The following is a 72,089-nucleotide window of genomic DNA, read 5'->3' on the forward strand; positions in this document are numbered from 1 at the left end:
TAGAACTCAGAACTACTTAAACCTAACTAACCTACGGACATCACACACATTCATGCCCGAGGCAGGATTCGAACCTGCGACCGTAGCGGTCATGCGGTTCCAGACTGAAGCGCCTAGAACCGCTCGGCCACACCGGCCGGCTAGTTTCCAATCCTTTTATATTTTAGTACATGCATAGAACTAAGCGTTTTCAGTAAAAATCTTTTCATATAACCTATCACCATTCTTAATTTGCTTTCTTAAGTAAATATTGATGTAAAGGCAATCGACCAAGTGTATTCCACTCTCAAACCCGTACAGAAACTTTTGTGAAGTATATTTTTCATACTTTATATTTACTCTTTTATCAGCAACATACCAATCACTCATTTACTTTATCTTGCAGTGTCACCGAAAGGAAATAGAATCTATCGCATCTATAGCTCTAGTGCAGTGCTATAGGCGGCAAAAATGATTCAGCAGAAACATATTAGCGCTTACAAGGCTGCAGAAAAGAATGAAGTGAGTTGGAGCTCTTTAAAAAGATTCCTGACAGAAAATCAAAGATGGTGATGGGGGCAGTGTGTTTGAAGAAATTAGGTGGCCATTCGCTTTGCAGTCTGGATTACAACAGAAATTATTTTAGTACATAATTACAATGCCAGAAATGAGATTTCGACTTAGTGCCTAACAAGCGAGGATAGTTGCATATGACGTGGCAGGTGCAACTCATCGCGAGAATTTTTTAGTATTGAAAAGAAAGTTACAAGCAATAAATGGTGGTTCTGTTATAAACGTCGATATGGTCTGACTTTGAGAGAGCCGGAAAATTTATCGACAAACCGGATTTCCATGGATAATCCGATTATGATCGACGAGAAAGTTTCAGATGCCATAAAAACTAGGCTTCTTTCTTCTAAGCAAGTTGGAAGACCATTTGTGGAATGTCTACGAAACCCAATTTATTTTTATCCTCGAGCCTAATAGTGTTGTCACGGAGATTGGAAAGAAGTTCGTATATAGGCGTACCTGCGCAGAACGGGGAGACACTATGACCTTGGTGAACTGTGTTTGTGCTAATCGTAGATACCTCCATTTCAAATTTTCTAAGGTAATCGGTGGAATGAAGATTACAAAAGGAACTGTCTACAGAACACCCAAGTTCATCTGTCTGAAAAGGGGCCAATTGCTAGGGAACTTATTTTTATAAAGATTATTTTTATTATAAATATGTAATTTTTGGTAACCTAGTTGGTTCAATATGTTCCAAATGACCAAATTTGCTACTCTTATCACCCCAGGTTAGGTACTATAGTTGTTTCTTTTTTATTTAAAAATCTCGATCTCCACCAAAATGGATACCAATTCTATTAAAATGCTTCTGTCGTATTGTACACACACAAACGTAAGTCGCTTAAACATTTTCCGAAGAAATGTATAGCTAATCAGAAAATTATTTATAGAATCACTGGTTTTATCACATAATTAGATAGCTTTACACCACGTGAAATGTTTTAGTAATTCAGAAACCAAATATAGATTCTGACTGGCAGAGAGGGGACGAGCATATCATGGACATTTAATGGGCTGATAAATATGATAGGCTATTTGCAGCCTGATAATTTTCCAGACAATTATTAAGCGGCCGATGGCTTCCCAATATAGAAAACTAATGGGGGAGAGGTCCACATAAGCGTCAGTCTTCTAGAAGGCGAATTTTTATCATAATCCTAAGATAGCGGACCTGTTGGAAAAATTGATCTTAGCCATGACGTCCTAATATGATTCAGCGTTTCGCCGGTGGGAGACGCTGGTTATAGCGGGAGAATCTATATGGCTCATCAGAATAGCCAACGTGAAAGCTATAGGGGTCGCCCAAGGTATTCGTCTGACCCACCACAGAAGGAAGGTGCTGCCTTCCAAGTCAGCTTTGGAATACAGCAAGATTTTTCCTCCTTTTTTGGGACGTTAGTGTGTCTTCCTTTTGTAATTCTTGCGCCAAATTTCCGAGGATGGGTTTCTGGGGTTATTTGTACTACGTAATGGTGGATTCTAGGTCATTCCCACTTTGTGGAGGCTGTCTCATTTTGTTCTTGAGAGTAATATACTAATCTTAATTCAATCTGCAGCACTCACTTACTTTTGTAGACCTTCCCCCTGTCATTAAATCATTTTAATAACGCTGCAGCGGAAATATCTGTTTTAGTTTGTGAGGTCTGGTACTAACGGTCAAGGTGACAGACAGTTTTATGGGTAAGGTCTCATTTATCTGTGAAATTACAGGAAGGAATAGCCGAGCTGCAAGTGCATTTCTCTTAATGAAACACGCCACGAAAAGTGTCGGCCCTACGATATAATTTTTCCCTCGAAAACACAAGATCTAAATTTTCAGCACTTTGAACCCCATCGGGATGGTGCAAATACGAAAGTTCCTAAAGCACAATTCGATCAATCAAAATTATTTCAAGTACAGGGAAGTGTATTTGCCAAACATAAAATGAAAAATTCACCCAATCAGCATTAATTAAGGTGTATTAGCTCTGACTGTAAAGCTCTACTTCCCACTCGGTATTACACAGTAAACGGATACAATGTATAAAATGCGAGAGGTGTATTGATGTAATTGAATGTCACAGTTCATTAACAGCTTCCGTTGTGAAATATGTGTCCATTGCGTCGGGATGAAAGCAGAAACAATCCTTCGTCATGGATACGCGGCGCAGAGTTAGAGTCCACTGTTGCACTCATCGCGATAATTACGTGTGACAATGGGACGTGAAATATACTGTTTCAGATATCGGCACCCGTGACTGACGTAGAGTCCTCATATTTACTGAACTAGCAGCTCTTGGTCAATCAAGTCACCACTGACATGCATATGGACTGACACAGTGGAATATTAAGCAAAAAAAGCAAAAAAAAATAAAAAAAACTGTGCCAACGACTCAAATTTCATATACTATGACACGTAACTCTCCCTGTACTGCCTGCTTTCTGATGTGTTTCTTTCCTTTTATAAGATATTACTCTCCACGGGAGATGGTTAAAGTATACCACTATGCTTTACTCATTCCAAAATAAAATAAAAACTGTACCACACTACAATTTTTCCTTCTAAAAGCATGCCACAAAATTTCGTTTTACGCAAATAGTTTATTACACTGCGTTGTGTATCGGCACAGCTTCCTCTATTACATAGTAGAAACAGGTACTGAAATTTAATTCTTCAAGCTTTCCCGGCGAGACGTTGTTATGCTGATTAATCGGGTTTTTGCCGGTTATACTGACGCAGCCACCAATCTCACTGCTCAATACCTTAAGAAGATGCTCTTGCCATATGTGGGGAATTGTGCCCATCACATTCGCAACTCAGAGGATTTCCTACAACGCCTGAGGCAGCTACAGATCTCGGACTCTGACATTATGGTCAGTTTCGACGTGGTCTCCCTGACAACCCGAGTACCACTGAATGATTCACTTGAACTCATTGGAGAAAAGTTCGACGTTGCGCTCCTGGACCTATTCAGACACATACTGACTTCGACGTACTTCCTGTTTGGGGGTCAATTCGACGAGCAAACAGGTAGCAATGGGCAGCCCGCTCTCACCGGTGGTGGGCAACCTCTTTGTGGAAAGATCTGAAGAAGACGCACTTACATCGGCTCTAGATCAACCGAAGTCCTTTTTTAGATACGTGGATGACACCTTTGTCATGTGGCCCCATGGGAGGGAAAAGCTCGATGTTTTCTTGGACCACCTAAACTCACATGTTACATTAAATTCACCATGGAACTGGAGAAGGAAGGACTACTCTCTTTCCTAGATGTACTAGTTAGGAGGAAGGGAGATGGTACCTTCAGTCACGGTGTGTACCGCAAACCCGCTCACACCGACTTGTACCTGCAGGCTAGCAGTTGCCACCACCCGGCACAGAAAAAACGGTGTACTCAGAACTCTGGTTCACCGGGCACGGACTGTGTCAGATCCGGATAATTTGGCGACGGAGATAAAACATCTATAACCTGTGTTCTACAAAAATGGGTACTCTTCTTGAGATCTTCAAAGGGCGCTGCACCCTGTTTCCCCACGAGAGGTTCCTAAAGAGATACGAGAAGAAAGGCAAAAGGTTGCACATTTGCCATACGTTGGGCCGATATCTGCCAAAGTTAGCAGAATTCTCCGCAAAAATAACATTAAAAGTGTGTTCCATCCACCCACCAAGATTAAGGCTCTGCTAGGGAGTGTGAAGAATGACCTGCGTCTACAGAAACCTGGCGTTTACGACGTACCATATGAATGTGGTATGGCATACATCGGCCGGACGACCAGGACCGTTGACATCAGGTGCAAAGAGCACCAAAGGCACACAAGGCAAAAGGTTGCACATTTGCCACATGTTGGGCCGATATCTGCCAAGTCAGATTGACGAACATTGTTTAGAACTCAATCATTCCCTAAAGTGTAATGATGCCAAGATTTTAACACAGACATCGAGATACTGGGACAGCGTCATCAAAGAATCTATTGAGATTAAGTTTGTGGAAAATCTCATTAACTGGGACTTCTGTTTCCAGCTGAGCTCGGCCAGGAACCCCGTACTCGATCTTCTGAAGACGCAACGTAGAAAACATCCAGCCCCGAGGGACGCATGTATAAGGATGGAATTAGAGATGACAGCCCAGTGCATGTAATTAAGGACGTACGTGAAATGGCACCTCAGACAACAGACAAAGTATCTGAGGACGCTCTTCCGAGTCTCGAGCTACGATTTGAACACGATCGGCCTGAAACTGACGCTACAGCCGCTCCTGGGGGGCAAGAACTTCGGACGGAACGCCTAACACGACACAGCACGATAACAGAACGTCCCAATTCACAGGACTCAAATGACGACAATCGAAAGATAAACGTCTAGCACAGCTTGGACGCCATTCAGAACTTAATTCAGCTATACTGACAACGGATAATAAACACAAAGTACGCGCACAGCGTTCGGAACAGCCGCGGCTAGAAAAAATGCTACAGCCGCTGCTATTGGTCGGCGCACACCGTGGACAGAGCGCCAGACGTGGCGCGGACCGCAGAGGGAACGCCTAGCACAACGTAGGCATAAATACTGAACTAGTTCCACACAGGAATCCCTCGTACTGACCCTCCCCCTAAGTATGTCCACGACTATTCCCGAGCCGACTGGAATGCCTACCGGGATACCCTTTCCACCCAGATCGATAGCCACCCTCTCACCTACCACCACCCTGACGATGTCACCCATGCCGCCTCCTTTCTTCAGCGGACCTTGTCTGAGGCCGTGGAGGCCCACGTTCCTACTGTCGCCATCCACCCCCACCGTCCTACCTTACCCCCACAGGCCGTTCTCCTCCTCCGTGAATCCCGTCGTCTCTACCGTGCCTTCCTCCGCACGCGTGACCCGGACACACTACGACGCCACCGGCAACTCCAGCGACACGTTCGTAATTTGCTCGCGGCTAAGAAACGCCGGGACTGGCGGCAGACATGCACCCGTTTAAATGCAACCCTACCAATCAACTCGTCCAAGTTCTGGTCGGCCTTCCTTCGCCTTACCGGAACTAAACCCTCCCCCTATTATCCTCTTCTCCATGATGATCACCCTTTCCCTGACTCCCTTAGTAAGGCCAATCACTTTGCCTCCTACCTCTCCGATGTATTTTCCGTCCCCGATGATCCCCAGTTCGATTACTCCCTCTTCCCGGATATCCGCGATCGAACTGACACCTCTTCCCCTCCCCTCGCTCCTGGCTTCCAGTACTTGGACAACATTACACACACGGAACTCAATGCCACTATCACTACACAGGATCTCATTGCTACCCTCCGCACAAAACGCAACACCGCTCCTGGTCACGATCGTGCCACCTACCGTCACCTTCGTGAAGCTCCTGTCTCTTTCCTCTCCACCCTGGCCAGGCTCTACAATGTAGTCCTGTCCACCGGTTACTACCCCGACCTGTGGAAAACCTCCCGTACCCTCATGTTCCTTAAACCTGGCAAACCGCCGTCCGCCGTCTCCTCCTACCGTCCCATCAGCCTTACCTCGGTCTTCAGCAAGGTCCTAGAATCTATCCTCACCCGCCGCATCCACCAGCATCTCCGCCAGCACCGCCTCCTTCCCGTCACCCAGTGTGGCTTTCGGCCATCCTTCTCTTCCGACGATCTTCTCCTTCACCTCACTCATCTCCTTTCCGAACAGCTTAATTCCCGTCGCTCCGCCATCTTCCTCTCACTTGACCTCGAACGCGCTTATGACCGCGTCTGGCATTCCGGTCTCCTCTTCAAGCTCCAAACCTTTGCCCTTCCCATTAACTACGTCCGTCTGATCGATTCCTTTCTCTCCCGCCGTCCTTCCTATGTCACCATCCATAACACCGATTCCTACACCTTTTTCCCCTCCGCCGGTGTGCCCCAAGGCTCCGTCCTCTCCCCCCTTCTGTACCTCTTGTACACGGCGGACATGCCGCCGCCGTCGCCCCCCGTCCACCTCCTCCAGTTTGCCGATGACACCGCCTTCCTCGCCCTTGCCCCCACCCTGCAACGCTCCCAACGCCTTCTCCAATCCCATCTTGACCGGTTCACCGCTTGGTGCAACCAGTGGTTGCTCAAGGTCAATCCCTCCAAAACCCAGGCGATCATTGTAGGCAAAACCACCCCTTCCTTCCGCCTCCTTGATTTCTATCTCACCGTCTATGGCCGTCCTATCGCCCTCACTCCCACCCTTAAGTACCTTGGCGTCACCCTCGACCGTCGCCTCTCCTGGACTCCCCATCTCCAGACAATCCAAGCCAAGGCACGTTCCCGACTCCGTCTCCTCAAGCTCCTTTCCGGCCGCACGTGGGGTCTGGACCCCTCCACAATCCTCCACACCTATAAATCCCTAATCCGCCCTATCCTTTGTTACGCCCATCCAGCCTGGCTCTCCGCCCCCCCTACCTTCTATAAATCCCTCCAAATCCTTGAACGCCATGCTCTCCGCCTTGCCTATCGCATCCGTCTCCCCTCCCCCACGCGGATCCTGTATGATCTCATCCCCTTCCCCCACCTCCTCCTTTTCCTTGAAAGGATACGTATCCTGTACACCTCACGTAAACTTGATCCTCCTCACCCGCTCATTTCCCCGATCCTCTCCCACCCCCGCCCGCTGCCGCGCCTGTATTCTCACGTCCCACCCGGTCTCCATCTCTCCACCCTCCATACCCTCTCCCAAGGTGGCTTCCGCCAGCTCCCTCTCCCTGATGATGCCCTCGTCCCCTCCATCTACCCCTCCTATCAACTTTGACCCTGCCCCGCCCCCCACTTCCCGTGTCCTTTCCTTTCGGCACCCTCCCTCCCTTCTCTTCTCTTCCCTTCTTTTTCCGTCTCCCTGTCCCCTCCCTTCCCCCTCTTCCCCCGGGCTTCCTCTCCCCCTTCCTCCCTCCCCCCTATCTCCCCTGCCCGTGGCATCTCTGCTCTCCCCTCTCGCTCTCCCACTCCCCTTCCTCCTCCTCCTCTCTTGGCAGGTCCCCGGACTCGCACACGTATAGTGAACATTCGCGCGCCGGAGATCGTCGCCTTTTGTGTCTCGTGTGTGTGACGTCGTATAGTGTTTTTGGTGTCCGCCGTCCCACTCCTACGTTCACTTGTGCCGTCGGCCTCATTAGTGTTTTGTGCGCCGTGCCGACGTGTTTTCCGTGTTGTTATCGTCACATGTGAACGACTCCGTGTTTTTTATGTCTCTGTGACCTCTCTCTTTTGCCCATCACTTTGTTCTTTGTCATTCACCATGTTTTATACTCTTGTAAAACGCTATGGCTGAAGAGCGGCGTAGTGTGCCGCTGCCAGCCTACCTGAGTTGTACAGGTTTTAAAATAACAATAAAGTAAAAAAAAAAAAAAAAAACACACAGGAATCAGTATCAGACGGCACCTGAAGAAGACTGCGAGTCACGCAGTTGAAATATCGTGCAGGAAAGACGCGAAGAACCAGCAGAAACCCTATTAATCAACATGAGGTACTGAAATATTTCTATTGCACGCTAAAGATGAAGGGCGATTAATCTGTCACACTTTTGGCCTTATTCGAGGAATAAACGTAAAATTTAGAATGATAAGTAACCAAGATAGCTGAAAGTAAACTTCAGACTACAGTTTTGACAGCAAAACGATATATTTGGGAAGTTTTTAGCATGAAATTATCGCTTACAGCAGCCTTAAATGTCCCGAAAAGCAACAGTATCTCGACATTCATGAAAGTACAGATCCATTACATTTATTTTAATTTCTTTATTTTAGCGGGAAGATGCAGGTCATTCACCGAAAATTTCTTATGCAAGTGACTTATCACGTCGCACCAAATACAGCTAGGACTCCTGCAGGCCCAGGCTAGCTCATAGCTAGGAGTAACAACTAATTCATCACACAAAAGACCCATCTCAGCTTCCTTTGCTGGTTTACAAAATCTTTCGTTGAAGACTCACAGATATCACCCTAGAAAGGAAAAGGAATTTATCAAGAATTTATGATACGCTTTTAATGAAATAAAATATGGCGCACAATGAGAGAACAAATAAGTCTTTTATACCGATTCATCTTTTTGTCTATTTTTGAAAAATGGAATATCAAAATGCTTAAGAAATTATTGGTAAGGTTCTGAAGCTCAAGAAGGCTGGGCCAATATATTTCCTGTAGCCACTGGAACTTGTATAACTCACTTGTCTCGTCAAGCTGATGTTATGAGCATGAAAGGTGCTCGATGACTCAGCAACACTGCTTTAATTATTTTAATTATCCTTGCCTTTAATAGCTTGCGCGTTGTGCTCTAATACATGTGCACCGTTCTAGATTAACACGAAATAAGTGCAATTTTTTACATGAGTGACGACGATCTGATAACCGTTTAATTGCTAATAACACGTATTGATTGTAGCGGAGAGCATGTGGCTATTCCATGAACGTGAGGAAATGTTAAAGGTCATCTAATGTACAGCTTACGCTGTCTAACCACATTTCATATGGTACAGTAACAAAACGTAGCAAATTACATGTTGTCTGATACGCAAGAATCGAAGGCACAAAGCACTAGTGATTCTGTGTAAGCAAAATTGACTGAACACGCAATGTGATATAAGAACTTTTTTATCTATTTTTTTAAGATTCTGTTTTTACCTTAAAGTGAACACGTATAACTATTAGATCTTTTATTACAATCATTCATTGTTGACAGACGACAAAACATATGTTTGCCTTGAGAACACGTGGAACACAACACATATAATTGTTCAGTATGAAATATTTGTTGTACAATATTTACCTCCTGTAAGCCTCAAAGAAGTAAAGAAAGGTGCTTGTCTAGAGATTAACAAATTTCACTCTACCACTCCTCGACCTAAGGGTAGAAAACTCGTTTATTATCATGAATTTTTATTTCCGATTTAACATCTATAACGGTCCCTCTAAATGTCACCCTGTGGATTCTGTATCTTCCAAATATTTTCTACCAGCTTGTTTCAGACGAATTTCATGTTATGTGTGAAATGCTGCCCATGGATCCGAGATTCATATTACTGTATCGTGAATGCACTGGTATAATTATCAAATATACGTTATCGTGCGAACGAGTGAAAAAAGAGGAAGATGCTCGAGTATATCATATCAGCAGCGAAGTCGTTAAAGCAGAACACTATCCCCTATTTGGAAAATGGTAGTGTTATTTAAGGAACGGTCTCAGTTTTCTCCATGATTAAATCAGCAGGTACTAAGTGTTCTATGTAGAATATAAACGCAGCTCCTCCTAAATAAGGCAACTGTTTTTATCGCTGATCCATCTCATTTGCTAATTTAATTGAACTGCAACATTAGAATTGCCTTGGGTAACGAAATCAGAAGACCATTTGTTTATAATTATCATTTTAAATGACGACAGTGCTAAAATTTTAAGAAATATAACTGTAGACTGAAGATAAAATTCAATAAATCTTTATTAGGGTGTAAAACCCTGACTCGTGGTTGTAGAAACCCCTACAGAACTATTAGCACAAAATAAAAATCACGTAAAACAAAATTTCATTTTCACAGTTTATGTAACTGAAACCTGCTTGAGTGGAAATGATTGCCTGAAGTAACTGATAAGCTCACCCATTGATTAAATAAGGCGGAAGCTGTCAAACTGTGTTCAAATAGCCCTGGCTGTCCGAATTTTTAACGAAGAGAAAGAGTGTACATTAAGCTAGACTGAAGCCGGCGGCTTTCGTGGCGGACACTAAACGGAGTCAAACTGAGCTTGGATGACAGATACGCGTACGTCAGTACATTCTGATTCTACTCCGTACCAGAGTTCATCAGTTCTAGTGAGTGGCAAGCAGTGACGCACCAGTCACTCGACAGCCCATGACAAGATGTTTGCAATGGATGTGAGACCATGAGAACGTGATGGCGAGGGCGAAAGTCGAACACGCTCTGTATCGAGAGAGGCCAGTACAGCACGGGCCGTAATCAGTCTTGCGTTATCTTCTTGAACTGTAACATAACGGGGGCCTCACACCAAGGGCACAGCCACTGGCCTTAAGACGACCGAAATATAACGGCTGGTGTCCAAATTAGCGGTTACGCGAACAGATCCTGTTGAGTATGCAAGGGCACCCCATATAATCACGCCTTATGCTGGGCCATTATGACCATGAGGAGTTCAGTTTCTTTCCGTACTGATACTGTACGCAGAACCGGAACTTGTCGCCGGCCAGAGTGGCCGAGCGGCTCTAGGCGCTTCAGTCTGGAACCGCGCGACCACTACGGCCGCAGGTTCGAACCTGCCTCGGGCATGGATGTGTGTGATTTCCTTAGGTTAGTTAGGTTTACGTAGTTCTAAGTTCTAGGGGACTGATGACCTCAGAAGTTAAGTCCCATAGTGCTCAGAGCCATTTGAACCGGAACTTGTCAAAATAAACGACGTGGTGTTTAGTGTTGTATGCGCTAAACTGTCAGGGCGCCTCTCTCTGCTGTCACTTCAAGGGAAACCGCAACAATGATTGTCGAGCTGAAAGCCCATGGAGTTGCAGACATCATCGCACTATTTGTATGATGGAAACAAATCGATTCCCTGACTCAAGCCGGCCGGTGTGGCCGTGCGGTTCTAGGCGCTTCAGTCTGGAACCGCGTGACCGCTACGGTCGCAGGTTCGAATCCTGCCTTGGGCATGGATGTGTGTGATGTCCTTAGGTTAGTTAGGTTTAAGTAGTTCTAAGTTCTAGGGGACTGATGACCATAGATGTTAAGTCCGATAGTGCTCAGAGCCAACCCTGACTCAAGCTACGTTACGTGGCTAACGTATCCTGTAATTCCAAGAATTCGTTCACACATGGAGCACCCTCTCCTTCAGCATGGCAATGCCAAATCACACACGAGCGCTGAGACACCTGCACGAATCCGATGACTTGGGTTCACTGTCATCGATCATTCTCAATATTGTTCGAATTTGACCTTATCCGATTTTCATCTGTTGCCAAAACTTAGGAAATACCCTAGCGAACTTCACTTTGATAGTGCTGAAGTGTTGCAAGATGAGGTGTGGTTTTGGCTCCGTCAACAAAGTAATAAATTCTGCAGTGACGGTATCAACAAACTAGTCTCTCGTTGGGAGAAATGTGTTCGTCGGCAGGATGACTTGAGAAATGAATATGTAGATATGAAGAATAAGTACGTTGAATCTTAATAAAGTTTGTTTCATTTAAAAGGTTTTAAGAGTTTTCACATAAAAAAGTCGGACGCATTACTTTCCAGCACACCCTCATATATTGAGTTTCTCATATCTTCTTATGGGTTTGCGCTGAAATCTAAGAATTTTCGTATCCAAGCAAGTAGTGCAGTTCATGCTAATTTGCTGTTTTTCGTCGTCCATTAGTGTGGGTGAAACTTTACTCCCGTTCCTACATTAATCTAGATTGCCCCTAACCTGATAAGGCCATGTATATGTGTTATACATTTAATTAAAATGACTTTTTACACATAAAACAAATTTAATTTAAAGTGATTAATTATAATTAATTTTTCACTTTGATTCTAACTGGATTCTTAAAGTAGGGTTAGGTGGTGTGTGAAACAAGTGGCAATAATGAGAATACCAATATTAACTTTCAGTCAATGGAAATGTTCAATTTATACATTTATTTTTTGAGTAAATTACGAGGGAAGAGCATAGTGTTTGGCGTCTCTTAATTATATGAAATGAGATGATTTCTTCCTCCCACGGTGCCTTTTAAACAATGATGATGACTACGCAACCTGTTCAATACTTTTTTCTGCAAGGGCAATTATTCTCTTGACATCAGCATGTAAAGTTCTGCAATATCTTAACATAGACTATTCATATCAGCAAATTCCTTGATGATGAAAGTGGCTGCAATAGTTGGTACCAAACTGAGACGCTTTGCACTGAATGTGATGACATTACATAATGTCCTGGTGCTAACATGACTGTAGACAGCAGTTGGTTGATATGCAGTATGTTTCCATTTGGGTTCGCGGATACCTATCCGTTTGGAAGCAGATTATATACTTGCAGGGTCACAACCCATTGGTGCAAAGTAGGACGCAGAAAGTGGTTCGCACATCATAACTCAGCTAGTAAGCGAAAGATTCCCGCGAGATGAATGTCACAGGTAACAGCCGCCTAACGGTGAGGCCACGAATATACAAAAAATATAATAGTTGTGGTTTATTTCACAGCCAATTAAAATTACCTGAACCAATAAACATACACATAAATGAGAAGGGTCACTAGACAGAATTGAACAAAGTTATTAATAACCTCTCCCGTATGTGTAATGGGGTCCGCAGCTCGCGGTCTAGTGGCTAGCGTTGCTGCCTCTCGATCACGGGGTTGCGGGCATGTGACCCAATCCAGGGCCCGACAGCGTTGAATCAAGGCCATATTTGTTTCCGTATCGTACTCAGTAGCGGCTGCTTTGGTTTTAAAGATAGGCGGAGTCACTGTGTTTACTTTAGTCAAATTTTGTAAAGACTTATTAAGGTACTGTTCCATATGCTTTGGAAACAATTCGGTGTTTCTTTTTAGTCTTTTTGATTTTTTATTCTCAATGTTCAGTTTTTTCGCTGTTTGGTTTCAAATTAATTTTTTCCGCCCTTTCCAGCCCCGAAAGTTTTGCCGCCCTAGGCGAGCGCCTAGTCTTGCCTAATGGTAGAAACGAGCGTGCTCCTTGCTCTTCTACAGATTCATGCAGATATTTGGCCAGGAAGCGGACTGGGACCTTGAAGAGTCGTCATGAATATTTATTGTCTGAAGTTACTTGATCTGTGATGTAGCCGCATTTCCACGTACAGCTGAAGTGTAAGTCATTACTGGACTTACAAATACTCTGTAGATGGTGAGGCAAGTTTCGGTGGACAGTGCCGGGATTTGATTAATGAGTGCGCAGAGAGCACCTAACCTCAGCAGAGTCTTGTTTTGTCGTCGACGATCTGCTGTTGCCATGTTAGTCTGCTGTGAAATAAGACTCCAAGATTACAATAGTGGTTAATAATTTTGTTTTATATATGTACTTTTGTAAGTGACAAGGCCGTACATATTACGCACTACAAGACATGTAAACTATTTTCATATAAGTAATTCACAATGTTCTTTCAAAGATATTGTGCAATGATCATTGAAAAATTTTCTTGCTCATCACAGTTGAAAAATGAAGCTGCATGTTCGAACTACCATGCAGTCTGCATTTCTCTATACAAATTATACATGGGCACATATAACACGACAACACAGTACATCACTTTTTTTTAGTAAATGAATACGTAATATTAAGTAAGTTCTTGTGTGTGTATTTTATTAACTGTGACAGCATTCACTATTTAAAAACTTTAATATTATTTTTACGATAATAGTGATAAATAATACTATAAGAACTTTGTACTAGACACAATGGAAAAGTGTGTACCACGTATCGTATAGAACCCAAAGAATCTGTTTCTATATTGACAACACTATATTTAGCGCGAGCGTGCACAGAATCAGTAGCAGAGAGATAGTGGAAGGAGAGTGTTGCTGTTATTGTGTGGGAGGTACGGATGTAAAGAGGGGTGATCAAACGCATGATAGAGATTGTCCTCGAAATGGCGTTATAAGTATGGCAAGGCACTGTGGAAATGTGAGCAAGCATTGCTATATCTGATCACAATACGAAGTGCATAAGAAGAACCGTTAACTGAAGAAAAGTAGTGAGTGGTTCAAAATTATTACAAGTAGCTCGTTGTTATAGAAACACTGCTGCCAATAATGATCATTACTAAATGCATTACTTCGCACCACCAGCAACTTGGTACAAAGTAGGATCATGGTTGTTATCTTTTTAGTTATGTACCCTACTCGGCAGCGTACTAGTTTCAATATTCAATCATTATGATGCTTCTTTAATTGAACCATAAACCTTGTGAGCGCTGCTGGTTATCGTGAGTCATTAACACTCTGGAGCCGGCCGGAGTGGCCGAGCGGTTCTAGGCGCTACAGTCTGAAAGCGCGCGACCGCTACGGTCGCAGGTTCGAAACCTGCCTCGGGCATTGATGTGTGTGATGTCCTTGGGTTAGTTAAGTTTAACTAGTTCTAAGTTCTAGGGGACTGATGACCTCAGAAGTTAAGTCCCATAGTGCTCAGAGCCATTTGAACCATTTAACACTCTGGATGATCATAGCAATACCGAGAAAGTCCGAAGTGTAACAGATAATTCAATGAAGATGAAAGTAACTGCATTCGCAGTTAAATTAAATCAAGTAATTCATGAAATCAGGTGCAGTAGTGATTAAAGTTCCTTGAACATTGTAGCGCCTCTGTTGCATCCAGTCTTTAAAGTAAAAGTTGTTCACACCAAGTTGCCGACGCTATTGAAACTAATGCGACTTCTATAATTTTATGTTGCATGTGTTGCAAGTATTTAATTTGCTATTGATTTTGGTTGTTGTTTGTTGTCGAAGTAGTTACGAGCTTCTCTGAGTTACAGTTATTAAGAAACAGTGAATTGTCTTGATTGTCTTGAGTATTTGTTTCACTGAGTCTGACAACAGGTGGCATTACTGTGAGTAACGTAAACCAGTACATTTCGTATGGTTTGTTAATAGTAACTATTAATGGTTTTTATTGATTGCATATAATTTCAGTAAAATAACAATCAATTTAATACTGTTCACGTTGTACACGACTTTATAATCAAACTCACGCGTGTGGAATTTTGTACCGCTACTTCCTTCCTTTACGTTTACAATTATTACACGGTTCTAATGTCAGTTCAGTCATTAACTAGTTTTATATTTTACTCGTTTTTGGGCTGGTGGTAGTAATTATCTGCAAACCAAATTTCATACTGTTTCACGTACGTATTCTTAATTTTTGCTATCTACAGTAATACACTTAACGTATTAGAAAATTCCTTTCCGATTATTATTGTACTCTATAAATATCTGTGCACTGGCGATCAGGCCATAGCTATCTGCATTCTGTTGGTTGCATTGTTCTTCGGAATCGATACATTTTCTATTAAATAAGGAATGTTAGGTAACGGATTATTAAAATCATCTATACACGAGAGAGTGTAGGAATCTTATAGGCTCCACGGTATTCATTAGTACTAAACACCTCAGTGACGTCCTCCAGGACCCTGAGGAGTTGTAGGGTTGTGGAATGGCCCTGTTCAATCCCAAACTGCTCCTGGGTCAAAATACCGTCTTATTTAAGCGTTCTTAAGAGCCTCTTTAGCAGCAGTCTTTCTTTGAAACACTTTACGTAATACTGGTAGCAAACTCATAGACTTGGAATTATGGAGCTCGAGTTGTGGCATGGGATTATGATGTCATGCTTCCAGGTGCCGGGGAATATTCTCATCAGTATAAGTTTGTTACTTAGTGCTGCTAGTACGTTGTTCGCTGAGCAGTATCCGTATTGTGGCATCTACTTCTTTTGGGGTCATCTGCAGCAGCTGCTGCTAGAAAGTTGATGAGCGTATCGTCAACTGTATCTGTCCTGAGGGTCTTTAATTGGACGAAATTTGCTCTCGAAGTTGGCTGGTAATGCATTTAAATTTTATAATGGCATTACAACAAGACCAGCAGCAGTGTTCAAGCGAGGCAGTGTCGACCACGAGCGTGGGGACATGCGCGTCGCATCCCAACTGTCGCGACATGTCGTATACCGGCTGGTTGTCCTGCCACTTTATATTCTGATGATTTTCCAATACTGGCTTGATTGGTCGACATATCAGTTTGAATTGACATTTAACTTGCAGATTCCAAGGCGATTCCTTTCTCTGATGAGCTCCGACGTTTTAGCTGGTAAGAGTGGTGCTGGGTGCTCTATTCTTCTCTACTGTGGTGTCTACATCCCAGATGCCTTCCTCGCGGCATTGTTGAGGTTTGTGATTGCATTGTTCACGTTGCTACCTTCATGTAGCTGAAGCTCTTGTAGACGATGCGGGACTTGATGTCGAAATGTTTTGCCAATTTGTCTTCCTTGTGGTGAACCGGTGTGTGACGTGAAGTGGATCAGCATTTACGTTAATGACTAGAGGCAGGTGATCGGTTGTTAAGGCGTGCACAACGTCTGCCAACACGATGGTCAGAAGACCAAGACATGTGGTGTTCTCCGGTTGCCGATCCACTGATTTGAGCGTTTGCTTGCTCTGCTGCTTGAAACAGACGTCTACCGCTATGTTTGGTGATGCGGAAATTCCATGCAATACGTTTCACCTCAAAGTCTCCTGCAATAACCAATTTGATTCTAAGTTGCAGCAGGCTCCTTGCATCGTTCTAGTTTAGGAGTCCTTTGCGTGTGCACTGAGCAGCAGTAAACGTCACGACACGCTAAGTGGTTTCCACCGTTATTCCTGAGGTTTTCATAGTTTACAGCGTCGGTCTAGGCATGGCAAGCGTGGGCAAGATGTAAATGGCAGTTCCATCTCCAACCGTAAATCGGTCGTTTCGACGGCAGACATAGTTAGCCAAGTTCTCTCTTAATGCAGGCTTCAGATAAGTTTCATTTACATGACAGATGTCGATACACCCGTCTTGTAGAAACGGACAGAACTCTAGTACAGCTGCAATTACATGCATACTCCCCACATGTTTATAAAATAACGGCTTAAATAAAATTGGTTGAAAGCGTTGTGAAGCAGCTATAGTAGCGCTGTTGTCAACAGTTTTGAACTTGTGCCGTGATGGGTGAAGCACTGATCAGCCGCTTATGAATATTCCGTCGCCACACTTACGATAACGTACAGAAAATCTGCTCTGGTTGTATGACCATAAAACTGCTTTTCTCTGAATAACAAGCATTGTAGAACGCTATGCCGCAAATTAAAAGAATGGAGGAAGGTGTACGTAATATTAATCTTTCCATAGTAATAATCGTGTAAAACTGTTTGTAATACTGTGGCTACAAATGTCTATAAAATGACAGCTTTAAGTAAAATAACGCAATTGTGTTATGAAACAGCTGTAGTAGCTGTAGTCAACAGCATTCAACAGCTGCCATGCAGCCTGAAGTTTTTTTTTCCCATCGTCGACGACGATAGAGACTTCATGGTGGAAGGTAATTAGGTGCTTGGGTTCATTTATTTTCGGGATAACTTCTTAGGGCCAGTACATCTGTCCGTAAGATACCGCCAGGATGATAGTACCAAGGAATGTGGTGCCTTATACCGATGCCGTGGGAGGGGTATTGCCCTGCCCAGAGTTCTTATGTGGTACACAGAGTTACGAAAAGTGTCTACTTTGTTATGCAACGTCGTCATCTTTTTTCGAACTGTTTCTAGTACTGTATCCATATAGAGGACAGCGTGCAAATCAATAATGCGAGTATAGCGGCTGGCACGAAGTATCCATCTGAGTACCATATTTTGTAAAACTTGTAGACGGCCAATTTGTGTTGGACTGGCAAGACACCATACCGAGCTGCTATACAGTATCTTAGAGACCACCGTCGCCTTATATAATCGAAGCTTTGCTGTAGTACTGAGGTCAGTAATCTTGAAGCAATGGAGGAGTTTCTTGGCCGTACCAAAACCTTTGCTCCTGAGAAGGTCAACAAGTTTATGGAGAAAGAAGTGTTTTCCAAAGTGACCCCCAGGTAAGTCATCGTTGCCCCCCAGGGTATATCCCGCCCATGCATTCTCAAGTTGGTAGTCATCGCGGAGTGTTTCTTGCTGAAATAGATGGCTGTCGTCTTGGCGGGATTTAGTTGCACTTTATTGGTCTTACGCCAAGCGGCTGTGGCATCTAGTTAACATTGAAGTCGTCGAATGTTGACGTGAATATGTCTGCCGCTGGTGAGAAAAGCCATATCATCGGCAAATTGCGCAATTTGTACCCCTGTGACAGTTGGCATCTCATTGACGTAGGGACTAAATAGTAGTTTGGATGAAACGGATTCTTAAGGCAGCCCCGCTTGCGCCAGTCGGGTATCAGACGATTGACTCTCTACAGTTGCAATCATCTTCCTGTCTGTCAAAAATCTAGCTATAAATTTCATATAGCATTTGGGTATCGACGTGAGTTCATCCAGTTTCCTAATTAGTTTTTTCATCCATATATTATCATAGGCCCTTTCAATATCTAAGAAGACCGCTGCCGTAGCAGTAAACATATCGAAATTTCTGATAACATGTTCAGCCAGACGAAGGAACTGTAGCTCGGCGGACAGTTTACTTTTGAAGCCGTACTTTTCTGCCCTAATAGTACTGTCGGCCACCAGTGCTTCCAAAATGCGCGCCTAGATGACTCTTTCGAAGGTTTTGCCCAAACCACTAAGAAGACTAATGGGTCGGTACTTTGTGGCCAGGGTAACGTCCTTCTATGGTTTGGGAATAGGAACTACCTTGAAGATCTTCCACGCAGTAGGGAAATACTTTGTCAAGAGATAGCCATTGTAAATACTTGTCAAAAGCACCAGTGGCTTACGTGTCAAGTTCTTCGGGTGTAAGTTGCTGATCTTGCCAACACCAGGTGTCTTCTTCTAATTCAGCTTCCTGAGTGTGGTTCTAATTTCGCTAGGCGTAGTTAGGCGGGGACGGAACCGGTCAGGAGTGGTGATGATCTGATCGACGAGTTGTACGGTCGCATACTCGTGGTCTCTCTGTTAATGTCTGAGGAGTCTGAAGCGGCCGTTTGGGCGTGGGGTCGGCCATGACGTTCTTCACTAACCCCCATTCTTCTCTCATTTGCAGGAGGAAGGAGGACATCTTATCCTCCCACGTTTCTACTTACCATTCAAGTAATCAGCGTCGAAGCTGCCTTCCCAGGCGACGCACCCATCGGCGGTAAGCTGGGTTGTGAGACCATTGCCATAACTTCCGGTGCCGGTTCTTCTGTAGCCATAGTTCATAAAGTAAGGGAGACAATGGATTGTGGATGGGGAAGTCCTCAAGAACCGTTATGGACGACAGTGTGGGTCTTCCGGAGATTCCGCGGTAGGTAATCGACTACATAATCGATTTAGGCCGGCGTCTGAACCAGCAGTGTAGGCATGATATTGTTATTTAAGTACCTCTTGAACTGGGGCCATTTATTTTCTTGGTGAACTCACTGGTTCGATAGGTTACTCGTCTGTGGTAGTGACGCCAGAACAGGGTCGTGGTTCGACGATAAATCATTGACAGTAACAAGACGAGGGTCAGTCCCAAGTCCTAGGGTGATAAAAATGTCAAGGACAAAAAAATGGTTCAAATGGCTCTGAGCACTATGGGACTTAACTGCTGTGGTCATCAGTCCCCTAGAACTTAGAACTACGTAAACCTAACTAACCTAAGGACATCACACACATCCAATGGTTCAAATGGCTCTGAGCACTATGGGACTTAACTGCTGTGGTCATCAGTCCCCTAGAACTTAGAACTACGTAAACCTAACCAACCTAAGGACATCACACACATCCATGCCCGAGGCAGGATTCGAACCTGCAACCGTAGCGGTCGCGCGCTTCCAGACTGTAGCACTTAGAACAGCTCGGCCACTCCGGCCGGCTGTTAAGGACATTTAGACGTTAATGGCTGGGGGAGGGAGTGTGAGTCGGCTCAAGAGGTCACCGGATTTCCAGGCGGGGCCGCACTAATCCCCTAGGGTTGGTGGTACGTGAATTCCAGGTAGGATGCTTCACATTCTAATCACCGCCAATAAACGTCTTGCCGTTTTGTGCTAGGATATGATGTAAGTCTTGAACTATGAGCTGCGCTGCTGGGCGAAGATATGCCGCCTCAAAAGTAACCTCTCCCAAATCTGCCCAGACTGAAACCACCGTCGTCTCCAGCTCCTGTAAATTGGGTAGGTCGACATGCCGGTGAGTAATGGTATGGCGAAGGTAAACTACTATGCCACCACCTTGTGCTGTCTGTAAGTGCGGTAACCCACCATATTTCTAAGTTTGAAAGTTTCATTTGGCCGTGGGTGAGTATCTGACAAGAGGAATATGTCTATCTTGTGACACCCAATGAAATATTGTAGTTCATTTTCTCATTGCGTTCTCCAATAGCTTTCCATAGAAAGATGCGGAGATCCGTTGTATGTGTGGCCATGACGTTAATCTGACTCCTCAAGCTGAGCCACTGTTTCCGCCAGTGTAACTACCTTAGACAGATTGTATTTAGCTACAGACATAATTTTCCTAGCACTGATGAGTTTATGTAGAAAGTTATAGCTGCTAAGAGATTTGAGACAGTTGTAACATCCGTAAGTGCAGCATCCGCATCTCTGTCCCGAGATCCCCTCGGTGTTCAACGACCGGTGTCAAGCTGTAGACGCTGCATTGCTGAAGAAAATGTTTACCCCTCTTGTGTTGTAGTTGCAGTCCACACCTGGCCCCATGGTGGTGGAGGAGCGGGGTGGGGAGTGGAGGGGAAGGGCTTTTTGAGTTGCAGGCAAGCAGTGTCAGTCATTAAAAGTTTCAGAGCGGCGGGAACAGTCGGACGTTCCCTCTTTGGTTGTGCAGGACGTGAGGTTATTGTGCGGAAATTCTTGAGAGCTTTCTGAATTCGCTATAGCCCTTCCAAGAAGCTTTATGCGGGCCTTGTCGACCCACGCCTTTAGGAGGTGAGCCTGGAGGTGCTGTGCATTCAGTACTGGGCTGCATGGCGCCACATTCAACACAGCGTACTGTTAGCCAGCAATAATTGGATGTGTGTATCCAGCGTAGACTACGTTTACAGTGGGATGAATCGTTGCAGGGGTGGTAATCCTCCACCCATACTTTCGCCGACAGCACATAGCGGACTCCTTAGGTGGTTTCAGATTTATCCCCTCTTGGTAGTGTCACAGCGTACACCAGCAGTGGATGAGCTTTCCCTGCTTCTTACGCTTGAACTGGTGTACATCCTTTATGTTAAAGCTTTGCTCTTGTAGGTCTTTGTGCACATCCTCCGCAGTAACTGTAGGTCTTTGTGCACATCCTCCGCAGTAACTGAAGGTGGCCAATCTTTGACCACCACCTGCTGTGACATCCTGGTACGTGTGAAATGGTTACTGTTGATTCTTGCAAAAGTCGAACACCTGGTAATCCGCGAGGATGTCAACGTAGAATTTTACACCATCTTCCGTGTATGCATCTCGTAAACCAACAGAAATCTGTTCCTTTAGGTCGCGGCACAGCTTAACATGGTTGACACAGTTGTAAATCACTATGGGTGCTATCTTCGACGCTTTTGGGACCGACGGAGGTGGGAGTGGCGGGTCGGCGGTCCTAGGCTCCTGCACAGACGCTCTAGCTGGAGCGTGATTCTGTTTGTAGAGACAAGGGCCGGTTGCATAGTTCGTTCCAGTGCCTGAGTAGCACTGTGGATCAAGGTCTTCTTGCGATGAACTGGTTGAAATCCCTTGTTAGGCACGGTGTTAACAGTAGGTTAGCATTCTATGGAGGTACAATACGGATTTATAGAGCTGTGAGGACCAATTGCTGTCGCTATTTGGTTAGAGGCAGAGCAGAGTGAGCGCTGAGCAACCGCTTATGAACACTCTATCGGCCTATGACCAATCCGCGAGTATGACACAAAATATTTATAAATTTATTTACACGTCAGGTTCCGTAGAACCAAGCTGAGGAGCAAATCTAAAAGGTCATGGAGCGTGTCAGAACATGAAATTACAACACAAAAATTGAATGTTTATGAACCCAAATAAAGACGAGCCATAAGTTTCAACAAATGCAGTCAACAATATAATATAAAAATCAGCTTAATTTTTCGAGGAACTCCTCAACAGAATAGGAGTTACCTATGAGAAAACTCTTCAGTTTCGATATGAAAGCGCGTGTATTACTTCTAAGAATTCTGAATTCTTGTGGTACCTTACTGAAAATGGATGCCGCAGTATACGGCACATCTTTCTCCAGAATAGTTAAGGAAGTCCGATCCAAATGCAGATTGGACTTCTGCCGAGTATTAACTGAGTGAAAGCTGCTTATTCTTCGGAATAAGCCGATATTGTTAACAAGAAACGACAGTTAATTATAGAGAGGTCAATGTCAAAATACCCAGACTAAATATGCAGTATATAATTAAACTTTTACTCATATTGTACACAAAACTAAACACAAGGGGAAGCCACACAAAGTTGCATAGTCTTTGGAGTAAGATACAAGTTGTTACGCCATTTATCAAAAAAAGAATACTGTGTAGCGGCGAACAGTAGTGCCTCGCCATATACTGCAGCTCCAGGATGGCCGCAGAACTGTAAGTGCTCCGTGAATAGACTGAAAAATCAGTTCTTGGTGAAATCTATTTGCTCAGCTCTTCTCGCTGCGTGGCACAAGTTGAAAACTGTTGACAACAGCGCTACTATAGCTGTTTCGCACAACTTTATTCAAGCTGTCATTTTACATATATATGTAGTCACAGTATTATAAGCAGTTATACAGAATTTTTTGATATATTAAGATTAATATCGTGTACCCCTTCATCTCGAGGGTTGGAACCCCTCATTTTCCAAGTGGAAGAATACAATCAATTATTCAAAATGAAAGTCACAATCACATATAAATAATTCGATTGTGACTGTCATTTTGAATAATTGGTTATAAGTAAATTAATCGCTGTTTATCTCCATACAACTATGTTGTCTAAAAATTTATGGAAGAATATAGTTGCCAGGGCTACCCCCGTGTACCAGATTTAACGATTTGGAAGATCCTCCCATTCGCCGACTGCCGCCTGCTTTTTCGTCTGTCGCCGCCTGTTGTTCGTCCGTCGCCTCCTGGTGTTCGTCTGTCGCCGCCTGCCATCTTCCCACTGTCTGTCCGTTGCCGAAAGCTGTTTCTCTGCTGACCGTCCGTCGCCGCCTGCTGTCCGTCCGACGCCGCCTGTTCGCCACCTTCTGTTACTGTCGTCGTCCCCTTTCCTTGTCCAGTCGTCATCGTTCCTGGGCTCCATTTTCTTCTCATCTTCACGCCTCGGCGATACCTGTCGCCAGTAGGCCCCACACTTCGCCATGAGCCCTCCCACCACCACTGTAATCTACACTTCCCCCTCCCCGACTTCAACTAACACTTCCTAGAGTGCCTCCTCTGGCCTTCCTCCTTACACCTCGCCTCCCCCCTGCCCACTTACCCATTTCCCCTTCTCCTCCAAAGCTGACTACCCACACCTGTACACCCCTCCCCAACTTCCACATCAACAACAGCTCCTTGTACTGCCCCTGCCTTTACGTATACATCTGCTGCTACCTCCGCTGCCACCACGTAGCTAGTAGGCTTCCCCTTCTCATCCCCCCCCCCCCACTCACCTCATCTTCTGCATCCCGCACGTGAATCACATCATGCCAGGCTACAATTGCCACCTCAGAACCCTCAGCACCTCACGGCACCTCTGCAATGCCTGAAAGATCTGCCATCCGCCGCTTCCCTCTCCTCCCCACCCCTCTCCCCTCCTGCCAGTCTAACCTCGCCAAGAAATCTCAGAAGCGCGCAAATGCCGACTCTGCTCCTGCCATATCCCACAAAAAATTACTGCAGCCTTCCCCTTCCTCCATCGTCTCCATGGATACCACTCCTCCTCCTGTCCCCCATACCTCTGCCCCCACCATACACACCTTCGTCCTTTCGACCCCTAGTTCCTAGATGCCCGTACCTGCACCATGGAGATACAAAAGTATGTCCCAGGTGCTCCCATCTGCCAACTGATTCCCTGCAGGGCCTCAGTCCTTATGAAATCCCCTCTCCATCCGTTCATATGGAACTTCTCCATAATCTCCCAAGTGTCACGTTTGGCCCCCACACATCCATCGCACGCTCCCCCTCCTCTTCCTCAGCCTGCCTGTTACCCCTAACCTTCACTTCCGTGGTCACCAAGCTCAACCCGGTGATCACGGAGGATGACGTGCTGGCTGAGAACAGCTCTCACCCTGACCTTGATATCCACTCTGCGCACTGACTCCACAATGCCACAAGTCCTAGTTTCCTCATGTGGTCTTTTCAGAGTCCGCCCCATCTCCACAGCAAGGGTACCCTGATTTTTCACTGACACCACCCAGTTAAATACTCCAAATCCCCTCCACAATCCTACCACTGCCTGCACTGCTTAGTATATAATGATCACCTGACCCATAACTGTAACCCCCCTCCCCCCCCCCACATATCCTCTCAGAAAGGCCTCCCACTTCCTCATAAACTGTCCCAACATAGCCGCCCCTTCTTCCTTTAATACCTGCAATGTATTACATCCCACCAACTCCTACAAATGTAATGCTAAACCCCTCATGCCACCCCAGAGTTTACCATCCCCATCTGTCCCATTGACCCTCCCCCCCCCCGTCCACCCCAACAATTCCCTCTGTCTGTCCCCCACAGCTGAAGACATCATCTGTTTCTTTACCATAGTCCTCCAGAACATCCACCCCTTCCAACACCACCACAGACAGCAGATCGCCCTCACTGCTTGCTCTGTCTTCCAACTCAACATGTTCGCCACCTACTCCCACTACGAAGCCCACTTCACATTCACCCATCTAGACACCCTAGTTTAATCCTCTCCTCTCCTCTTCGTTAACCCACCCTTACCTTCCAGTCATGGCGAGGCATGAGTGTAGCATCCTCTTCCAAAACATCCGCTCCTTTTGCACCAACAAATACCTGCTCATCGACACCCTCTCCCAACACCAGGTTGACAGCTTCATCCTGAATGAAACTTTTCTCCTGCCTCTCCATACTGTTCTTACCTCTCCTAGTCCCTAAGAGGAAGGTGGAGTCGCCATCAGCGACCTTAAGCACATCCCCGTCTGGCCACAACCCCTTTTAATTGATCCCACCGAATACCTCATCCTCAGAGTCTCTTTCCCCTCCCTCACTTTCACCTGTGCCACCATCTATGTCTGTTGTTCTACTCCTATTCCTTATGACTACATCTCCCACATTGATGGTACCATCCCCACCTATGTGATTGTGCCAGCCAGAGTGGCCGAGCGGTTCTAGGCGCTTCAGTCTGGAACTGCGCGACTGCTACGGTTGCTGGTTCGAATCCTGCCTCGGGCATGGATGTGTGTGATGTCCTTAGGTTAGTTATGTTTAAGTAGTTCTAAGTTCTAGGGGACTGATGACCTCAGAAGTAAGTCCCATAGTGCTAAGAACCATTTTTTTTATGTGATTGCCACCAACATCAACATCTACAGCCACTTCCCTTCTGCTCTTTGGCGTTGGCATCAGTTCCTCCCCACTATCCAAGGTGACCTTTTTCCTCTTTCTCAGTGCACCCATTCTGAAAGTAACACCACTCCCGATTTTGTCATTGCCTCTGACAACCTCGTTGGGCATATCGCTATAGACGTCCTTGACCCCACAGGTAATGACCACCTTCCTGTCCTTATCACCATCACGTCTGCCCATTGCCCACCTCTGGCTCCCCACCCTCCACCCCGTCCCAAGGTAGCCGATGACTATCATCGTGCTAACTGGGATGCCAACTGGGAATCCATCCCTACTGAGATCGAAAGCCACGCTCTTGCCTCTCACCATGCCCAACGGCATCACACATGCCTCGTCCTTCCTCCAGAAGACTGTTACTGATGGTGTGGAGGCCCATGTCCCTACCAAAACCATCCACCCCCACAGGCTGTCCTCCTCCTCTGCGAATCCCGCCGCCTCTATCGCTTCTTCCTGGGCACTCATGACAGGGATACACTCCACCGCCACTGCCAACTACAGAGACACATTGGGAACCTCATTACAGTGAAGAAACGCTGGGATTGGTGCCTGTCCTCTCCACTGCTCAACGCCACCCTCCCTATAAAATCCTTCAGGTACTGGTCTGCCTTCCATCACCTTAGTGGTTCACATTCTGCACCCCATTGACCCTTCTCCATAAAGGGCATCCTTTTCTCGAAAATCTCAGTAAGGCAAACCACCTCGCTTCCCATCTTTCCAAGGTCTTCTCCATCCCTGATGATTCGCACTTTGTTTATTCCCTTTTACCCACCATCATGGAACGCACTGATACTCGGTCTGCAACACTTGAGGCAGTTACCCCCCTCCAACATAAACACTCCCATCACAGCACAAGAGATTAAACTTACCCTCCACTGAAAACGCAACACAGCCACTGGTCACAACTGTGTCACCTACCACCACCTCAAAGAATGCACCTTCTCCTTTCTGACTGTGCTTGCCACTTTATACAACTCATCCTCTCCATCATCTTTTTCCCCGACCTGTGGAAGACTTCCTGTGTTGTCTTGTTCGTCAAACCCAACAAACCCCCTTCTGCCACCTCTTCCTGTTGTCCTGTCTGCCTCACCTCCATCTTCCATAAGGTCTTCGAATACATCCTCTCCTGTCATATCCATCACCACCTTAACCAACACCACATCCTCCCCTTAACCCAGTGTGGCTTCTGACCCTCCTTCTCCGCAGAAGACAGGAGAGGATCCACCTTCTCTCCCTTCAATTTAACTCCCCTTGCTCCACCATTTTTGTTTCACTGGACCTCCAAAATGTTTTACAACTGTGTATGGCATCATGGTCTCCTCTTTAAACTCCAAACTTACTCCCTGCCTCTCAATTTTTTCCATCTCGTCATTTCCTTGCTCTCACGCCATCCTTCCTGTGTCACCATCCACAATACCAACTTCCATATCTTTTATCCCATCACCAGTGCACCCTAAGGCTCTGTCATCTTCCCTCTCCTCTATGTCATGTACACCACTGACATGCCAAATCCACACCCACCTGTACACCTCCTCCAATATGCTGATGTCACTGCCTTCCTGGCTCTCTGTCCTACACTTAAACGTACCCATCGAACCCTTCAAACCCACATTGACCAGATCAACACTTGGTGCAACCAGTAGTTCCTTCGTATCAACCTCTCCAAGACCCAGACATCATCATAGGCCGCCCCACCCCTTCCTTCCACCTCAATGACTTCAACCTCACCATTTATGGTTATCCCATCCAGCTCACCCCTAACTGGAGATACTTTCGCCTCACCCTAGATCATACCCTCACCTGGACCTCTCGTCTCCCGACCATCCAGCAGACAGACTGTACCCGCCTCAGCCTCCTGAAACTCCTGTGCATAGGACATGGGGGTTACATCCTTTCACCATCATCCACACCTACAAAACCTTAATCTGCCTATCCTTTGTTATGCCAGAATTGCCTGGATCTCCGCCCCCTCCCACTTTTTATAAACACATCCAAATTCTTGAATGACATATGCTCTGCTTTGACTCCATATCCTTCTTCCATCCCCACACAGATCCTCTATGAACTCATCCCCTTCCCCCACCTCCTCCTTTTCCTCCAACATATCTGTATACTTTACACTGTCCTCAGGCTTGATCCCCCCACCCCTTGGTGTCCCCCTTCCTCTCCATCTCCTGCCTGTTGCTGCACCTCTGTAGCTGTATCCCACCCTCTCTCCACCTCCACACCCTCCATATCCTTCATCAGGGCAATTTCCAGCACCTCCCCTTCCCAGGGATGAACTTCCCCGTGATGTCTACCCTTCTTACCAACTCTAGCCCCCTCTTGTTTAGTCCCACCCCCCTCCCCAGGAGACCCCATTTCCCATCCCCTCCTTCCCTCTGAGTGGTCTCTCCTCCCTCCCCTCTCCGAGTCTCTACACTCCATCGACAGTTTTTTTTCCTCTTCCGTCTTTTCCCTCCATGACCCCTTTGATGTACCCCTCACTCTATCCCCCATCCACATTCTCCCCCCCCCCTCTTCTAGCAACACCCCTTCCCTCTCTCTCTATTCTCATCTTTCTTGTATCACCACCGTTGGCAGATCCTCAAAGACTTTATTCATCATGTGTACTGTGTCAGTCTTCTGTTTCTTCTGCTACCCCACACCATCCCCCATTCCCACTGTCTCCCCCCTCTAGCAACGCCCCTTCCCTCCCTCTCTATTCATTTCTTTCACATATTCCCACCTCTGGTAGATCCTCCCAGATTTTATTCATCATCATGTTTGCTGCATCAGGGTTCTGTACTGTGAAGTTCTAAAGTGTCCTCAAGTGGCGTGATTTTTAATCGTGTGCTCGACTTGTATATACGCACATCAAAAAAGCTTTTGCATCACCCTAGTTCCAAGAACTCCTGAAGATAGACGTTGACTGTGGATATTGTATCGCAGACACAGTCCCTTTGACTATGCAGGTATGTCACTAAACCCGCCCAATGATGTAAACAACGATGTATCAGCAGCGCCCATTAGACAGAGGGGGTCCAACAGTCGATCAGTTCCAGTCATTCCACCAGGATGGTGGTACACGGCCCGAGTTGTGTGTAGTTCAACCATGCCTAGACGGTCAGTACTGCGGTTACTTTGTGCCAGGAAGGGCTCTCAACAAGGAAAGTGTCCAGGTATCTCGGAGTAAACCAAAGCGATGTTGTTCGGACATGGAGGAGATACAGAGAGACAGGAACTGTCGATGACATGCCTCGCTCATGCCGCCCAAGGGCTGCTACTGCAGTGGATTACCGCTATCTACGGATTGTGACTGGGAGAAACCCTGACAGCTACGCCACCATGTTGAATAATGCTTTTCGTGCATCCACATGATGCGCAACTTCACTCCTACCGTCCATGGCGACGTCCATCTTTGCAGCCACGACACCATGCAGCGCGGTACAGATGGGCCCAACAACATGCCGAATGGACCGCTCAGGATTGGCATCACGATCTCTTCACCGATGAGTGTCGCATATGCCTTCATCCAGACAATCGTCGGAGACGTCTGCGGGGGCAACCCGGTCAGGCTGAACACCTTTGACACACTGCCCAGCGAGTGCAGCAAGGTTGTGGTTCCCTGCTGTTTCGGCGTGGCATTATGTGGAGCCGACGTATGCCGCTGGTGGTCACGGAAGGCGCCGTAACGACTGTACGAAGCGTGAATGCCATCCTTCGGCCGATAGTGCAACTATATCGGTAGCATATTGGTGAGGAATTCGACTTCATGGACGACAATTCTCGCTCCCATCGTGTACATCTTGTGAATTACTTTCTTCAAGATAACTACATCGCTCGACTAGAGTGGCCAGTATGTTCTCTAGACATGAACCCTATCGAACATGTTTGGGATAGATTGAAAAGGGCTGTTTGTGAACTATGTGACTCACCAACCACTCTGAGGGATCTACGCCGAATCGCCGTTGAGGAGTGAGACAATCTGGACCAACAGTGCCTTGATGGATTGAGGATAATATGCCACGACAAATACAGGTATACATCAATGCAAGAGGACGTGCCACTGGGTACTAGAGGTACTGCTGTTTGTGGTATGTACAGCAATCTGGACCACTACCTCTGAAGGTTCCGCTGTATGGTGGTACAACATGTAATGTGTGGTATTCATGAGCAATAAAAAGGGCGGAAATGATGTTTATGTTGATCTCTATTGCAATTTTTTGTACAGGTTCCGGAACTCTGGGAACTGAGGTGATACAAAACTATTTTTGATGCGTAGTTCTGATGCCAATGGTTTTTCAGTGCTGCGCCGCCCATCACGAGGATGTTTTAATCGTTATGAGACTTTTCCTGTTCCTGCCATACTTTGACTTGTGTATGGCTCTGTCTTTTAATTGTCACAATGTGTGGTTTTCGAGTAAAATAAAGCTCTTTTTTATCTCAATTTTATAGTCACGCTTTCTTTGCATACTTTCTCCCATTATGTTCCCTCTTGGGTATATCTATGTTCAACCATGTTTCTTCTTTTTATTGTTTTAAATGTCCTCCTGTTCCATTGTAAAATCTCTAGGCTGGAGAGTACCGCCAATGCTGCTGCCAGCCCGACCCTGAGGGGAATTGAAATGACAAATGGTTAAAATCGCTCTGATCACTATGGGACTTAACTTCTAAGGTAATCAGTCCCCTAAAACTTTGAACTACTTAAACCTAACTAACCTAAGGACATCATACACAGCCATGCCCGAGGCAGGATACGAACCTGCGACCGTAGCGGTCGCGCGGTTCCAGACCGTAGTGCGTAGAACCTCTCGGCCACTTCGGCCGGCTTGAAATTACAACTAACTACGTCATGGTTATGTACAATGTTTGTTATTCACAAAAGATCTTATGTACGGTATCTTAAGTGAGCCAACTTTAGTCAATTCCCTTAAAACCCTCTAGTAATCTATATAATTTTAACTTTTATTAAATATTTTTTGACTTTTACGAATGCTAGTAATTTACGTGCTGTAAGTTGTAAATAAAACCAAAGATTTGTTTCTTAACAGATAGTTAGGCCCAGCGCCAATCAGAGCGTTCATTCAATGTATTAGATAAAAAACATCTATTACACATTGTTCTGGAAAGTACTATCTTTTGTGAAACACTGTGATTTCCATGTTGACTGATGAAATCATTTAATACATTGTAACGATGAGAAGTATTGTTGTAAACAGAAACAAACTGCTGCGTATAGTACGTATCCAGTACCGCCTAGCGGTGTAGTCCACTTGGCTTGCAAAATTTGCATTTGGTAGCAGTTCGCAGTTGTACCGTGCTCGAGAATGTTGACGTGATACAATGTATCTAATGTTCTTTTATGACTGACATAGCGTTGCTAAACTAGGAAGCCATATTCTAGTCGTTGTAATATGTCTCTTATCAATGGTGAAATGTATCATATTTTCATATCGTCTGATACCAGTTTTGTGTTGTATATTGCAGCCTTTGAAAACGACGGGAAGTCGAAACTCGTAACGTTGATGCGAAATGAAAGAGTGGTCAAGACATAAGTAAAGTTATTAAAAGTGAAAACACAAGAATGGGTCGCACTAGTGTTCAATAGGCGATTTCCTTTATACTTGAACGGCAAATTCTACCAATAAACCGAAGTTAAGAATTCACCTTCCTCGCTACAAACCTTACCCGATCGTTCCATTTCTTATCGCTTTGCATACGTTACGCTCCAATGCTTTTCGACCTAACTGTGTCAAGTAGCACACTAGTAATGCTGTATTCGAATATTACGCTATTGGTTTTCCTACTGATCTGCATTTCACTGCAAGGTGACTTTAACAAGGGTTACATAATGACTTCATTTTAAGAGAATAAAACAATAATAGAAAGGAATGCGTATTACGGTCGCCACCAGCATGATGCTGGACCATTGAAGTGGTTCCCAAACACATGAAGACACTAATTGTGGCTTCAAAACATGATATAAAAATTCATAATAATGAAAAATTATAAAACAGAATTATGAATCAGAACAGAGCGCACAAAAGATTAACAAATAATGAAGGGATTATAACGGTTATCTCAAGTCGCGTGAATTTCTGTGTACCAAGTTAACAACGAATCTAAACGTGAGTGGTTACCGGAAGACACAAAATATCCCCTTCAAAAGAAAAATTAACCTGTAGAATACATGCATACAGGTGTGTAAGATGCTTAGGGCTAACTAAGATCATAGGTTGGAAATGAACTTTTCTTCCCTCATTCCGTCGCGATTTCTGAAGTTGGTTAACGCACTGCAATTGCCATCTTAACCGTGGTTGCAATTGAGATGTCTGCTGACGGGTCGCCGTGCATCATACTGCAGTGGCTGCTAGATGTGGCTGGTGTGGGGCGGTATGCTGTGACTGCGAGCCACGGACCGTCTCATCTTCATGATTACCGATCGTAGGGCCGGCCGAAGTGGCCGTGCGGTTAAAGGCGCTGCAGTCTGGAACCGCAAGACCGCTACGGTCGCAGGTTCGAATCCTGCCTCGGGCATGGATGTTTGTGATGTCCTTAGGTTAGTTAGGTTTAATTAGTTCTAAGTTCTAGGGGACTAATGACCTCAGCAGTTGAGTCCCATAGTGCTCAGAGCCATTTGAACCATTTTTGAACCGATCGTAGGTTCGGAAAAATCTCTAAGTTCAATAGTAAATTTAAAAAATTCGGTAGAAGGCCGAAGTCAAGGAAACGCGGATGGACGCGGACTCATGAGCTGCGTCAACACCCAGAGTTCCCAGCGGGAACGACCCTCTAACTCTCGACACCTTCCTTCAGACCTCGGAAGGGTTCCTGGCACAATATTTCCAGCCAGTCCCAGAAAGGGTGTACGTGTTCCTCCAGTGAGAGAAGTTGAAGTCAGCTGACTACTACCTACCAACATGCTAATAATGTATCCACCGATAAGCTTGATAAGCTTCTTGTTTCCAGAAACAAGAACATAGTGTAACCCTCTATCCATGGCCGGACTCGCTTGTATGATATTCTGCAACTTTGGAATTGAGCTTCCCACGGAATAAGGCAGAGTTAGGAAATATTACTAACGCACATGCGACGTTATATCTTGTGGAACCGCGTCTGAAGACCAAACACTGCGGAATATCGGCAAATGGACAGCCGAAGACTTAACAGAAAATTCACTAACAATTAGAATTCTCACCCCTACTATTACCTGCCTCTCGTTCTGCTGTCGTAAGCATTGAACGCTCCTTGCGATCGTCCCCCTGTCCCATTGTCCAGAGTCTGCTGTTTGTGTGGTCTGCTACAACGAAACCCGTATTTTGAGTGACGGATGGATTCTCAACAGCATGCGAAAGCTTCGCCTGTACATCTTCCGAAGTGAAGAGAGTTCCTATAGGCTCAAAGGCAGATACATTGCGGAGAATCGCCACTATAAATATGTAGTGTTAAATTAGGTACTGAGAGATGGGTTATCTTACATTGATAAAAGCTATGCGAAACGTTCGCGTAATTAGCACGCATTACAAGTGATATTTTAGGAGATAAAAATCGAATCGGAAAGTAAAGAAAGTAAGAAGAATCACTGATACAAATCAAGTATGGGTTGAGGAGAAAAATATGCAGGTCTGAAACAGGTTACTGCTTCACAACGGATGTCTCTGAGGTATTGCGATCAACCAGCGTGAACGATTTCTTAAACGCGAAACTTAAAACTTCAGCTTTCCTTTTGCAGTCTCTTGTTGCTTCACCAGATGGGTTGACGAGTAAATGGATAGATACCTTCGACCCGCTTAGCGATTTTACGAAGGACAAGAATTTTGTCGGGTTGTCTGCTATGTTCTTTCCTAAGGAATGACGATGGTAATTGTATGCTATCTCGTTACAGACGAACCAAATTCTACGAACTTTTGCCTGTCGTCATTTACGCGTTCTATTTAGAACCGAGACTGCCACAGTCTTTGCTTCTTCAGCATTTTTAGAATTTTGGTATTAAACCATGGTGGGATTTCTCCGTCCTTAATTCACTTACTCGGCACATATTTCTCCAGGGCGCGATTTACAATGTGCTTAAACTTGCCCATAATTATTCTGCTTGCATCATAGTGCAACTGAATGATGTCCATTCATTATCTGATTGGGATGCTAGCAACTGCTTGCCTTCTCTTTCTAGCAAAAATACAGCCTTAGGCTTCTTGATTGACTTTTTAATTTTACTAGTCATCCTCGCTATAATTACTTGTTCGTAGCTACAAGATCTCAACTATTTCCATTGCGTGTGGGCTGTGAAACTAGCTGCTCAAGCAAGATAGTTTCGGAAAATGTGTTCAAAAGTACTTCATAATATTGTCTGCCCGTACCCCTGCAATGAATCCATAGACGTCCCTGACTGTACTTGGTAGGTTAAATTTGCTTCCAACTAATATTGGATGATTTGGGTACTTCAACGTTACTGAGCGTAGACTTCCTGTGAATAACTTTAAATCTGTCACGGCAGAATGAGGTGGCCGGTAAAAAATACCCAATAATTAATTTCAAAAATGGCTCTGAGCACTATGAGACTCAACTGCTGAGGTCATTAGTCCCCTAGAACTTAGAACTAGTTAAACTTAACTAACCTAAGGACATCACAAACATCCATTCCCGAGGCAGGATTCGAACCTGCGACCGTAGCGACTGTAGCGCCTTTAACCGCACGGCCACTTCGGCCGGCAATAATTAATTTGATTTCACCTAGACCTGTTACACGCCTCCAGATACCTTTACAGTAATACTGAAAACCGACCTCATTAGAAGCAATATTTCTGTCGACTTGAATGAACATTCTCTCGCCTATAGCAATTTATCTGACTTTTTGATATATATTCCATGATTTGCTAAATATTTCATAGCTTTCTACTTCTACTTTCAGCCAGCTTTCGGTCAACGTGTCTTTACTCAGAACGTGGTCTGAAGTTATCTGCACGTCAACTGGCAAGAGTTCATCAGAGTACTTCAAAATACCGTATAATCTAAAAAAACCATGTGCACACCACGAGTACTTTGCTACCCTAGTAGCTACATCCTTTGTATAGCGCAACCCTGCCCTATCAAGGAGAGCCCAGCAACTCTCCACCTGAAAATTCAGGTCCATAAATCTGCATTCAAGACCGTCACAGTGTCGACGAAGCCTTCGGCTGTCACCCTCCACTTGTCTCGAAACCAAAGGATCCCAGTCAAAGCTGGGAGCAATGCTGCAAATTGCGAGTAATGCTTGCACCCTGAATACAAGTCCAGCAGCCTTCACCACTTCGGCTAGCCGTTTCTGTGAACTGAGGATGCCAACAGAACTCAACTGACAGGCGTCACTGGTGACGAAGCGAGCCATAACTTGCAGACGACTGCACCCAGTATGGTCGATAGCCGCCGGCAACGCCGCCTCCACATCTCGGATGGGGCCCCTCGGCAGACATACCGAGCACACATTGGCTTTCCTACAGGCCCTGAACGCTGTTTCCCTAAAGGGCTCCAAAGCGTGTCTGGTATTGGAGCTCCCGGTAACAATTAAACCTCTCCCCCGTGTCCCTGCTTGCACCCTGCTAGCCACCTGTCCACTCACAGGGTGAATGGGCGAGGCGGGATGGGCAGTCTCCACATTGGCCCTCTGTCGCGAGCGACGCAAACGACTTACCAGCCGCTACTCATCCCGCTGTGAGGGCGTATCGCATGCGTCAAGGTCACAGGAAGATCCCTCGACAGTAGTGGGCGAAACAAACTGCAGCTGAGGTGTCCGATGCGACGCAATTCATGCATCGCTACCGCTACACCCCGAGGCAGCAGCCTGAAGATGGCTGACCGTAACCAAAAGCGCCATCAGCTGTTCGCAAACTGCTGCTAGTTCCTCCTGCGTCTGCACACAGCACACACACATTCTATCGATCCTAGCATTTCTAAGAAATCACGGAAAAAGCTAAATTCGTAACTAGCTACTCTGCATTTCTGTAGCAGGGGACAGCTTCTACCTGACTCCACACCCAACAACATCATCAGTAAACAGCCTCTTACACTGTGCGCCAGGTTATTTATATATCCATACATATTATGAAATTGGATATACTTATGTATGTATCTGCGTTGTATGTATTTATGTATGTTCCGCGTCTCCACCTATACCGCATGACTTAGTACACATCTCACTTACTGTCTGGAAGCAATCACATACCTATGAAAGGCAAGGGGGTGGGGTGAAAAAGGCATGTAGCCCACGACTCGAGAGTATCCAGGCTTTATTGACAAAATAATCGAGAGTGTGAGCGTTTAGTGGCGTGCAACAAACTTTACAGATATATTCGAACCTTAAAGAAATTCCATCAGGTTACTTTCTATTCTGAAAGTGGGTGCAATCCGCAACTGTTATGTGATTTATAAATTATAGAGCGCGACAATCAGTCGTCCTTTTTTTGCAGGTTTTGTTATTCCACAGTTAAATACCAAGGCAACGCCAGGTACCCAGCTAGTATAGTGAATAAGCGTGATCCTATCGCATTTCCCTGGGGCACTCCTAACTATGACCTTGTGTCTGATGAATATTCGCCGTCGAGGACAAAGTACTAGATTTTGTTACTTACTTGGTCTTCGAGCCATTCACATGTCTGGGAAGCTATTACTTAAGTTCGTACCTTCGTTAACAGCCTGCAATGGGGCACGGTGTCAAATGCTTTCCAAAAATCTAGGATTTGGAATCCACCTGTTGCCCTTCATCCATTGTTCGTAGTGTATCATGTGAGCAAATAGCAAGCTGAGTTCCACACGAGTGATGCTTTCTAATACCGCTGTGATTCGTGGACAAAGCTTTTCAGTCTCAAGGAAATTTATCATATTCGAATTGAGATATATTCAAGAATTCTGCAGCAGATCGATGTTAAGAATACTGATCTGTGACTCTGCGGACCCATTCTTTTACCTTTCTTTTAGACACTAGTCGCCTGCGCTTTTCTCCAGTCACTTGGGACTTTTCGCTGAGCTCGAAATTTGAAATAAATGCTAGCTAAGTGGCTAAGTGGCCAATGGAGTAGAGTACTCGCTGTAAAAACGGGATGGGATTGCGTCCGATCCTGCCGACTTATTTGTTTTCAGCTGTTTCAGTTGTTTCTCTACGCCTATTCCTAAGTCCTCCGTACAGGGGTACGACGGTCAGATGATGGTATTTTTGGACGATCCTCCCGCTTGAATCGTTTCTTAAACGTGAAATTTAAAACTTTTAGCTTTCTTTCTGCTGTCTTCTATGGCAACACGAAACTTGTCAACGAGCGACTAGATAGATGCCTTTAACCCGATTATTCATTTTACGTAGGGCGAGAATTTTCTGGTGTGGTTGGCATGTCTTGTTGCTAAGGTACGCATAGAATCTTTACAGACTCAGTACGAATTTCTACTAACTTTTGCCTGTTGTCGTGTGGATATATTTATTTATTTAACCTAATCTGATTAGAGCAATCAGGCAGGCTCTTTCCAGGGTAGCTGTGCTTATGATGGTGAATTATGAAAAAGATACGAACATCACAGATATAATGTATACAGGCATTGATAACCAGTTCCAGGCGTCATAGAGCTTTCTTGAGAAAGACCGTCCAGGATAACATCGCTGTGATCAATAACTGGAAATATGAATGTTTGTACAAGTTTTTTTCATGTCAAAAGGTAACAGTTTGTTATATTTTGTGTAGAGCACGGAGAGATGCTGATGTCTTCTTGCACACTGCAGTTACTTGCTCAGTAAAATTTAGAATTTTATCTATTTTACCCATAAACTCTTTACTGAAGGAGAGAAGTTGATATACCTACCATTTAGGATCATGCCTCCATTGTGATTGTGTGGTGCCAGCCATAACACTTTGCTGGCGAGACGTCAAGTAAGAGCAAAACCACTGCACTGGCCTTGGCAAGAAATTGAGGCTGCTAAGTAGGGCAAGTAAAATGTCGAAGTCGACAGTGCCAAAGGCTTTACTGAGGTTTAAGAAACACATGATAATCGATTGGCGTTCCACGTCTCGTTTCTGATTCCTATAAGTCTTCTAATTCTTTTCATGAGTGGCCAGAATGATGTCGCCTTAGTGCTCAGTACTTATTCTTCCTCACTGAATGATAGCAGTGATGATCTGAGCCAAGCTGGCAACTGTTTTGTCCACTTCTACATGTGTGTTTGCCACTTACTTCATGAAGTTTGCGAAGTCATAGAGTCCACAGTGTCTTCTCCATGCATGGTTGGTGATAACTTTTGCGGCTTAGGCTGACTTTTTAGCAGTTTCCTTCACTCCTTCAGTGAATGTATTTGCTACTGGTGGTGTAGCTCGCACTATTCTGTACCATCCAATGTTGACAGATCAGATCTAATTCGTGTAGCGCGTTTTTCCGTGAGCGGCTACTTCTCCAGATCGGATGTTGGCTGCTGCTGGTGCGCCTAGGCGTAGACTGATATCGGTGCATTCCTCTGTGTTTTCTCCTTCTCTTCCAGTGGCGGATGATCATGCTATCCCCTGCTTGCAGACTTCATACATTGACAGACACTGTAGTTCGCTGGGCGCTGTTGTGATCAGTGAGAGCACATTACGGATATCTCTTAGGCATCTTCACAGTCTCCGCTGTAATGTTCCCTGCCATATTTTACACCTCTTAGAGGCTTCGTACAACGTCTTGTGAGATGGAAGAAGCCTTGACATATATAACATTGTGTCAGACCGCGGTAACTGAAAAGCTTTTCGACCGTTGCTATCTTCGAAACTATAGTGGAGCTCTTCGGTGTCTCGAAGGACGACTACCCTCATTGGAATTAATTTCTGTGTCCCTTCTTCATGCGATCAATTCATTTCATAGAATGTTGCTTTATTTTATTCATTCCTCGTCCTGTCCTGTATGTCTGATAACAGGTTTAATAACAAATTTGCAGCATGGTGTCTCGGTCGCACCTATCATGTCCATCGATGTTACACAATCAGTTTCATCTGTCACGACCAGCTTTATTTTGTCCCTGCTATTATACATTGCGATGAACGGGCAAGCTCAATTTTGCTTCCGCCAGTCGTACAATTTTCCGTAGTGTTTTTCCTGCTGTATGACGGTAGGCGGGATTCACTGTTTTTATTGCTGTCGCTTTTCTGTGGCTTCATTGGCTGGCTCCGTTTCCCGATATTGAATGACCTTGCAGAAACAGTGGCGGTTTGTACGACACGTGTTGCCTTTGCTTTCTTCTTCATACGGGGCTTCAGATTTCAGAGGCAGATGAAGCTTGACGTCCTTGTAGAGATAGTAGGAGAGCACCTTATTTCATCTGCTGTATAAAGTTCTACGTCTTCATACATACTCCGCAAACCGCCAAATGGTGTGCGACGGAGGGTACTAAAATCTACTAGTAATTTCCTTTGCTATTCCACTCGCAAACGGAGCGAAGGAAATACAACATCTTAAATGCCTCTGTACGAGGCTTAATTTCTGTTATCTTGTCCTTGGGGTTATTACGCGAAATGTACGTTGGTGGCAGTAGAATCGTTCTGCAGTCAGCTGAAAATGCCTGTTCTGTAAACTTTCTCAACAATGTTTTGCAGAAAGAACGTCCTCTTCGATCTAGGGATTCTCATTTGAGTTTCCGATGCATCTAGCAAATGTAGCAACACGCTTCTGAATTGCTTCGACATGTTCCTTTTATCGGACCTGGTGGGGATCCCAAACACTTTATCAGTACTCAAGAATGGGTCACAGTAGTGTTCTATACGCGGTCACCTTTGTAGATGATTTCACGTTCCTAAAATTCTCTTAATAAATTGAAGTCGACCATTTACATTCCCTACTACAAACAGTACGTGCTCGTTCGATTTCATATCATCTTGCAATGATACGCTTCGATATTTAACCGCCTTGACTGTGTTGAGCAGCACACTGCTAATGTTGTATACGAACATTACGGGTTTCTTTTTCCTACTCATCTGCATTAACTTACACATTTCTACACCGAGGGCTAGCTACCATTCATTGAACCAACTAGAAATTTCGCCTAAGTCATCTTGCATCCTCCTTGAGTCACTTAAAGACGACACTTTCCCACACACGACGGCATCATCAGCCAAGAGCCGCAGATAGCTCCTCACCCTGTCCGCCAGATCATTTCTTCATACATAGAAAATAACATCGGTCCTATAAAACTTACTGAGTGAGGTGGCGCAGTGGTTAGCACTCTGGGGCCGCATTCAGGAGAACGACGGTTCAAACCCGCTTCCGGCCATCCTGATTTAGATTTTCCGTGATTTCCAGAAATCACTTGAGGCAAATGGCAGAATGGTTCCCTTGAAAGGATACGGCCGACTTCCTTCCCCATCCTTCCCTAATCCGATGGAACCAATGAACTTGCTGTTTGGTCTCCTCAACAAATTAGCCAACCAACTAACCAGCCAACGTATCAAATTCCCTGAGACACTCCTGGCCATACCCTTGTCTCGGATGAACACACTCCAGTGAGAAGAACGTACTGAGTTCCATACTTAAGAATTCTTCGAGCCACTCACATATCTGCGAACCCGTTCCGTATGCTCGTACCTTCGTTAACAATTTGTAGTGAGGCACCGTGTCAGTAGGTTTTCGGAAATCTAGGAGTATGGAATTTACCTTTTGCCCTTCATTCATAGTCCGTAGTCTGTCGTGTGAGAAAAGGAAAAGCTGAATTTCGCTCATGTGATGCTTCCTAAATCCATGCCCGTTCTTGAACTTGTGTACCTCAAAGAAATTTGTTATATTCAGTCTTAGAATATGTTCAAGAATCTGCAGCATGTCGATGATGCCGATTATAAATACTTGGGTCTGTAGTTTAGTGGGTCCGTTCTGTCACCATTCTTATACACATGAGTCACCTGACTTTTTTTACTGTCACGTGGGACTTTTCTCTGGACGAGAGATTCACTGTAAATGCAAGCTAAGTAAGGGATCAACCCTGTAGAGTACTCTCATAAACCGAACTACGATTCCATCCTGATATGGCGACTTATTTCTTTGAACTCTACCAGTTGCTTCTTAACGGGAGAGATCCCTATTTCAAAATCCACCTTACGGGATTCTCTGTGATAGTCGAACGACAGTGTGGTTGAAACTTCCTGGCAGATTAAAACTGTGTGCCCGACCGAGACTCGAACTCGGGACCTTTGCCTTTCGTGGGCAAGTGCTCTACCATTTGAGCTACCGAAGCACGACTCACGCCCGGTCTCACAGCTCTACTTCTGCCAGTATCTCGTCTCCTACCTTCCAAACCTTACAGAAGCTCTCCTGCGAACCTTGCAGAACTAGCACTCCTGAAAGAAAGGATATTGCGGAGACATGGCTTAGCCACAGCCTGGGGGATGTTTCCAGAATGAGATTTTCACTCTGCAGCGGATTGTGCGCTGATATGAAACTTCCTGGCAGATTAAAACTGTGTGCCCGACCGAGACTCGAACTCGGGACCTTTGCCTTTCGCGGGCAAGTGCTCTACCATCTGAGCTACCGAAGCACGACTCACGCCCGCTCTCACAGCTCTACTTCTGCCAGTATCTCGTCTCCTACCTTCCAAACCTTACAGAAGCTCTCCTGCGAACCTTGCAGAACTAGCACTCCTGAAAGAAAGGATATTGCGGAGACATGGCTTAGCCACAGCCAGAGGGATGTTTCCAGAATGAGATTTTCACTCTGCAGCGGAGCACTTGCCCGCGAAAGGCAAAGATCCCGAGTTCGAGTCTCGGTCGGGCACACAGTTTTAATCTGCGAGGAAGTTTCATATCAGCGCACACTCCGCTCAGAGTGAAAATCTCATTCTGGAGACAGTGTGGTTGTGCGATTGTCCAGAGTGAACGATTTCTTATCCTCAAAATTTAAAACTTGAGCTTTCCTTTTGCAATCTCCTGTTGCAACACCAGATGGGTCAACGAGTGAATGGATAGAAGTCTTCCACCCGCTTCGCGATTTTACGAAGGACCAAAATTTTCTTGGGTCCTCAGCTAGATCAATTGCTAAGGTATGACGGTGGCAGTTGTATGCTTCGTGCATCGATCTTTTTATAGACGCACCAATCTCTACTACATTTTGTCGATCGTCATTAGCGCGTTCTCTTTTGAGCCGAGAGTGCTACAGCCTTGTCTTCTTTAGCGTTTTCCGAATTTTGTTATTAAACCATGCTGAGTCTTTTCCACCTTAATTCCACTTACGGCGCACACACTCCTCCAGAGAACGGTTTGTAATAAGTTCAAATATCCCCCATAATTCCTGTACTGGGATTAAATTACGTCCATTCATTGTCTAAATGGAATGCTACCAATTGATTATCTGCTCTTTCTCCAAACAATACTCTCCAGCGTTATTGATTGATTTATTACCGTCGATAATGTCAGGTCTGATTTTAGCTACAAGCTCTACAATATATCCATTTAATGTGGGTTCTCGAACTAACCGCAACAGACAGTTTCGGAAAATGTGTTCAGAACTACTTTAGAGAACTGTCTGTTCGTACCACTTCCAATGAATCCACAGGCGTCCCAGTCTGTACTTAGTAGATTTGAAGTTGCCTCAACTAAAACTGCACAATCGGAGTATTTCCGCGCTACTGACAAGGAGAGCTCCACATAGCACGCTCCTCGGATTCAGAGGTAAGATAGCCTAGTCGATAGCCCATCAAAAACACAAAGCAGATCAAGCGTGAAACCAGGAAGAAGGTGCACTGAACTGTGAAAGAAAGCAAAGTATAAACATTGAACGGTCCAAGACGAAGAAGTGCAATAAACAGCAGCCTAAAGCATCAACTGCGTCGTGGCAAATGCCGGCACGGTAGCTCAGCGTGTTCGGTCATAGAGCTGGTTGGCCTCTGTAAACTGAGTGGAAGGATCAAGAAACGAACTTGAACGGATGTCAACGATCAAACGATCAAACACAACGATCAACAACGAACAAAATGCAAAAAAAAAAAACGAAGTGGCGTTGGACTGCTAAGCGGGATGTTCGTGTTAAAAACTCCTTTGTGTTTTTTTTTTTTTTTTTGCACAGCATTATGAACTGCCCGTTCTGTTATTGAAATGTTTGCCCTCTTTCTGTATTGTTCGCAGTTGTTATACTATGCATTGGTTGTAGAATATGAATTATGTGGTAAGAATACGTTATCGTCGCAAATGAACGTGATGAACAGTGAGAGCAGGCGAGGTGCCCCATAAAAGTCTCACAGAAATGAAAACAACAAATAAACGGTTGTGATTTATATTACAACAAAGGAATTGAAGAGTCAAGACTTCCACAACGGAACGCAACTTCAAAAACGATAAAAAGATAGGTTCTGACAGAACACAGAGAAACTGTGTGATTATGAAATTGTAGCATACATTTGTTACAGCTTATGTGACAAACTTTAGCAGTCGTACAAATTAGGTGCTTCGATAAAAGATGCTTATCATACGACACACGCACTGCCACTCATGCCATGTGTGACACCCCAGACGTGTTGCTGGTGGAGGATTCGGTTGACTTTCCGCCTTGTCATCAAACGTTTGCTGTTCCCATTCGAAAGTCACTTCCTTTCGGCTACTATCATTTTAGGTCCCTACCTTACACCTCGCTGTTGCAAACGGGCGTTACACCACGATACAGACACAAATTTGAATAAAGCGAACAGCAAAAAAGAAGAAAAATTGCCACGAAGGAGGTCTGAACACATGGCTGCTCGCTTGGCCGTCCAACACTACAACCACTGAAATACGGCGCCACTTATTTGTAGGGATGCTCCGTATTTCCCTTCTTCTTCTTCTTCTTCTTCTTCTTCTTCTTGGACCGTTCACTGTTTCTATATTGCTTTCTTTCACAGTCCAGTACACCTCACCCATGGTTTCATGCTTGACCCATGTTCAGTTTTTGATGGGCTGCCCACTGGGCCCTCTTACCACTAGATATGAGGGGGGGGGAGGGGGGGTGCGATGGAGAGTCTCCCTGTACCCTGTGTTCCCTGGTGAGTGTTGACTTTCTTCGAATGGTTCTACGGCTGTTATGGTAGAATTGTGTGGCCGGCAAAACCATCAGATGAGTAACTAGAGTTCACCTAGGTCGGTTTTTCACACCCAAATGACTAAACAGACTCGATTTCAGCTTCTACGGAGACAATATTTTTGTCGACTGCAAAGAACACTTGCCTTCCGATGGCGTCTAACCATTCTTTCCGATATACGTTCCATGCCTCGTTAAATATTTTGGAGTAATGGTGCGGACAGGAACGACACCGGCCTTGTTGGACGAATTCGAATTTCTGTAAGTCTCGTGTTCCACGTCCAAGTTTTCGTAGCTGGTGCGGTCGACGGGGCCACAGGCGGAGTAAGCAATGCCGGAATTGGCCGACACAGCTGCCTCAGCCGCGAGCGCTAGCAGTTCCTTGGTGATCGACGTCGCTAAATCCACTTACCTACTTACCTCCAGTCAGCCTCGATAGCTCCGCGGTGCATTGCTAAGCGAAGGGACACACGTCGAAGATTTTCTCCACCCGGGGACTGGATACTGCACTCTTCTTACGTTCGTATTGTCGTAATTGTCATACCACTGTTGAGATGAATGTACGGGCGCGTCCTAGTTATGTCACCGTAGCGTCTCAATGTTGTTGTGACGCAAGTCACAATCGAGCAGTATCTCTAAATGAAGTGTTCTAGACATTCTCCAGAATGTTTTGAAGAAGTAGAAAGTATGTAGAAAGTTTTTGTCGCACACTTTGATTGCCAGAAAAATAGGTCGCGGGAACGTTTGCCACGACTTGATTGAAATTCAAAACACGGACAATTCTTTTCTGAAAATATCGTCACATATAACTTGACCTGGTCAAATCAATACGAACCTGCCACAGAATGACGAAGTGTACGAATTCATAAGTAGGTTCAGCGCTTTGGCGACGTAAACAACATTCAGGCTAATGTAATGCGCAATGTGAACACCATTCCAAAGAAATACCTTTTTTCCTTTTGTAACAGCTATGCATGGTTGTATGGACCCAGGCGGCGGCGGTGTGGTGTTGGTGGTAGTGATGTTGGTTGTGATGGTGTTATTGGTGGCACGGGGAAGGGGTGGGGGTTATGCAGAACAGCTGAGTCATTAAAACCGCCATCTTAACTTTTCTTTATTTTTTTTATTAATATGGTGTCGAAACTATTTGGGCAGCTAGGATACATCTTTGTGAAACTTCCTGGCAGATTAAAACTGTGCGCCTGACAGACTCGAACTTGTTTTACTCTCCCATGATGTTACAAATCAACCCACACACCGCAGAGCTCAAACTCGTTACGGAACTATCTCTTTGTATTTACTTGCTCATCGTTACGCCCAACTGAGGAGCGTGATAGAAGTTATGTAGGTGATGAGTTTACTTCCTCCTTCTCGCAAAATGTCTTCATATTATCACTAAAGTGTCTCTTCCGTTCTAAAGTTCACGTTATGTTGGCAGCAGCTTTCGGAAAAACGTTCAGGAGGTACCTCTATCCTGCACCATGTTATCTGTGACTCCAATTCCCTCCAGATCTCTTCCAATTTCAAGCAGAAAATTGTACTTAATTTTTATTGAGATGACAAGGAGGAGAATTTCTGTCTGTCACTATCAATCATTTTGAGAATGTGACCATAAAATTTTAATCGTATCTTCCTGAAAAAGTCCGATTTTCTCAGTATGCTGTTTTAATTTCAGAGATTTCCCTTTTACCCAAATTCCTCGTAAGGTGGTTGGGTCAAACATTATGCTTATAACTTTTCTTCCTTGCTCTTTTACGTCATGAAATAATTATCTGCCTCCAATTATTAAGGTTTCCTATGCATGTAATGCTTGCCTAGTAATTAATGTGTTGAACTGTCTTACTTTTGCGTTGGTTTTCTGCTGGATCTGTTCCAGATGTTTCGGTAAGCTTTTGTAATTTAGGCATTCTTTCAACGGTTCACAATTTTAATCCACATGGTTGGATTTTCTCATTAGATATCGGCATGTAGGTATCGGTACCTGAAAATTTTTTCCCAACTAAGCTAGTATAGTATGTCAGCTTATCTACCGGACAGTTCTTTCCATGAACTGTTTTACGAATGAAATTTGCAGTTTAGTTTTAAGTTCAGTTTTATCATGTTTTCTAGCGGGTGAACCGGTACTTTGTCTGAGAGAACCGGAAGGACATCTGCGAAGGCCGAACCCTGCAAATGAATTTTATTTTCAAATGGTTTGTCAATAATTATTCCTTTAACTTCTGTCCCTCATATACTATTTAGTTCTTCCCGTAGACGATTCAACAGTAGGGGGACATACTCTACCATTGTTGGACTCCTCTTCCTACAAAAGAATCAAACTTTTCGGTTAAGAATTTAAATTTTGATGTGGTGTTATGTTTGGACATTTCTGCTGTTCTTTAAAAAATGGTTCAAATGGCTCTGAGCACTATGGGACTTAACATCTGTGGTCATCAGTCTCCTAGAACTTAGAACTACTTAAACCTAACTAACCTAAGGACATCACACACATCCATGCCCGAGGCAGGATTCGAACCTGCGACCGTAGCAGTCCCCCGGTTCCGGACCGAGCGCCTAGAACCGCTAGACCACCGCGGCCGTGCTGTTCTTCTATCTACGTATTTTATAACATGCTGAAGACTGTATATTTTTTTGGAGTCTGCAAGAGTAATCACTGCTTGTCCGCCTTTGCGAACTTTTAAGGTGGTTTTAAGATGGAGAAATTGTTCCTTGTAGTACCTCTCTTTCCTGAACGCTGCCAGATGTACACCTATTAAGTGGTCTATTTGTACTTAAAGTTTACTAAGTACGACCTTTGACAGAATTTTGTAAGAACTGTTAATAGGAAAATATATCTGTAGTTATTGATGTCTGTTTAACAACTTTCCGTATGCAAAGGATAGATTGGAGGACATTGCCAATCAGCTTCTTTCCTCTTCAGTCAATTATCTGTGAGAACCGCATGAAGCCCCCGAGGAAAGTTTTTCGCACATACTTTCCACTTTTTGGCAACTATACGGTCTTCGCTTTTAGACCTATTATTTTCTAGATCAAGTATTATTCACTGAATGTCGCCGATTATGCTTTAGGGTTTGGTTCAGATTTTCTGCAAGCGGGTCTACGTTTGCGTGATATGTAGTTTAAAAAGTCTTTGAAGATACTTGTTATAAGTTTACGATTGTATTTATTATTTATTGTCAAAGCCCCATGTCGAAGTTTGGAACAGAAACTTCATGCCTAATAGCCTGTCACTTTTTGTTTAAATGTTTTTGCGTAAGTTTTATTTTTATTCTTAAAGTCTTGTTCTATTTCTGACTGTGTTGATCGTAAAGGCGTTTTCAATATCTGGTCATCTATGAAGTCTGTTTCTCGTTTTTGGTGATGTTATATAACTTTTGTGTTATGACAGAATGCTTCTACGTTTTGTAGTCTTATCAGATATCCCTATTCAAGTTTGAAATGGAAATATATTTTGATTACAGATGTATTTAAAATTCATGTGACTAGGAAAACACTATCATGGCAGATTTTAATAGAAAGTAATAATACGCTTGTGTAGAAATACAAACTACATCAAATACAACTGGAATAATGAACGTTATTTTAATATTGTTTAGTACGCACGGCAACATTTAAATAATTTCCAATCTAAGTGATTCAGACAAAGAAGTATACCATTGAAAGCAGACGGAAAAATAGTGGAAATTCGGATAGGAAACACAGATTGGAAACAGATTTCAATACAGTTTTTAATAGAGGAGTGCTCCACATTTGCGTTGGCCGAAATTTTCTTTTAATGTTTCTCGGGTAATATTATTCTAGAAAAGCTATCTTGTTAGATGTTAAATGGTATTTTGCTGAGCTTTTATTGATGAATTTAGAAGGAAGATCAGGCAAATATTTAGGAAGATATAGCGAATTTTCTATTGCTAAAGTAACTCACTTCAGAGTAACAACAGAGCAGGCTATTAATAAAAGCTACCATTTTCAGTCGAGGGCAAATGATACGAACGGTGATGAGTGGTCTACTTCTTTAACAGTTCGTAAGTAAGTTTGGTTCGTAAATGAGTTTAGATGAACGAGCGGCATAGTTACTACAGTTTTGAAAAGACCGAAGAAACCTAGGCTAGGCCACTACTGGAAATGTGATTTTTTCAAGTGTGTAACGAACTTAGAAATATTTTTACAACGGGTTTTACAAAGTAAAACTCTGAACACTTAAATCATCTGATGGGCTTAGAATATTTTGTGTAATATTAGGTATGTTTATGACTATGGTTTTATGTTTGCTGTCATGCAGCTTTTAACTTTAATGTTGGGCAGATTACAGCCAATGAGGGAAGTTATCTGTCGACATACTACAGACATGGAAACTTCGTTACTAAACAATTTTAGGAAAAACTTATTTCATCATAGTAACAGTAAGTTAATTTAAGCCATTTTCATCCTGATTCTACTCTTTATTAACTGGATCTGAATAATGCAACGAACGAGCAATGCGACGGAGGTGTGGCCAATGTGGCTACCCCTAGACGACAGCCAAACTAGTTATTGAGCTATTCGGTCGGACTTACCGCCCAGCCGGATTATACAGTCAGCAAGTTCACATCGAATTCAGACTTCACGGAACATGGAACGCTGTATAATAAAACGCCTTTCGTAACGTGCAACTCATAAAAAGAGTTGGAATTGGAATTACTGCTGGATACACTCACATAACAGTGAAATAGGCGTACTTGAGAACGTGTGCGTCAAACATAATAAGATGATTAAGTCCACATCCATAGCCAGCCAGTGAGCAACCGAAAGCAGTCAATAGCTCCCCGTTTATTCCTGGGAACTGTTTCGATTACGTCTGCCATTTATCGATCAGTAACTTATTTCCACTCTCCTTCGAACAGTTACTGCGTGTTTGCAGATCGCTTGTCTTTCATAGCAGTTGTTTCAGACAAAGTAAGCAAAGGGAAATGTTTTCATTGTGGACAATAACAATTTTAGAATTTCAAAAATATCCAGCTGTAGAACCAAGGGAAATATTTGACAACAATAAAACGTGAATGAAAACAATAAACACATTTTAGAACCAAAACAAGATATGGAACTATCTGTATTCTCGGTAGATCGACTACCGCGACCACTGACGTCACAGCTAAATTACTGCGATATTTTTACGGCCACCTGAAAGAAAATCGTGCACGAGTCATCTGACTGCGCTCACGGTATTATGACCATATGCATGAGGGACTCAGCTTCTGAAGTCATGCAGGTACCTGCGTTTCCTCAGAACTGTGACAAATGCGTTGAGTGGAAATCTCGATCACTGCTCAAAGAGACAGACGTTACGTTCAGTTTTATGTAACACTGCGAAACAAAAAGCGTCACTTTTGGAGCCCCGTAAATGTTCCATAGCGACGTAAAAATTTGAAGTTGGGCTCAATGGTCCCTACAAACTTTCTCTGTAATTGTGCTAGTATAAGACGTGAGTCACTGCGATGTCACCCTCGGAATCGCCACGCCATGTCGAACACAAAAAAAAAAGAAAGAAAGCGGCCAGAGTTCGGAGGTTCATAACTATGAGGTGTAAGGTGGGTCACTGATGTCACATTGGGACCCAATTTCACCAAAATTCAGTCCAACGTCACCAGCGATGTGTTACACAATGGGAAGGTCGTCACATCCCTTCTTACCTACATTTCACCCCTCCTTTTGACACCTCTGCGATGGAGCTCAAAACCTCAAACACTGGTGTTACAATCACACTGTTTTTTATGGGTGCCCGATAAAAAAATTTCAGATATAACTCCGCTCAGTATAGATACGACCAGGCCTCAGATGGTGGCATAAGGGGTGAAAATTATCACTTCTCCTCGGACGTTGATTCCCACACACTTCGCGGTTGAAAACTGTAGTTCGCAGTGTGATGAGCATAATGACGTCGTTCTTTACTATCTCACGCCGCTGACACCCCTGCATGAGTCAATTGTTTGCTAAGGACATCATGGGCCAGAAGTCGCCTTTAACATGATCTCATAGCTCTTTGGAGGCTAGCGCGACCAAATTTTTGCTTTGGTGTATAAGATGCAACCACTAGGGACTGTGAAAACCATTCGACGATACTTGAACGTAATCCGAGGCAGCAAAGGGTGTTTGTGATTTTTCTGCCCTTCTGTTTCGTGCTCTCCTGTGGCGCGATTACGAGGGGGAAGGAGGCGGGGACATTGACACGTATCTGAATAAAAAGGCAATGATCCCTCTAAGACTCAACCCCCCTCCACTTCGGCAACGCCCTTGGTGACACCCACGCAGGTTTCTTGAGCACTTTAAAAATGTACGTGTACAGAGACAACCAGCCACTGATTCGTAGGCACCGATTCGACAGGCAACCATTTCTACACAACTAAGCTGAGTTTCACTACGTCGCTAAACTAGTGCTTGCTGACCACATACGAAATCGAAGGGGTGTTGAAATGGATGTCTGTGACGCTGGCGATTAGAAATCAATAACGTGCTACCTCCGTACAGAGATATTTTTGAAGTGTCCGACAGCGGATTGCCAAACGAGAGAGCCCAGGTTCGATTCCCGGCCAGGTCAGAGATTTTCTCCGTTCGTGGGCTTGGTGTTGTGTTGTTCTTACTATCATACTGTCATACGACATGCCGCTGTTGAGATAGCTGTATGAGTAAATCCTGAAAGCCAATTATAAAAAAGTGCCCGACGAAGGTTCGCGTGTGGCATCGAGGGTTGTCTTTGAAGGAGCTTTCGCCGTTTTACTTACGCATGTGTTAATATTGCATCCGCTCCCTCACGCCACAGGAGGACTTCAAGAGTATAAACACACTTTGCTGCTTCGGATAGCCTTCAAATTTCGTCGAATGGTTTTCAATGGTCCCTAGTAGTACACCGGAGCAAACATTCAGTAGCGCTAGGCTCCAAAGAGTAGCGATTACTTTCAGTGGGGCTACAGGCCCATCTTGTCATTATAAAATGGTTGACTCGTCCGGGGAGTGTACGCAGGGTCAAAGGTAATCAAGACCCTTATCCTGTAGCTCATCGCACAGCCAACTATCGTTTTCTACGTCGAAATTTGTGGGGATCAACGTCTCAGGGGAAGGGGTGGTTTCATTGACGCCATTTATGACACCCCCTAAGGCGTAATGTGTCGATACTAAGCGGTGGTGTGTCTGAAATGTTGCCATCGGCCATCCATCGGAAAAACCCATGATTTAAAAGGTGGGCGTCACAATTGTGACCTCCTGTGCAGAGGCGTTAAAGGAACTCGTGAAATGTGGATGACAGGTGGTATGACGACCTCCCAATCGTGTGACACGTCCACGGTTGCGTTGAGCAGAAATGTGGTGAAATTTGGTTCCAATTTGACAATATTAACCCACCTAACACCCCACATGAACTTCAGAACGCTGGCGTTTTTCCCGCATGTTTAGGTACCTTGCTACTTGAAGCACCGTCGAGCCCGAAGATGACGTCGCAGAAGACGTCATATTTCTTTACCATTCAAAGGAAGGTCGTAGTTACCAACCCGTAGTAACCCTTTAACTGCTTTGCGCAGTGTAGTTAGTTAGTTTCATGTTCCATGCATCATTATTATGATTATTGTTAGTGATGCGGAACGAGTAGTTTCACATTCATATTATATGTTTATCTGTAGATATAGTTACATGTCGACAGGTTATAAGTTTGTTTCCTTGTTTCGTTGTCAAACAAATATAAAGTAGCACTTTCTATGTAGAACCTTTTACATATTACGTAAGTAGAAATTCTTCTACCAAATAGAAAGAATTTGAGAAGAAACATTCTGAGTTTCTTTTAAAATTTAACTTTCTGACGTTTAGGTATTTTGTATCAATGGTTCAGTGATCAAAAATATAATGAAAGCACTGTGTTCCTCTTTTCGTGCTAAAGTGAAACATAATGTGGAACAGTGAATGCAAGTTTTTCTTCTAGTTTTATCATTAAGTACATCGCTGTGCCTTTTGAATTGTTGTGAGTTATTTACAAGAAACTTCGAGAGGGAAGATATGTAGACTGTGAAGCAGTAGCTAAAACACTTTATTGCATTCATAATGTTAATTCTTTCATTACTAATTTTTTATCTATTTTTGCTATGGCACTATTAATGTTTATTTCTGATTTTGTATCAAATATGAACCATATCCATGCGTGTAATGTAATCTACCAAAATTATGGTTTATTGGTGCTTGTATAGAATAGATAGAATTGTAACTTTAGGATACAAAAAGTTGGAAAGAAATCCCTCTGTGATAAGGAGGCAAAAGCGAGTCAAAAATGTGGAAATGCTGAGGTTAAACGATGTAATATTCGATGACGCTCACGAAACGCTAATACTCACACTGGCCTCCAGGCAATGTATTGTTTTCATTAGCAATGTAAATCACATGGACAGTATTTGTGTATCTTTCCCCAGTACAGTTTAATTTATGTAAACTTATGGACTGTTGTTGATCTATTTCATACTACCTGTGATAGATTTGCGTCATACTTAGGTAGAGTAAATAGTTTTTTGTAAACAAAGGCCAAATTTTTTCTTGAAAAACAATATATCGATTTATTTCAGTTAAGTTTTACAGACAGTGTGTTGCTAAACGCCGCAAAATTTTGAATTCCATAAAAGACTAATTACCAACTTCTTATTATTTAAAACTACTTTAGATTTTGTTGCTATTGTTGTTTTTAGTCAGAAAACTAGTTCAATGCAGCTCTCCGTGCTACTCTATCCTGTGCCAGACTCTTCATCTCTGAGTAACAACTGCAACCTACATCCTTCTCAATCTGCTTACTGTATTCCTCTCTTGGTATCCCTCTACGATTTTTTCACCCACGCTTCCTTCCTGTACTAAATTGGCGGTCCCTTGATGCCTCAGAATTTGTCCTACCAATCGACCCCTTCTTCTAGTCAGGTTGTGCCACAAATTTCTTTTTCTCCCCAATTCTGTTCAGTACCTCCTCATTAATTACCGATCTATCCATATAATCTTCAGCATTCTTCTGCAGCACCACATTTCAAAAGCTTCTATTCTCTTCATCTCTAAATTGTTTATTGTCCACGTTTCACTTCCATACACGACTACACTCCATACAAATTCTTTCAGAAAAGACTTCCTGACACTTCGGTCAATACTAGATGTTAATCAATTTCTCTTTTTCAGAAACTCTTTTCTTGCCGTTGCCAGTCTACATTTTATATCCTTCCTACTTCGACCATCATTGATTATTTTGCTTCCCAAATAGCAAAACTCATTCACTACTTTAAGTATCTCATTACCTAATTTGATTCCGTCAGCATCATACGATTAAATCGACTACATTACATTATCTTCGATTTGCTATTGTTGATGTTCATCTTATACTCTCCTTACAAGACATTGCCCATTCCGTTCATCTGGCGTTTCAAGTCCATTGTTGTCTCTGACAGAATAACAATGTAATCGGCAAACATCGAAGTTTTTATTTCTTCTCTGCCATCTGGTTTTTTTACAAATTGTAAATAGTCTTTCACTCTCTGTATTTTACCCCTGCTGCCGGTTGAATGTGAAAGAGAGTATTCCAGTCAACATTGTGAAAAGTTTTCTTCAAATCTACAAATGCTATAAATGTCGGTTTGTCTTTCCTTAACCAATCTTCAACGAGAAGTCATTGGGTCAGTATTGCCTCGAATGTTCCTACATTCCTCCGGAATCCAAACTGATCTGCCCCGAGGTCGGCTTCTACCAGTTTTCCATTCGTCTGTAAGTAATTCATGTTTGTATTTTGCAGCCGTGACTTATTAAACAGATAGTTCGGTAACTTTCTCACGTATCAGTACCGGTTTTTTTACTATTGGAATTATTACATAAATTTGGAAGTCTGAGGGTATTGCGCATGTCTAATACATCTTGCTTACCAGATGGAAGAGTTTTGTCATGGCTGTCTTTCCTAAGGAATTTTGTCTTCACCCGGAGCCTTATTTCGTCTTAGATTTGCAGCGCTATATCAAATTGTTCACGCAGTATCATATTTCCCATATCATCTTCATCTACGTCCTCTTCGATTCCCACAATACTACCCTCAAGTACATTAACGGTGTGTAGATAGTCTATATACTCCTTTCAGTCGCGCGCATTGGCCGCGTTGTTTGAGGCGCCATGTCAGGGATTGCGCGGCCCCTCCCACCGGAGGTTCGAGTCCTCCCTCGATCATGGGTGTGTGTGTTGTTCTTACCATAAGCTAAAGTAGTGTGTAAGTCTAGGGACGGATGTCCTCAACAGTTAGGCCCCTTAGGAGTTCACACGCATTTGAACATTTTAGTCCTTCCACCTTTCTGCTTTCGCTTCTTTGGCGAGGACTGGTTTTCCATCAGAGCTCTTTGTACTATACAGGTGGTTCTCTTTTCTCCAAAGGTTTCTTTAATTTTCCTGTAGGCGGCATATATCTTTCCTCTAGTGATATATGCTTCTGAATACTTGCCTTTGTCCTCTACCATTCCTGCTAAGCAATTTTGCACGTTCTGTGTATAGGATTTTTAGACGTTTGTTTCCATTTTCGGCTGCTTCATTTACTGCATTGTTATATATTCTGCTCTCATTAATTAAATTCAGTATCTCTTGCGTTATCCAAGGATTTCTACTATCCGTCGTGTTTTTACCTACTTGAGCTTCTGTTGCCTTCACTATTTCATCTCTCAAAGCTACCCAGCTTTCTCCTACTGTATTTCTCTCCCCTGTAACTGTGAATCGTTCCGTAATGATCCCTCTGAAACTCTCTACAACCTGTGGTTCTTTCAGTTTATCCAGGCCCCATCACCTTAAATTCCTTCAGTTTTAGTCTGCGGTTCATAACCAATAAATTGTGGTCAGAATGCACATCTGCCCCTGGAAATGTCTTAAGATTTAAAATCTGGTTCCAAAATCTCTGTCTTACCATTACATAATCAGTCTGAAACCTTCCGTTATCTCCAGGTCTCTTCCACGTATAAAACCTTGTATTCTGATTCTTAAATCAAGTGTTAGCTGTGACTAAATTACGTTCTGTGCAAAATTCTAGCAGTGGGCTGCCTCTTTCAATCCTTTCTTCCCAGTCCATATTCACCTATTATTTTTCCTTCTCTTCCATTTCCTGCTATGAAATTTCAGTCTCCCATGAACATTAAATTTTCGGCTCCCTTAACCATCTGAATATTTTCTTTTGTCTCGTCATACACTTCTTCAATCTCTTCATCATCTGTGGATGATATACTTCTTTCAAAACTACCATATATGGAATATTTTAGTAGTCGTTAACTGGATGGATTGATTTTCTGGTTAATTAGTTCTCACAGTTGAGTGCATACAAAATGTTACAGGTAAAGACTCATTCAGTAGCTTTCTCCTGAAAAAGTAAATAAAAACAATTAATTAACCATTGAAGTTTTGTGCTAAATATTAAAGTTTGCTTACTAATTTAAAAAGTATGTCTGAAGATTTCTGAGTTATGTAACAAACGCTTTATAGCCCGCATTCTTTTGTATTCTGATTATGGAGAAGAATATAGAACTTCGAGTCAGACTAACTACGATCACCGTCAAACTGTAGTAAAACAACAGCTCACACGATATATGTCCTGCTGTGTCTGAAGAAAGGCTGTTAAAAGATGTCGACGAGATGATGGTCTGAGAGCACCAAAAACTGTTCTGTGCAGTGAAAATCTTCCTTCTCAATGTTGAGCCTCCCCAGAGCATTATTACATACAACGTCATAGAATAATAAGACGTAAAATATGTTTTCTTACAGATTTGTCTCCCCCAAGATTTGCAGTGATTCGAAGTACAAATCTAGCTGAACTTAGTTGTTTTAGGAGACCAAATTTTGTTTCTTTTAAAAAAAAAATTATTCAAATGGCTCTGAGCACTATGGGACTTAACATCTATGGTCATCAGTCCCCTAGAACTTAGAACTACTTAAACCTAACATCACACAACACCCAGTCATCACGAGGCAGAGAAAATGCCTGACCCCGCCGGCAATCGAACCCGGGAACCTGGGCGTGGGAAGCGAGAACGCTACCGCACGACCACGAGCTGCGAACCGTGTTTCTTTTCAATTTAAATTCTTATTTGTATGGATAATCTAATAATTTTGAAGTTAATTCCCTAGTTATTTCCTCACCTTATGTTACATTTATCACTTTGTAGCATCTCTAGACGTGTAGAACTGAATATGTTGTGTCCTTCATGAAATGAGGCACACCATTTGCGCAAAAGCGCACAATAATGTTTTCAAGAACATTATTTACCATTTCTTCTGCTGTTGTATATATGTTTGGCTCAGTTATAATAATAGTGTCAGCTGCAAAGAGATCTAACTCTGCTTACTGTATGGTAACTGAATTTTAGAATTAAAAATAATTTCCTACAGACATTTTTATTTTTAAAATGAATGATAAATGAAATTTAGTTTTTGCGCCTGTTTCACTAAACCACTAAGTAATGAGTCACTGACACAAGTGGTACCGTTTACTTCTACTAACATTTTTTTATAGAATGATGAAGCAATTCTCAGTGCATCGCATGTACTACGTACAACTACTTCTCAGAAAGGGAAGCTAACTGTTCTCATTGAAGGTAGATATTTGTTGCAAAACATGCTTTCTCCGCACAACTTCTCTCCCTAGCGAAGACTGCTTCCCCCAGTCCCTGAATTCTCATTTAAAATCGCCGAAGTTAAAATGTATGCACTACACTTGTTGTTGTTGAGGTCTTCAGTCCAGAGACTGGTTTGATGCAGCTCTCCATGCTACTCTTTCCTGTGCAAGCTTCTTCATCTCCGAGTAACTACTGCAACCTACATCCTTCTGAATCTGCTTAGTGTATTCATCTTTTGGTCTCCCTCTACGATTTTTACCTTTCAACTTTCCCTCGATGCCTCAGAGCGTGTCCTATGAACCTACCCCTTCTTTTAGTCAGGTTTGTGACACAAATTCCTCTTCTCCTCAGTTCTATTCAGTACCTCCTTATTAGTTTCGTTGCCTACCCACCTAATTTTCATCGTTCTTCTGTAGCACCACATTTCAAAAGCTTCTATTCTCTTCTTGTTTAAACTATTAATCGTCCATATTTCACTTCCATAAATGGCTATACTCCATACAAATACTTTCAGAAAAGACTTCCTGACACTGAAATCTATACTCATGTTAACAAATCAAGACAAGTTCTCGATTGCAGTGATCTGACACGATAAGTACGCCAAAAATCCAGTAAATAGCACGGCATTAATCGGATTTTACAGCTACGAGTTTGCAATCTGCGTCACTTCTAAAGCATTGCTCTCCCAGCTGCGACGCAGGCACGAGCGTTCTCGAAGGCAGCTGCGAAATTTCATCAAAACGAGGAAGTGTCGCTCTGATTGCCCTACTCCACAGGCATATCTAGTAACCGACGGGCTTCCATCAGCGGCTAATTGGAAAGTCGATTGGTGTGTACAGCCATTCGCTCATTTCGCAGCGGAGCGGGAGAGTTGGCCGCTGGCTGCTGGCGGCTGGCAGCTGGCGCGGAGCCAGCGCGGAAAGAGACAGAGCGCCACGCCGCGCCTCGCCGCGCCTGGCCTCGCCTGCGCCAAACTATCGATCCGCACTTCTCCACGTATTAGCCCCAAAGCCACCTCATTCTTACTAACACCCCATCTTTCATTAATCGCCAGGTCCTCTCACCCAATCAGTGGTTCGTAAAAGTTTCCCAAATACAGGGAAGTTCATATGAACTGATGTCACTTGCTCATCCATTTAACGAGGCATATGGGAAGGTTAATTATGTCTTTTCGTTCGTAGGCATCCTCTCCTTTTAAAATTTTAATAAGTCCTCTAAACAACTGACGACACAGGACTATTCCTGAGTAGCAGACTTGTGCCAATATGCTTTTTATATCAAAATACGGTGAACAATGACAATGAATTTTTCTGTGGGGAATATTTCTAGAAAATTTATGGCATGAAACATACGTCAGGAAGAACTACAGTAATTTCGTAATTGGTTCTTCATATTTTAATACTAAAATGTCAACCACCAATGGGTAGGAACTTTTTACATTTGTACTAAATATATTACCATTGATACAAATGGAGAAGAGAAATACTATATTTTTTTTATAATCATCAACAGGACTGCACAAAGGAGATTACTCGTTTGATATTTCCCGCCCCTAGTGCAACATGAGGAACTGAAAATTTCCCAATCACATCACTCTTATTAATAATTAGAATGAATTTTTCATTTGACACAATAACGGTTTTCTTTATGTGAGACGTAACTTCTAGGTCATTATTCAGTGTTTTTTATATGGTGCAGACGTATCTGTATCTGTAGCTATGACCATTCCACTTGCCTCCTCTAAATGTATCCATGATAGAATCTCTTCCACCAAGATGTGCTGGATCTGGCTTCACGATAGGATCTAGTGTGGGTTCTCCAAAGAGATCGACATTATTCATGCTATCGCCATTCATCAAAGAGATGTTGCAATCATAATCAGTCTCCTCAAATTCCTTTCTGTTCGTGGACTTATGACAGCTTTGGTCACAGGCATAGCTTTCTGATTCTCCTGTGTCTGTTCTACTCTGTTTTTGATTGGAAGCTTTTCTTTGAGTTTATTGCTGGAGGTGCATTCTCTGGTGTTTAGATTGCTGGTGTAGGGGAAGGACGGCAACCCGCGATACACCGCTGTGTGGCCGGTGGCTGGGACGTAGGCGACAGTGTATTGGGAATCTAGCGTATTATAATTTGGAATGATGCTTTTAATAATTAAGGATTATACTGGGTGCTTAATAATTATCACCATATGATAATTGTGACAATAATGAATAATTCAGCAGAAATAGCAAAGTTTTCTGTGCATTTAACAAAAATTTGGTTAGTACCAAGTCACTACTTGAGGAAGAGTGGCAAAAGTTCTAGAGTTGTGTGCACATAATTTCAGTCTGAAAGTGGTTTTTGTAAAATTATTATTTACCGCCACAGTGAAATTGCTAATAGGAAAATAAATTATGAGTAACTATACGTAAACAATGTGAACATAAGTACCAATAGGAAAATTTGTGATAGGCATGGTTTTCTTATGAATAGACTGGGTGTATCAATTTTTGGAAAGTGTACGCCAGGGAAATGCAACAAATTCTTACATTAATACCTCAGAGGATATTAGTAGCTGAAGCCTTAAACTTATACCAAATGAATATCTTGTAGACCACGAGAAATTTGATAATATGACAAAATACAAAAAGTATCTAAAAAATCCAGTAAATATTAACACACAAACTAAATAAAAACAACTAGCCCTCTCTTCTGCTTCCTAATTTTGTTAGTCGGCACGAATGCAATCCCGGCAGTAAACAAAGTTGTATTTATCAAAGACTAGACGGCAACCTCGCAGATGGCAGCCTCAAAGTTGAGGGAACAACTGCACAAGCCGTGACTGTAGCAGACCACTCAGACAGCCACGGCTTCATTCGTCCGTCTCACAGTGCAGATCATCCACAGTAGTCCGTAGCATTTAGTATATACAGAAGACTGTCTGTATTTTTGTAATAGAAATCTACAGTTTTGTTCTTAGCCTGACAAAATTTTGTCCCCTTGATTCTGAGAGAGAGAGAGAGAGAGAGAGAGAGAGAGAGAGAGAGAGAATTTTAAGAGATACTTTTATTAATAACTTTCTATTAGTAGTTTGTTTGAGGTTTGTATTCCACTGTTAACAATAGTATCAACATAAATACCATTTAAATTGTACTCGACCTTAAATTGTAGCTGCCACTGTATTTTTGTCTTAAAAACGCTTCAATATTTTGCTGCAGGAGGGAGAGGTGACTTAAAAATGTTCTATGAGGCGTTCTACAGCAGAACTTCACTTTCCTGCTTTGGATTCAACTACTACCTTTTTTGATAACGATGTTTATGGTAGTAATGAGAGTGAGACCAGTCAAGTCGCCACAACCGATTAGGCCAGTTAATGCTTCTGCATCTAATCAACCCAGAGCTATTACTAAAACACTAAGTACGTATATGACAGCTATATATCTTTAGGATTCATTGTTAATCATGACACTCTTCTATCTGCTATAAGCAACGACGTATTCCCAGATAGACCTGTGGTTATAGATAAAACGCGTTTAGTTTGGAATCAGTTCACGGCTAAATTCGAGAAAATAATGTTGAATTCTTCATTAGAACGTGTGGAGCACTCTTAAAAATAGAAACATTTATAGGAAGAATATTCTCAGACGTCACAAGAGGCTGAATTGGTAATTTTATCATTTGCAACTACGTACACGTTTTCGTCTTTTATGCCGATAAAAAAATAAATATGCAACGGACATGAACTTGTCGTGTAGGCGACTTTAACCTAAAGAGTACAGACTGGACGTCTATGGATTCATTGCAGTGGGTACAGACAGACGGTCCTGCGAAGTACTGTATAAAACATTTTAGATAAACTGTCTTGAGCAGCTACATAGAAAACCCTCGAGCAATGGAAATGCTCTAGGCCTTGTTAACACAAACAGGCCTAACTTAATTGACGGTGTCAGTATAGAGACAGGGATTAGTGATCATAATATCATCAAGGTGACTATGTTTACTAAAGTTACGTATTAAATCAATCAAGATGTCTAGGAGAGTATTTGTGCTCGAAAGAACAGATAAGCGATTATTAGCATCCTACTTAGGCAATGAGCCGACATCATTTATTTCAGTTACGATGGACGTAGAAGAATTATAAGCAAGGTTTAAACGGATTATAAACAGCACCCTGGAGAAGTATTTGCCAAGTTAGTGGATTAAGGACACAAAAGACTCACCTTGGTTCAAGAACGAAATTCGTAAAATGATGACGAAGCAAAGGCGGTAGTACTCTCCGTTCCAAAGAGAACGCCCTAATGATGGCATGCAGAGTTAACAGAGATTCGTGCGTCTGTAATAAGATCGATGGGCCAAGCATGCAACAACAACCACCGTCATACCTTGACAAAACATCTGGCCAAGTACCCGAGAAAATTCTGTTTCTGGTAAAATCACTAAGCAGATCTAATGCTTCTATCAAGTCAGTCGTTGACTGGTCTGGTGTGGCCGTATAAGGTAGCAAAAGAAAATCCGAAGATTTAAATTTCACGTTTAAGAAGTTGTTCACACCGGAAAGTCATACTGCCATACCGTCGTTTAACCAGCATACGCACTCCCAGGTGGAGGACGTAGTAACGGGCATCGCTGGCGTAGAGAAACAGCTGCAAGTGTTGAAAAGTTACCAGTTCTGGATAGAATCTAAATCCGGTTTAACAAGAGTACTCCACAGCATTGTCCCCTTATTTAGCTTGTATTTATCGCGAATCTCTCGCCCAGTGCAAAATTCCAAGTGACAGAGAAAAAGCGCAGGTGACCTCTGTAAATAAGAAGGGTAACAGAATGAACCCGCAAAATTACAGAACAATGTCCTTAATATCGTTTTTTTTTGCAGAATTTTTCATCATATTGACATTTTGAATAAGATAAATTTCCTTGAGACAGGAAAGCTTCTGTCCACAAATCACGAAGGCTTTAAACAGTATCGCTTGTGCGAAAATCAGCTTACCCTTTTCTCACATGGTATACTGCCAACTATGGATGAAGAGCTGCAGGCAAATACCATATTCCTAAATTTCTGAAAAGCATTGGACACGGTGCTCCGCTACAGACTGTTAACGGAAGTACGTGCATATCGAATAGGGTCCCAGATACGTGAGTGGCTCTAAGACTACGTAAGTAACAGAGCCGAGTACGTTTTCCTCGACGGCAAGTGTTCATTAGAGACAAAGTTATCGCCAGCAGTGTCCCAGGAAGCGCGACACGACAGCTATTATTTTCTCAATACATAAATGGTCTGGTGGACAGGGTGAGCAGCAACCTGCGACTATTAGCCGATGATACTGTGGTGTCCGGAAGCTGTCGTCGATGAGTGACTGTAGGAGGATACACGATAACTTAGAGAAAATTTCTAGCTGATGTGATGAATGACAGATAGCTCTAAATGTTAAAAAGGAAAAAAAATATTGGAGTTGAGTAGGAAAACCAAATCTCTAATGTTTGAATACAGCAATAAATGTATGTTTTTTGACAGTGTCACATCGTTAAATGTCTAGGGATAAGTTGCAAAACTATGTGAAATGGAACGATTGAAGGATGTAAGAAGTGTACTATGGAAGATAAATGGTTATTGCGAAGATTTTAGAAAAACGTAGTTCATCTATGAAGGAGACCGCATGTAGGACACTGGAGCGGCCTATTCTTGAATACTGATCGAGTGTTTGGGATCCGTACAAGGTCGATTTAAACGAAGACATCGAAGCACCTCAGAGGTGGACTGCTAGATTTGCTGCAGGTAGGTTCAAAGAAAACGCAAGTATTACGGAGATGCTTCAGTATCTCAACCGGGAATCCATGGAGAATAGGCGACCTTATTTTAGAGGAACACTTTCGAGAAAATTTAGAGAACTGTTATTTGAAGCTGACTGTTGCACGATTCAACTGCCACCAACGTACATTTCGCGTAAGGACCACGAAGATAAGAGAAATTAGGACTCGAACGCAGGCATATAGACAGTCATTTTTGCTTAACTCTATTAGCCATTGGAACAGGTTAGTTTACAGCTCATTGTCTAGACCAAAATGTTGTCTTCGTTGCCAGCGATTCATGTGAGCAGAGATGAAACAGAGGGAGGCAATTTCGGGCTGCATCGTGGGTGATCAAACACTTCCCAACGAAAAGGTTTTAGGAGCATCTTCATTGCCCCTGCAGAATTCGGCTGAGTATTGTCTTGAAGAAGGAAACTCATGGCAGTTATGTTATGTGGACTGCATAGCTTTAGACGAAATTTCTCACCAAGTCCTCGTACTTGGGGGGGGGGGGGGGGGGGGAGGAGACACTATTTTCTAGACATCTTTACTTGCTCACTCTGCGCTCGGAACTGAAAAGAGCGACGTGACGCGAACGATGGGCGTACTAGAGAAACTGCCCGACACATCTGTGCAAAGCTTCATCGGCTTTTCATAGCGGATTCCATTTCGCGACCGATAGGGTCTAACTTTTAGAATACACATTGTAATTGCAGGCTTTAGCTTTCATCCATAAAGCCTAATATCAAACAAATCTGCGAAAATAAGATCCAGTACTATTCGTCTCAGGAGTAGAAACACGCATACCAACTTACGTCACACAACTAATTTTGGTGTTAGAACTTTTTTCCGTCAGTGTATTTGCAACCCTCTGCCGCTAGAGGGCTCCGAATAGTAGCGCGCAACATGCGTGTGTGTAACGTAACTATGTCGGTTCGTGAGAAACAGCGTTCTGTAACCAAGTTTCAAATTCGAAAAGTTCGTCCACATATGGAGCACCGTCACCGTTATCACAATCCCAGACCACACACGAACGCTGCGACGTCTGTAAGAATTCGTCATCGATCACCCTCCAAACAGTACCGACTTGGTACCATCAGATTTTCATCTGTTTCATAAACTTAAAAAACACCTTAGAGGACCTCTCTTTGATTGTGATGAAATGATGCAAGCGGACGTGAGGTTGTGGCTCCGCCAACAATGTCAAACATTCCACAGTGGTCGTATCAACAAACACATATCTCGTTCGCAGAAATATGTTCATCACCGGGGTGACTATGTTGGAAAAAATATTTAGACACGAAGAATAAAGATGTAGAATACATATATTTTCGATTGCGAGTATGGAGAATCATCAGCTGTACAATGGAATGACGACAGTGAAAATTTGTGCCGGACAGTTACTCGAACCCGGATATCCCGCTTGTAGCGATAGTTTGATCAGAAGTACAGTGCAATATTCCTTCAGACATGCATGCATGTCCGAAGGAGTATGGCATCGTACTTCTGATTAACACAGACACTGCAATATCGTATTTATCCGCCGACACTGGGCAAGCGACTTTCAATTAAAGTGTCTCCTCTATACGGAAAATGTACGTAATGAATGTACGAGTTGTAGAAAAATAGTTGATGACGTGTGAAGTCTGGATTTGGTCCCGAGTCGTACTCGGATAGTCTGAAAGTAGGGCGACCACTCGTGAGAAGCGGGAAGTTCGAGTTCCAGTCCGGCACAAATTTTCACTGTCGTCATTCCATTGTACAGCTGGCGATCACCAATATTTGCAACTACGAATAAATTTCATGTATTTCGTAACGGCTGTAGTCGTCGCAGTCATCGATCATCCTCCATACAGTCCCGACTTGCCCCATCAGATTTTAATTTGTTTCCAAAACTTAAAGAACACCTTGGATGCCCGGAGGAATATTGCTTCGAACTGCTGATAACCACAGGAACTGCAATATCGTAAAGATGCAGAACCTTAATAAAGTTTTTTATTTAAGAAGCTTTGAGTTTTCACATAAAAACTTCGGAGGCGTTACTTTTCAGGACGCCCTCGCAGTTTGTGAAGCCAATGGCTATTATTTGAGAAAAATTTTGCTAGTAAAAAACCTGCACCATCCACACTGGGATACTCGTCAAGTAAGAGCGATTCCTATCAAGTCGGACTAAAGAGGAACACGTAAGCTACGCAATCACGGATAGTGTGAAGAAGAGCGTTCCTGTTTGATATTCGAACAAGAGGAATAGAAATGGTCAAAAATTTGATTGCGTCTATTTCGTGAAAACATTCTGAGGTAACAACAAGAACCAGATTTCAGGACAGCAGTAGCAGAGTTCGTGAAGATAATGTTTGACTAATAACAGCTTGTACAGAGCCATAGAAGTAGTCGTTCTTCTTTAATTCCGTAGGTGAACGGAATGGGAAAATGCCTTAATATTAAGTAAAATAAAACGAACAATTACTACACACTCTATAGTGGTCCATTGTGCATTGCTATAGTTGTAGATGTAGATCATTTTAAGTTTGATTATGTTGGTGCCAAGACGAATGTGTTGGCACAGAACTGTGATATTAGTTTATTTCTTTTCCTACGTATTTCGAAGCGTGTACAGCTGGTTTAAATATGCCATCTGTTCGCAACGGTTATTTTTCATCTGTGATTATTGTATAATTGTAGGGCACGAGGTTCTAGGCGCGACTGCTACGGTCGCAGGTTCGAATCCTGCCTCGGGCATGGACGTGTGTGATGTTCTTAGGTTAGTTAGGTTTAAGTAGTTCTAAGTTCTAGGGGACTGATGACCTCAGATGTTAAGTCCCATAGTGCTCAGAGCCATTTGAACCATTTTCGTAGCGCCAAATATACAGTGTGACTAGAAACATTATTAAGTAGCTAGTGATAATGAAGTCGCTATCTTTCGATACTTTATTTAGAATCTGCGATCGCATCGTGAAGTGAATGACGACCGTTCTGTGTTGGCTTTGTTAAGTATTCTTTGGTGATTGTTCTCTTGGGAACTAACAGATAAAACGTACGTAAATTTAGATTTTTGAACTTTATTTAGATTGGAGACTACTTTAAAATGAGACTTAAACGACTTAAAAGTACTTACGAAGACAGCTTTGAATTAATTTTTTTTAACAATTCATACTTCAGCTTTCTCAAGCCACTGTAATGTCGGCAGTTGTTTTGTTTTTTAATCAGTACGAGCGCAAACTGAACGAGCTCAGACAAGGGTATTCCAAAAACCTACTCTGCACGGACCACCCATTTAGCAACAAAGAAGCATCTGTACTAAGACAGCTGAAGCTGCGTGTATGTAACGGTAAGTTTTGTCCATATACAGTGGAGCATCTGTTCAGTGAATGGACCAGTGAATTTTCAGTAGACGTAGGAGAACTTTAATAGTGGTTCCTGGAGGAGATGACTGACTTGAAACGCGACATCAAAGCCCAAGTGGTTCAAATGGCTCTGAGCACTATGGGACTTAACATCTGAGGTCATCAGTCCCCTAGAACTTAGAACTTCTTAAACCTAACTAACCTAAGGACATCACACACGTCCATGCCCGAGGCAGGATTCGAACCTGCGACCGTAGCAGTCGCACGGTTCCGGACTGAAGCGCCTAGAACCTCTCGTCCACAGCGGCCGGCTAAGCTCAAGTGTTTTCCAGCAATACAGCTTAGAACAGTTTTGGTTCAAAGTGAATAATTTACTGCCTCTTCTGTGGTAGCATGTTAAGTTGCATATTTTAGTTTCTCCGTCTACATAGCTGGTGCAGAAGGCTTCAGAGTGATAAAGGATGAAACTAGGTGCTAATATAATAAAAGGCAACCTGAGTCTTCGGTTGCGAAGCTGTAGTCAAATATGCGCACATCAGACAGAAGGCATCCAATAACGACATTGGTACATGTGATTGTTGCAGCAAGCCTTATTATTTTTGATATTATTATTGCTACTACTATTACATTTATTTAAATATTACTGTACTTGAGTTTTATATTAACAATTAAGATAACTGAAGATTACTGTATACCTTCCATTTTTCTTCTACATTCTATCAGGTAGTAAACAAAGTTTGAATAATTGATTCCTTCTGAAAAATGTCCTCCCCATCAGAACTTAATGTATTTACTAGTTATCTATTTTTAATTATTAAAGTGAAAAAAATACGCATTTACTCATTTTCCAATTAATTCTACTCTGTTAAAAATGTATTTTTTACTGAAATACTTTCAGTATTATAAAATCTATGATTTGCTTTAACGAAATAACCTCCGTAAAATTTCATTGAAATCATAAAAATATTTTTGGATAGAAGTTCAATATTTCTCAACATCAAGTTATGATGTATAGAAATTTGTCCATGTTTCCAGATGTGGTTATGGCAATAACTTGGTACCCAGGCTTTGGCTAATTTTAAGCCACGAACACTGGTGTACACGACTGTGGGGGGAGAGAAAAGGTTGGCGGTTTCCTGGCCGCCATTCCAAGGCAGGAGTGGGGTACAGAGTTGCAAAACAGTTGAGAATCTCTGGTGTCTATGACTTTCATGAGTGGATTCTTATCAGAATGGTACTTACTGCTGGAGAAATACTTGGCTCATTGGAACGTGTACTTCCAATTCAAAAAAATCTCATTCCTTTAAGTAATATTGTAAGTGTCCTTCATAATAAATTTTCATACCTAATATGAAGAACGTAAGTTGACATCAATGTTCCATCAGTCTTCCTATATGTGGAGCAGGATACAGATGAAATGTGAAAGTAAAAATAAATACATGTTTGCATTGTACGGATCGCTCACTGTTGAAATTTGCTGTAAGTAACATGGTGGCGTTCCCCAAAAAGAGTTCTTCATTTCCTGTGGAGAAGATCAATTAGTGCATGCGGAGAAACTTTGCATGTTAAGCGAAGATCTGTATCAAACTCCGTCTCACGGAAAAGCTTGTAGGCATTATCGCTGCATAAACCATCAAACTGTAAAACAAAATTATCATAATCAGTGTAAATACGTAGAAGCAAATTATTATTTTCTTTATTTCATTTATGTGTAACAGTGCGCTCCGTGGTGTATTCATTACTCTTTGGCATTTGCATTGCAGAATACATAGAAGCAAAATGTTATAATAAACAAGATACTGAAATTTTATGTTGTTTAGGTGGGTGGCTACCGTGGATCTCTCTTATTGTATGACGTTCCTATAAAATGTTGTTGATTATTAGAGCTGAGTACTGCAAGACCGTTAGCCAAATAGTCATGAAACAACACACAGCAAATTTAGAATCGCAAGGGAAATCGACACATCTCTCCCTAGTCAATAAACAGACTTATAATCGAACAAAGTGAGCAGGTCCAGTGCTCGTTACCTTCACTGAATAATAAAATAATGATTGTTGAGTTTGTTCACTGTGCCCAACGTCACATCGAGAACGACGTGCAACAAATTATATTTATTATTAGTGTGTCACATAACTATTGAAATGTTGTTGGACAGCTCAAAGGATCTTGTAATTTAATTCATGTCTGAGTATAAATGTTTTTTTTTTCCGCTCTGCTTATTAAACCCAAAATAAAAGTGCTTAAGAAAGAGCAAATTTCCTAAAAGTTTGGATTGAATTAAAATAAGATGACGCTGACACTGTGAAGAGGTATTAAATTATATTGAAACTGCACGGAGAAAACACATCAATTTGTCATTATCTGGGTAGCTCACGAATTCGACTATAATGAGCCAAAATCACAAATTATACTAAAGTGGACAACCGCCGTTGCATGCCAGAACAAGTAATTAGCGAGCTGGCAGATTAAGGATCGCACTACTGCAGGCTGTGAAACACATATTTCCCCAAAATCAGCATTTGGCAGCAGCCAGAAGATCAATCGCGCGGTGGCCGTTATATGGGTCCATGAAACCTCCCTCCTCAACTCTTTAGTTTCAAAAAACTCTACATGGAGTGAACTACTCAACGCATTTGCCAATGTGACAGACGGAAATATCATTTTTTCGTGAAAAATAGGATAATGCAGCAGTAACCTCCCACCGTTAACGTACAAAACTCACAGTAACGAATTTGAGGTTGGTACTGGCCTAGACCAGCGTCTCCTCGATTGGTCAACTTGGAGCAGAGAGGACTGGTGATTCATTTCGACCGGCAAACCAAAATTTTTAAGCAAAAGCAACCACCTTTCTCACGCTGCCTGGGCGGCGCCAAAGCTTCTATACCTTCGATGTTCATGCAGAAAAGCAAAAATGTCAAACTCAGTAATACTATTGGGATGATAGTGGTGACATGGTGACTCTTGTTCCTGGCTAGGCCAGGCACCAGCTCTGCCAAATAAAGCACAAAGCAGCCAACAGCCTCACTTAAAAAAAATGCCCATCTACATGTGGAAGCTCTTCTCCCCTAATGAGAATAACTCACTGTCTTGCCAACAAGAGGACCCTGAGGCCACACTAGAAATTTACCTTCCAAAATCGCAAAGTCTTTCTCCCAGGATCAAATAGTGACAGAAAATAAAATAATATTACATTACCTCTTCATCACTGTGTCACAAAGAGTTCCCAAAAGCTGCAGTACTCGTTTATCTCCTGGATTAGGCATCCCAGATATCTACAATTTCAAACAACCACCGGAACCCGAGAAGGACTTCTAACAGTCTTCCATCACGATAAATAAAATGGTAAGGTATTGTGTTAACCGTTTGATTTATAATAATAGAAGATGACGTGAGGGTGAATTTGGTACCTCTAGTTTGTACTTAGGTAACATGTTAACAATGTTAAGACACAATTACTTGGAAACGTAATTCCTTATGACTAATTATAAAATTTGCCTTTTAGCCTGGGTTTACAGTCCAGGCTTGATACTAGATGCCATATTCATGATCATCATAATTATTAAAACTTTCGTATTTCCTTACAATGATATTCTCCCCCACTGGTATGCCCTGATTACAGTAGTAATGCCTGTTACGCTAGCAAAGGTTTGCTATTTTTTTTTATTTTATCATTTATTTAACATCTTAGTCTCATCAAAATGGCACAAAGCAAACAAACTGTTTTTGAAATTAAATCTAGTTATTACTATCTAGTGAGGAAAAATATGATACATTACCAAGCGATGGCGTATGTCCATGTGGAAAATGCAAAATTAAATGAGTGTGAAATCCTGTTTCGGTGCTCTCAGTTTCTAAGTTTCCAAATATAAATTAACCATGCTTGTACATTGTCATTGAGTGTAAGCTGTTTGTACATAAAATTGTGCATTGGATTACTACACATGTTCCATGGAAACCAAGGTGAATGTATCCCCAGTCTGACTCTGTGATGCGGACCATATGTCGTGTAGCCGTTCGCCAGAATGACAGTATTTCTGGCACGACCGTCGACGTGCTGTAACAAGAAACATATTTCGTCCAATAAAACCATATGTTTACATGTCAACGGTCCCATGGTCGCTGTAATCACGACTGACGATGTCGTTGGGACTGCATGTGAACACAAAGGGCGCCTCATGTTCAGCAACCTGCGCTGAGCACTAGGCTCTGAAACACATTATCGTCAGATGTACCACATATCACGGTCTATACCCTGCCCTACAGAGTGGGCGAGCCTCCCACCTCAACATTTTGTGATGCGGTGTGGACGTCCTATACCATGTCACCTGATCGTGATTTCAACACCCTTCAACTACACTACTGGCCACTAAAATTGCTACACCACGAACATGACGTGGTACGGACGCGAAATTTAACCGAAACGAAGGAGATGCTGTGATATGCAAATGATTAGCTTTTCAGAGCATTCACACAAGTTTGGCGCCGGTGGCGACACCTACAACGTGCTGATATGAGGAAATTTCCAACCGATTTCTCATACAAAAACATCAGTTGACCGGCGTTGCCTAGTGAAAAGTTGTTGTGATGCCTCGTGTAAGGAGGAGAAATGCGTACCATCACGTTTCAGACTTTAATAAAGGTCGGATTGTAGCCTATCGCGATTGCGGTTTATCGTATCGCGACACTGCTGCTCTTGTTGGTCTAGATCCTATGACTGTCAACAGAATATGGAATCGGAGGGTTCAGGAAGGTAATACGGAACGCCGTGCTGGATCCCAACGGCCTCGTATCACTGGCAGTTGAGATGATAGGCATCTTATCTGCATGACTGTAACGGATCGTGCAGCCACATCTCGATCCCTGAGTCAACAGATGGGTACGTTTGCAAGACAACAACCATCTGCACTGACAGTTCGACGACGTTTGCAGCAGCATGGACTATCAGCTGGGAGACCATGGCTGCGGTTACCCTTGACGCAGCTTCACAGACAGGAGCGCCTGCGATGGTGTACTCAACGACGAACCTGGGTGCACGAATGGAAAACGTAATTTTTTCGTATGAATCCAGGTTCTGTTTACAGCATCAAGACGGTCGCATCCGTGTTTGGCGACATCGCAGTGAACGCACATTGGAAGCATGTATTCGTCATCGCCATACTGGCGTATCACCCGGCGTGATGGTATGGGGTGCCATTGTTTACACGTCTCGGTCACCTCTTGTTCACACTGACGGCACTTAGAACTGTGGACGTTACATTTCAGATGTGTTACGACCCGTGGCTCTACTCTTCATTCGAGCCCTGTGAAACCCTATATTTCAGCAGGATAATGCACGACCGCATGTTGCAGGTCCTGTACGACCCTTTCTGGATGCAGAAAATGTTCGACTGCTGTCCTGGCCATCACATTCTCCAGATCTCTCACCAATTGAAAACGTCCGGTCAATGGTGGCCAAGCAACTGGTTCTTCACAATACGCCAGTCACTACTGTTGATGAACTGTGGTATCGCGTTGAAGCTGCATGGGCAGCTGTACCTGTACACGCCGTTATTACGGCCTGAGGTGGTTGTCCTGGGTACTGATTTCTCAGGATCTATGCACCCAAATTACGTGAAAATGTAATCACATGTCAGTTGTAGTATAATATATTTGTCCAATGAATACCCGTTTATCATCTGCATTTCTTCTTGGTGTAGCAATTTTAATGGCTAGTAGCGTATTTTATGTAACTGGTCGCAATAACAGCACGCAAACAGCCGACTAGCTTCACCATTACGAAGAGGCTCATCGTCTGGTGCTGGGTCATAAAAATCTGCGAGTTGTCAAAGTCACTAATAGTAATGATACGTCGTTGCTAGAACGATTTTGATTTTGTCTCTGCTCCGCTTATATACACTCATGTTGAGAAAAAGAGAGAACACCTTGAACGACTAGAGATAGAAAGTTCACATTCACAAAAGATGTACGTTAGAATGTTCATCAGAAATGATTAACGTTTGAACCATGTCGGCCCACGGGTACAAGATCAACATCGATATTGCCGCGCAACAACACCTACCGGTAAAATGTGCTTGCTTCTCTCGTTGTCGCTATAAACCGAATGTAACTGACAACTTTGATTTGAGCATGCGTGCTGGATGCCTCGCAGACGTATGCGCGAACCGTGGCGTCAACTCAGTGAGTTTGAAAGAGGGCGCATTTCTGGCATGCGAGAATGTGATGCAACAATACGGGAAAATGCTGCTCTTGTGGAATGAAGTGTTTCGTCAGTGCAACGGGTGTATGCAGAATGGTTCAAGGAAGGCCGCAGAACATGGCGAGATGGTTCAAATGGTTCAAATGGCTCTGAGCACTATGGGACTTAACATCTGAGGTCATCAGTCCCCTAGACTTAGAACTGCTTAATCCTAACTAACCTAAGGACATCACACACATCCATGCCCGAGGCAGGATTCGAACCTGCGACCGCAGCAGCAGCGCGGTTCCGGACTGAAGCGCCTAGAACCGCTCGGCCACAGCGACCGGCACCATGGCGAGATCAGTTAGCACGCACCATCCAGACCAAACCCTTCATCCGAATGGCATTGCAGGACAGATCTGCGTCCTCCTCGGCTCTGGCGCAACAGCAAAACAGTGTAACACATAGTACACTATCGGTGGTGACAGTCTGTTGCCATTTATTACGGAATGGGTTACATGCGCGGCGTCCACTT

This window comes from Schistocerca piceifrons, chromosome X (genome assembly GCF_021461385.2).
Source record: "Schistocerca piceifrons isolate TAMUIC-IGC-003096 chromosome X, iqSchPice1.1, whole genome shotgun sequence".
Lineage (NCBI taxonomy): Eukaryota > Metazoa > Arthropoda > Insecta > Orthoptera > Acrididae > Schistocerca > Schistocerca piceifrons.